The sequence below is a fragment of the Toxorhynchites rutilus genome, chromosome 1, assembly GCF_029784135.1.
Source record: "Toxorhynchites rutilus septentrionalis strain SRP chromosome 1, ASM2978413v1, whole genome shotgun sequence".
In the NCBI taxonomy this organism is placed as follows: domain Eukaryota; kingdom Metazoa; phylum Arthropoda; class Insecta; order Diptera; family Culicidae; genus Toxorhynchites; species Toxorhynchites rutilus.
In genome coordinates, this window is record NC_073744.1 from 58826183 (window position 1) to 58898271 (window position 72089).

At 38.8% G+C, this 72089-nt stretch overlaps 2 protein-coding genes across 2 annotated transcripts; both read right to left on the reverse strand.

Moving 5' to 3' along the window:
• Positions 1 to 6336: 6336 nt before the first annotated feature.
• Positions 6337 to 57333, reverse strand: LOC129781512 (uncharacterized). Its single transcript, XM_055789203.1, has 2 exons — positions 54291 to 57333; positions 6337 to 6437 (listed from the first exon to the last, which is right to left on the reverse strand). Exons 1-2 carry the CDS (start codon positions 57331 to 57333, stop codon positions 6337 to 6339), a joined length of 3144 nt encoding a protein of 1047 aa, XP_055645178.1.
• A 216-nt stretch (positions 57334 to 57549) lies between these two features.
• On the reverse strand, positions 57550 to 58419 carry LOC129781528 (uncharacterized). The gene has a single exon (XM_055789207.1). It carries the CDS (start codon positions 58417 to 58419, stop codon positions 57550 to 57552), a length of 870 nt encoding a protein of 289 aa, XP_055645182.1.
• Positions 58420 to 72089: the final 13670 nt, after the last annotated feature.

A 72089-nucleotide genomic window follows, 5' to 3' on the forward strand; every position in this document is an offset into this window, starting at 1 on the left:
CCCGATTTGTATGAATTCGCAATGCCGATTTCCCCACGCTCCATGGATTTGAAGTCTGTGTTAGGGAAACACATTCCAGTCGGAACAAAAATACCCCCGACTTGCATGAATTTGAAATACCGATTTCTCCAGGCACCTTGGTTTAGAAATCTCTATTAGGGAACACATTTCGGTGGGAACAAAAGCTCCCCCTAGTTTCGTGTGTTCTTTTTCTTCTTTTTGGCTTTAAGAGGGTTTAAACTTTTCAGTTCACTCGCCTCTAGGCTCTTTCGTGTGTTTGCAATGCCGATTTCGCTGCTTGGTTTTAAAGTCTGTGTTAGGGAACATTTTTCGATGAGAACAAAAGTCCCCCTACTTTCATGTATTTGCAATGCCGATTTCCCCAAGGCTGCTTGGTTTTGATGGCTGTGTTAGGGAAACCGTAAATCGGGCCAATCAAAACGATGCAGTTAGGGCGTTTAGATAACGCCTAATATTTTACAGTTATTCAATTGTTTATCTAATGAAAAACAACATTTTGTTAGTTGCGATAGATGCGTAGAAATGTTCCCTATTAAGTGATGCAAACATCTCTCCTATCCAGTACGAAATGTTCGAGCTATAAGCATTCGAAATCTTTCATTTTTTCCTGCATTTTCTGTGTTTAGGTTTTCATTTTACCCTCCATATATTCCGGTTAGACGTAGTCCCACGTCAAAAGTAAAGACGATTATTGTAGCGGAAATACAACAGAGAAAACCTCCAGTAAAGTGATATTTTTACTATTCTCTGAACTGATTATTGTTTTAAACCTTGTTTTAATGTCCTCCATTCTATGCATATCCGAATAAACCAGATCTTGAAAACAGCCGTCGAGTCACTCAAATGAGCCGGCTCTTTTCTAGAACGCACGGCTCTGAAATGAACCGTTTTGCCCATCTCTAATGCTATACAATACAATTTCCTAATCCCTGAACGGTGTAAATTAATGGAAACTGGAATCATTCCAATTTTCCCATACACTTACTCTGCCGATTTGTGTGTATTCCTATTCGAACCGTCAATAACGAGCAACTAATACGACGAGCGACTTGAACTAACAGCCTCGAGCGAGCATGCGATTACAACACAACTAACATATAACACTCATTCCCCATGCTGATGTAACACACATAGCTTGATACAAGAATGGAAAGAATGGAAGATATTGCAAAATACCATTCAGAATCATATTTCGGACCAGGGCTCGGCATAGTCATAGTCAACTGTGGATAGTCAGCTGACTATCTGACTGACTACATCCGTATTCAGTTGGGAATGACTTTTGGCTTCTTCACGCAGTTTTTCCGCCAAAACGACTAAACAGTCAGTCGGTCTCTACGACTCGACTATCCCATTTCATTCTTCCCAGTCAAATTGTCTTCATTGTATTTTGGAGTGACTTCCCCCAAAACGAATTCGATCCTCTCTCTATCCCATGTATCACGTATACATGCATCGATGTTTGAGTTCAACGTTGCTTGACATACGCTACAGGTGAGCTAGATTTGTTTTGCTTCGTACACGAAAATTACACACACTTATAAATTAGCGTGCAGTGTGTGTGCGCTATTTTGCACGCTATTTACTAATACTAACGCGAGGACCTTTATAGCATACCTGATAACTGACTAAGTTCGTTGGTTTGAGTTCACGATGGGTAGACAATAAACCGTCCATTGAAGGGGTAACTTCTTTTTTCCATCAGAAATCATGTTTTCGATCTTCTTTATATGGACGTAAAAATAAGATTGCGTACGCGGGTAACAATTTCGTTCATAGGAGGGTAGAAATGTGGATTGAAATTAGTTGAATGAAGAGGCGGATTTGTATTCATTAGTCGCGTCAGTTAAAATAAACACTGACTGGGCTAGTTCATCATTCATCCTCGCTAGTCAACACTAGTCAATTCACTTTTTGTTGACGGCGACTGCCGGAGCAGTTCTTGTCGCAGCGAAGCTACTGAGAGTAGAGTCGGTCTTCATTTTTCACCTTCGAAGATTTCGGGCCCTGTTTCGGACACTTAAGGCGTTTGATGCAGAAAACAGATCTAAACTTTATGCACAGGTATCATTTGGTTCAATATGCCTTCATGCTTTCTACTTTGGTACCGACTTGGTTTTTTTATCCCATTTATTTATTTAAGGCTCATTAGCATTTTTGATGTAACAGAGCCGAATTTTAATCGTGTACATGTCACATGGTTATCATATCTATAATTAGCACATTACACAGTTGTCATTCGCCAGTATTCCTTCTATACCATTACATATGGTGCATTCACACAGTAGCCAATTAGGCGTAAGAGTATTCTTTCTGTTCTTCCATTATCCAGTTAGACAACCGGACAGCGGAGACAGTTGATATGATCATTGTTGAGTTATTTATAGAACAGCAGCCCGATGTGTCTTGCAGAGCAGAGCAGTTGTATGGATGAATCGATCTTATTTCGACCGTGGATCGATCTCCATCGCTGATGATTGTTGCGTGGACGTAGCTATTCTTCTGTAACAACACAAAGATGGTCAATGAGGGTCCTGAGTTTTGAACTCACGATCGATCGCTTACTAAGCGAACGCGCAACCAATGTGGTTACGGAGACCCCCTACCGACTTGGTTGAAAACATAAAAAAAATCGAATCGAAATCGAATCGAATCGAAAAATATGTTTTTCAATTGAAGCGAATAAGGATCAAACTTCGGACACTATTTATGAAAAAAATAAAATTTCGGACAGAGTGAATTCGAATTTCGGACACTCTGTTTGCATAACGGTTCCTAGTGGTTTCAGACTCAATTTATAATTCTGATGCAATGCAATAAAATGATCAAACATGAGAAAAGTGAAGTATTCGGGTGTTTTGGTTATTGTTTAAGGTATATTTGAAGATGTATTTTCCTTGTACCTTGATGGTGGTATCGGTTTCGCAGAACGAATTCCAAGGAATATTTTGAAACTTTAGGACAATACCTAAAGCGTTACATAAGGGTTTTGAAAATTCGGCACAATGGCTAAATCGATCGGATTCTGATATCGATACCACCAGCTGGAAAAACATGGTTTAGAGAAAAACGTGTTAAAACATTCGTACAGCAATACTATATCCCTTAAGGGAGTATTCCTGTAGAGACACGAATTCCGGGCGTTTTTTCGAGCTCCGTAAAAATGAAACAAATAATATTTTTACTATCTATTATATCATTATTTGTTCATCTGTCTTCTAACAGTAAAACAAAAATTTAACGGAGAAAAAATATTCATAACTAGAATAGTTCAGAGCTGATGAAGTGAGGAGGTTAAAGAAAAAAGTTGTACCATGGCGTACACGATACCAGCTTTTCTGGTTATCGGAAACAAAAAAAAAATCGAACAGATTCTGAATCAGCAAAGGCGTCGCTATCGCATGAACCTCGGACAAGTCAGAAACACGATTTTTGACAAATTGGCGGGCGTTTTAAAAACAAAATGCGGTTTAAAACGTTTTCCTTATGTTTCTCGATTTTTTTAAAATAGTAAAACTTTAAAAATATGATGTATTAGATGTTCATGTGATAGAGAAATGCAAGCAGGTTGTATTCATACAAATTCGACAGTAGAACTTTAGATATCGTGGATTCCAGTTTGAGAGATCTAGTTTCGAGAAAAACGCGTTTGAAGTCTATTGTCATGGCCATACCAGTTTAGATACCGCATCACTAAAATGGCTCAAACTCGGTTAATAATAGGATTTTCGATAAGTCCTTTCTAGAGCATATTCTGGAGAACCTAAACTACAAAAATATGATGGAAATAATCTTTGATTTTTTTCAAATTTCAAGACTAGAGTACTGCCTTAAGGTGCTCTCATACTTTTGACTGTAACATTCCAACGAAATCGAATATCGAAAAATCGTTTTAAGACAAAATTTCATAATAAGCTTTCCAAAAAATGCAAAAAAAGACAATTCCTTATCCGCAGTAGAGCCTATTTTGTTTCTCATCTGTTTCGTTCGTCCCTTAAAAAAATGTATTCTATTACTCATGATTGACATGATGTTTATTGTTATTAGTAACATTTTTATATACCTCAAATGCGCTCTGGCCAAACTTCATGGAATCGGAAACGAGAAAAAGAATACCTGGTGTCACGACTTAACTCGGGTTCCGCGGACATTGTTTGATAACATTTGTAATACACTGCGTTTCACAACTATAGAACCACTCATTTTTTCGGAGTTTCCAGATACATGTAAGAAGCCGGCTGAATTGAAGTATATAGTGTAGCATATAACAACTATCTTAATTTAAAAGACTGGCCACTTGAACTTTATTGTTGTGTTCAGGCGCGAAACATTCAAAAAACTAAAATTTCAGTGTTTCATAACTATAGAATCAGATGGGAAAAAATCTCACTTCATTACAAAATTAACGTGAATTTCACATGAATTACAATAATTTTCTAATTCGAAGGTCATCTTTAGTTCTCAATCAGTTCAAATAACCTATTCGGGGTGGTTATGACCAAGCTGCGCCATGTTGTAGTGTGTATCTCGTTCTACGCAGAGGATAATGCTCGTTTAAGCCCTTCAAATCGCTCATACTGTTTGTAAGTTGCATCTACTATTCGTACTATCACTCCTCATTAGTTCTAGATAGGGTTTTGATCTGGTAAACAAGCTGACCAGTCCAGAATCTGAAGCCCTTATTTATCAAACCATGCCATGAATTTCCGAATTTTATGAATTGATGCCAAATTACCCAATTATCACATTGTTTTTGATGTTAAAACAGCAGTAAACTGTTCATTCGTGTTGATGGTAAGCTACCTAAAACAGGCCTTTGAAAAGAACTGGCCACTTTTGAAATGGAGATAGCTGTTATATCCTACACTATATGCTTCAATTCAACCGACTTCTTACATATCTCTGGAAACTCAGAAAAAATGAGTGGGTCTATAGATGTGAAAAAAATTCAAAGAATGAGATTCATACAAACCGTTGTGATTTTTTTTTTAAATCAATGAATTTTTCGTCAAATTTCTAGTGCTAGAAACCAAAATATATCCAGTAGCTGCTTCCAACGCGTAGTTCAATATTTGCTTTAAACGCAATCAGTTCTGTTCCGACCCTGGAGCATCTTGTTGATTGCACCATATTGCGCTGATGAGACAGTGCCAGCGGCTTGCATATCGCCTGTATATACACACAAGCCTCGCGGCCCTTCCGGCGGATCGGATGCGCGTGTTATGCATTTTCCATCAACCGGATGAAACGCATTAGTGTCCACTCGCGAAACTGTCGGACCAATATCATGACGCGATGCAGCGAGGCCAGTGTCTATGGTGTATAGTCACCGAATTTCGGCGTCCCGATTTAGTGTATTCTCCCCGTCAGTGCTCCAGGATGATGATGGTGGCAGCGTTTTTTTTTGCCTTACTTTCTTTTTTTGCTGCCCAAGCCCAAACCCGTTGCATCGGCGATAATGGCGCCTCGTGTACATGCAGATGCATTCGAGCACGTTTGCTCATACACTAGGGTGGGGGGAGGGGGGTAAATTTCCCATTGATGTGGGGCTTCAGGAAAACAACGCGAAACAACATGAAGCGCGGCCGATTGAAATGCATTTTCGTCCCGCGAATGCAGGCAGCCAGACGAACGAGTGCGCTTATCGGCCACCAGCGGTCCTTCGTTCGGTCGGCTTGAATCTCGCCCGTCATCAGCGCGGATGAAGACGGAATAGGACGGCACACATCGGCGGAAGTAATGACGGTCACCGGGTGGATGGCGGACGGGGGTTGGTTCATAAAACAAAACAGGCCATATATAACGGTTCCACCCGCGCGCATTCTGAGCTCATCCTAGTGGGGCTGAAAATTCATCCACACCGGGCTGGGATGTGTTCAGGGTTCTTGAATTAACGATTTTCAAATAAAGTTGATGACCAAGACTGGTTAAATCAAACTCGGAACATCTTCAGGGTTAGTTCAAATATTGTTCAGACCATAAAAAGTGCATCGGGACCCACTATCCATTTTTCCGTGCAGCACAGAGTGATTCTTTCCCGCCAGCAAACGCATTTGCACACCGCGAAACGGGGCGTGTGTTCAGGATACTTTTTTCCACACCGGATGTGAGGTTGCTATTTGTTGCACGAATGTTGCACCGGGGGCACGACCTGCATATGGGTACCAGGAAGAGACATGCATCGTCAGCCTAGGCTGACTGGATGCTTCATCGCAACTCGCAACTAAACAACAGCGAATAGGCCCCGGCGGATTCAGCCTGGTTTGATGGTTGGGTGGGTGGGCGTTAAAAAGTTTGAGAGAGAGAGGACGAGAATCAGAGGATTTTCCCGGACGAGCTGAAGATGACGATGCAAAACGCATTGGCGGACTGACTATTATCCAAAACAACTGCATCGTCATCAGAATCACGGTTCCCTGGAACAGGGAGATGCACCAAGTGCGCACCCATACACGGACGGCAGCTACATCGGGAGACAGGACATCGCGAGGGACGGGCTCTGATGCATCGTTCCAACAAACCGCCAGCCAGCCATCCAGGAGAGATGAATGAAGATGAGAAGCGCATGGAAATTATTTGCTCCACTATAAATATGCGTCTGAAGCATGGAAATTTACAGCTTTTTTCAATTTTTGTCAACAAAGCCCGATATGTACTGCGCTGAAAAGGCTAACCCATGGACTGAATGGTACTCCGCTGTGTGCAAGAGCAAGCGTGGAGAGTGGAAGCGAACGTGTCAAGCTCACAACACAATCCATAAATTGCCTGGCCGAATAATAATTAAATTGTCGAGCATAGGCCAAAAATAGAAAAATGGCACCTCTACACGGATGTGAATACATGCAGCTTTTCCGAACCTTCCGGGGCCTGCCTTAATCATTGTGCGTTACAAGGGTACAAAATTCTTGAATAGCAGACTATAGGCTTCGTTAAGGTTGATCCCTCTTTCCCAGACCTTTTCAAATAGAGGAGATGTGTCTAAAACGCGCCTGCCGGGCAATTTGACCCGCCTAATTTTCTCGTAAACCAGCAAGAATAGAAATGCAATAGATATAGGCAATCGTGCTAGTCAATAATAGAATCCTACCATGCAAGTTTTACATTTGTAACATGCTTTAAAAAAATAAGAAAACTAATTTTCTTTGGAAGTGATTTTCGGTGAAATTTTCTACACCATTTCTATAAGGTTTTTGTTGCTTGAAACCGATTCAGAGGCGATAACTGTGCGTCATATTTATTGAGTCGAGTTCCCAATGAATATCTCAGATGAAGAAAATGGTAAGAAAGGATTTTTTTCTTTTTCAATTTTATATTTTCCGTATCAGCTTACCATCGGGCATTATGGCATACCCTCGATCGGAGTAGTGTGGAGAAAATGATGACACACTTCCCACCAAGTAATCTTTATATATAAAGGAAGGATTTTCCCACGTACGTGTAAAATATTATCACGGGAGAACGGCTGATCAGATCTGCGTCATCCATATATTTTTTGACGTAGGACTACGTCTAACCGGAAGATATAGGGGGTGAAATGGAAATCTAGGCACTGAACAAGTAGGAAAAAATGCAAGATTTGGAACGCTTATAACTCGAGCATTTCTCAATAGATCGCAAAGGTTTTTGCATCAATTGATAGGAAATATATCCACGCATCCATCATAACGAATAACATTTCATTTTTCTTGAGATAAATAATTGAATAAATGTGAAATATCAAGCATTGTCAAAATGCACTATGTGCCCATTTTCGATTGGTCCATTTTGTGCTTCTCAAATCGTACCGACCAAACCGGGCAACCAGAGCAGCAGCGAAATACAATGAAGCACGATTGGAAAGGAAAAAGAAAAAAATGAACGAAACATTGGTCGCGGTCTCACACGTGCGTTATTCTCGAGCCAGCCAGTCAGCTTAAAAATCCCCGCTCCGCTGCCGTAACGATCATTCTCATTCAAACCGTACACCACATCGGTTCGCATCACAACAAATCAACAAACCAACCCAAGCAGCCATGTCTGGACATGGTAAAGGAGGAAAAGTGAAGGAAAAGGCAAAATCCCGCTCGAACCGTGTTGATCTGGAGTTCCCCGCAAGGGTAGCTAGGCCGAGCGCGTTAGTACCAGTGCACCAGTCCACCTAGCCGGCGTTATATAGTTTCGGCCGCCGAAGTGATCGAGTTAGCTGGCAAAGCTGCTCGCGACGATAAGAAAACCCGCATTCGGAACAGAACACATTCGGTTCGGTGGACATCAAGACAGCGACAGTTGCAGCGAGTGGCGAGTGGCAAACGCAATCGCAAAACGGCATCAGGTAGCAGAAGAAAAAAGTTTGTTCTTTATACAAACTGCTTTGGTGGCAAATCCAGAACAAGGCGGCATCGAGAGCGTTCGAAATGTTTTTTTTTCAAAACCACGAGTACTAAGTTTTCTAAATTGGAACCATTCCATAAAACAAGGCGCCTTTCAGGACCATTAAACCTTCCAAAAAAGAGTTTAGGAAATACAGTTCAATGCTTTCTAAAACATTATCCAAAATAATAATAAAACACAAATTGATTTTTTCATAATTTGTTTGTCAGGATATGATGAGTATGTGAATTTGGCAGTTGTTCTGAGCTTATTGATTTTCATCAATTCTTAAATTGCTTCTAGATTGAAAGTACAGTAATTTACACTTATCTCGACATTTAGCTAATTGGACGGACCTGTAATGTGACATATTTAGTTGGACATTTTTGTAAACATAGAGTTCGGGGTCCAAATTATGACCCCACATTGAAAGTCGACACTGTACCGCTGTCATCGCAAATGTTCAATTACAGGTTAAAATTACCTCCAATCCGATACTGAGTGGTGGTAATGCGACGTGCCATTGAATGTAATTTACTGTAAAATATGTCACAAGCTGGATGGGAAGAAATTTTCCAACTGTGAAAGCTGTGGCGAGTGGCAAATGCAATCGCTAAACAGAAAGGTTTAGCCGAACAAGATGGGGATATCGAGTGATAACAAAACAATAAACTCTTTAGATTGAAGATAATTTTGTGATCCTGAAAAGGACCCTTTTTAGCCTGCATGTGAATCCAACGAGCGAACAAATCGTAATGAATGTATTTTTTTGCCATCGCTCCCTTTTAACGCCCATTCGTTCGTCTCGTTGGACTCGCCCCTTTGGCTGAGTCTGCCGATTTGTCTCTATCCTGTGAGTGTGTACCGCTAGAGTATAAAACACGTGGACCCCAATAAAATATCTTATTTTCTTTCAAACCGTAAACCCGTGTGGTTGTACGGCATCGGCATCGTGGACGTAACAAAGGAGGACAAGTTAAGGGAAAGGCAAAGTCTCACACGAACCGTGCAGGTCTCCAGTTCCCTGTTGGTCGCATTCACTGATTGCTCCGCAAGGGTAACTAGGCCGAACGGATTGGTGCCGGAGCACCAGTATACCTAACAGCGATTATAGAGTTTCGGCCGTCGGAGTGCTCGAGTTGGCTTGCAAAGCTGCTCACGACAATCAGAAAACCCGCATCAAGAACAGAGCAGCTTCGGTTCGGCGCTCATCAAGGCAACAATTAGTTTCAGTGAGTGGCAAAGTGTTTCTCCGGCACGTCGCATTAAATGTAATTTACTGAACAACATGTCACAAGCTGGATGGGAAGAAATTTTCCAACTGTGAAAGCTGTGGCGAGTGGCAAACGTAATAGCTAAACAGAAAGGTTTAACCGAACAAGATGGGAATATCGAGTGATAACAAAAACACAACACCAAAGGTTCTTTTCAGAACCATCAACATATTCATAAAGAGTAAACAGTAAACTAATCCATTTTTCAGGTAGATAGGTAGGTATTCACGTAGGAGAAGAAAATAAAACAATATATTTAAAATATATATTTAACAAAAGCTGTCCCCTTTGTATAGTCCTACGTCACTCCGGTTATGTCCCCGACATTACCCACCCGTCTTTTTTTGTCATAATTATAATCGGGAACCGAATCGGACGATTATATTTATTCCTCTGAAAGACAACGGAATTTAATTATCTGGAAGGAATTCTGAAGCATTGAGTTTTCGCCACCGCCAAAAATAGCAACGGTAGTGTTTTCGTTCGAAAGAAAAAACTAACCGGTAATAAATTGAAATCAAGTACAGCAACAAAGTTTACATCTCACCATAGGTACACACAAAGTTAATTTTTAGCACAAGTTATAACATCCCGATTTATTACATTGAATGAGCTGAAAAATAACAGAATATGTTCTACTCCCCAATACATGTATATCATGTATATAATATATATATATATATATATATATATATATATATATATATATATATATATATATATATATATATATATATATATATATATATATATATATATATATATATATATATATATATATATATATATATATATATATATATATATATATATATATATATATATATATATATATATATATATATATATATATGCTAGAGCCAATATGAGCGAGCGAAACAGGAGACACATTTAAATGAAGGCATATGAAAGCTTTTCGTATAGTTTGCCAAATACACGGCCCAGACAGAGCACTGGCAGCTATATGGATAGCGTGGTCGTGTGAAAAAGCTTCGCATTCCAGCCGGCCTTGGTTCGATCCCCATTGATGTCGTATGGACTTTTTTTTGGCACAATCGCAAATGAAATGCAAAAAAAAAACAGACAGATATGTCTGCTCGCATACATACAAACCATTTTTAAGCTTTTAAAACAGTTCATTATTTGCGCCAGCACACGAAATGGCATCATTTCTGCCAAAGATGAAATGTTTTCTGCCAACGCTAGTTTGGGTGTAGGGGATTTCAGGTGTTTCCTTGAAGACTTTCATCATCCTGTCCTCTTACGGCATTCATCAAAGCGTTTTTATATTCCGTTGTAATACATTGCACAATAGTCCAGGAGATGCATTTAAGTGGAAATTATCATTTAGAGCTCGACAGTTATTCTCTAGACAAAAACTGTCTTCGATAAAGTTGTTACATATGATAGAGCGCTCATATTCATGTTGCCAAAAATAGGGTGACCAATAAAAAATAAACTTTCTTATCTCTATAGATAGAGGTAAATATTGTTCAACAATGTTGTAGTCCCAATTAGTTGAGACATCTTTGTAGAATAAAGTTTTTTTTCTATCTCTTGAAATAACCGATATAGCTTATTTCTATGTTACGTTAGGGTCACCATTAAAATAACTGTTTTTCTCTAACTTTTATATTTCAAATTCTACATACAAACTGTCTTCGAAAGACTTTTAGAACATACTAATACAGACATTTTTCGATGCAGAGCTTGTCAATATCTCAACTTCACTCAAGGTTATTGATATTTCTTCCCAAAAAATACGCTCTCTTCAATTGCTTGCCGTTCTTTCTGGGGCAAACATAAAAAATGTTTGTTGACGGAAATTGAAAGAACAAACTTCACTCTATATAATATGTGATTTTCAAAGATATGTTATTTTTTTTATTTGAGTAAATTCAAATTAAAATCATGAGTTTTTGGGTGAAAACAGAATGCAACTCGGTGCTGATGCGCAACAGGATTTTTGTATCCAGTTGAGCTCCCACTCCTTGTGCACACATGCGCTCTGGCGAATGAGCATGCTCCGAAACACAGATGAAATGTTTGGTTGTCAGTGCCGTTCTTACGCCCAGTTTTAAGCTGAGTTCTACGCTGGAATTTTGCGCCGTGCTTGAGTCGTATTTCTATACTGCGCGCTTGAATCTGGATTGCTCTCTCTGTTGAGATATTTCTCGCGCTGTTGTTTTTATGCTTTGCTTAGAACGAAAGAAGACAAAGCGGGCGCTAGAATTTGATATGTATGTGTATGTGTGTGTGTATAGAATGAGACGCGCATCACACAAGGGAGAAGAAATGTTTAGTATCTGAGTTCTGCGCCGGGTACATTTTATGAATTTTGTGCTCTTCGCACCAAGAGAGGACACGAGTTTTCTTTGAGCGCGCGCTGATGAAAATTAAACTCAAGCGCAGCGTTGTATTTGTTTTCTGAAGACTGCCCATCATCGATGAAAAAAAAAATCTAACTTTCTTATCTTTATAGATAGAGATAAACATAGCTATAATATGTGATTTTCCAAATTAATTTAATCAACTTTGTAGAACATAGCTTTTTTCTATCTTTTAATATAATCGATCCAGCGCTTTTTTTCTAAGTTGCATTAGGGTGACCATGAAAAAGCGGGGTTTTTGCTCTAACTTATATATCCTACTCAAAGTTATTGATGGGTTTTCACCCAAAAACTCATGATTTCAATTTTATTTTACTCAAACACGAAAAATAACATAGTTTTGAAAATCACACATTATACAGAGTGAACTCTGCTCTTTCAAATGCCGCAAATAAACTTTGTTTATGTTTGCCCCAGAAAGAATGGCGAGCAATTGAAGAGAGCGTATTTTTTGGGAAGAAATATCAATAACTTTTAGTGAAGTTGAGATATTTACAATTTCTAAAATTCTAAAAAAATATTCTAAAAGTCTTTCGAAGACAGTTTGCATGTAGAATTTGAAATATAAATGTTAGAGAAAAAGCAATTTTTTAATGTTGACCCTAACGCAACTTAGAAAAAAGGCGCTATATCGGTTATTTCAAGAGATAGATAAAAAAAACTTTATTCTACAAAGATGACTCAAATAAATGGGACTACAACATTGTTGAACTATGTTTACCTCTATCTATAGAGATAAGAAAGTTAGACTTTTTATTTCATCGAAAATGTTGGTCACCCTATTTTTGGCAACATGAAAATGAGCGCTCTATCATATGTAACAACTTTGTCGAAGACAGTTTTTGTCTAGAGAATAACTGTCGAGCTCTAAATGCTAATTTCCACTTAAATTCATCTCCCGGACCATTGTGCATTGATGAATGCCGTATGTTTTCATTTCCCTGAAATTGGAAGAATGGTTAAAAATATTTCATGAATATTTTGCAACAAGAATCCAAATTACACCAATTACAACTTGGCCATTAATGTGTTAATCTGATTTCCAGCACAAATGATTCATATGAATTCTAATTGAAGTACAGAATATAGATACTAATATAACGTGTGTTCTGTGGTCTTTATTTTCCATATCCCACAGCTTCACTCGTAGCGATTGTTCCAAAAATATTGTTTGCAATAGTTGAGACATAATAACGGTTACGACTACGTCCAGAGAGGAGCAACATCAGTAGCTTCCACGCGGAGACTAGTGGACAGCTAGTTCCGCCAAATTGTTTTTAAACGACTGGAAATCACTACTCGAGCACACTCTAATGGTCAGTTAAACAACGGCCATCGAAACTCCCCATAAACAACGTCCGATCCTAATGCCGTATCCCAAACCCCGGAATGTAATTTAAAAGTTTCTAACTTTTCCGAAGGCAAACCATTGTCTTCCCACCCGGGCATCACCCGCCTTGGGTTTCTTCTGGCCGGCACCGCACCGCTCGGACCATACACACCATTTCTCATTAATTCTTCTTTATTATAAACAGCTTTGACGGCGCTGCCTTTGGCCTTAGCTGTGGCCACCATACCGGGTGCAAAAGGAGGTGGTGGTGGTGGAAGCTCGATCCCGCAACGCTGTGACCACTTTTACGAACTATAAATTAGTAATTTCAGCACAAAATTTTATCTGTTCCTTTTTCCTCTAAAAGACCCTGGCAAAGTTCGCTTCTCCAGTTTCGGAAACCAGGAGGGAAAACTATAACCCAGAACCCGATCCTGCAGGCCGGCTTTGAGCTTCACCTACTCAATATTCCGTCCCTTCCATTTCCATGAGAAAACATTATGTAGAGAGTTGAAGCGGAATTGGCAATGCGGGGGAGAGTCGAAGGAACACCTTACACCGCTTCCCACACCCGGGTAAATGACGCGCTGGAGCAAATGGGGCCATCGGACCGTAAATTTTAGTTTCGAAAATGTTCTTTTATAGTTGGACGCATGACTAGTGAAAAAGTCGAACTTTTCTCTAAAATAACAACAAAACCTTTTTTGACAACGTTCCTCCCGGGTACCCGAGGACCGGTCAACCCGTCTTCATTTCGGTTGGATGGATGGACCTTCCCCTCGTACCGAATTGTACTCGCAAGGATCCATCGTGTCGGGGCGCACCAGGACAAAGGAGCCCTCCATGCCACTCTTGGAGAGGGGGCTTTCTAATAGTTTTCGTCAGTGAGCATCAGAGAGCGATGGGATGGGAGAGAGCTGGGGCGTGTTACCACATACAACATGAAATGGGGTATCGGTTTTTGCTGCCATGTTTTCTCCATTTAGTTACGAACCACATCATCGTCAGGCAGAGCCCGTTATCCTACGACGAGTGTTGAGACTTTGCAAGTCGACGGGTGCATTTGGGCGGGCAATCGGGACGGAATTGTATGTTTCGAATCCAGTCGAGATATGGCCCCAGCTCTAGCACTGCACGGATTGGTTTACGAATAAAAAGTTCCTTCAGCTAAATGTACGTTTATGTTTACTTCGACACGGCTGGATTTGCTGAATCGCATCACAGCAATTATTTTGTTAGATAATGATAAGGAACTTTTCTTCCGAAGATGTTTGGGAATGTTATACAGATTCTAATATTCATGTATCTGAATGACAAAAAAAACCAAACATTTATCATTCAAAATAGTTTGTACAACAGAGAAGTATTCATAGTATTCGAAACACTTACAAAGTCTTCTATCGACTGAAAACAGGTGGCGCGATTTGCTTATTCAAGTTTGAGCTACAATGAGTAATTATTTAGTCAGGTAAGGCCAATACGTTGATATGGTATGTCTTAGACGACTTGTTATTCAGAAACAGTGATGTACACAAAAAAAAGAAAAAAATGGAAAATAGATCATATTTAATTTTTCAATTCGATTATTTTATTTCCTTTTTCCCAAATCTTTTATTTCCAAATTTTACTGTTCAGCCTTCTCTGACCGTTAGATTTAGTATCACTTCATTCTTTTATTGTTTCTGATTCATTTGTTAAGAGCTTTGGTGTATATATTCTTCAATGCATTTTTTGCCACTAGGCGGCTCTGCTCAATTTTTTCTGTTGTTTTCCGATTAATGTTTCATTCTGTACATTTACTTGTGCTCGTCCTGTATTTCAATTATTTTTTTTATTTTCTACGAATCATTTTCACATCATACAATTTATTTTCTTTTTCGTTCTATTTGTCTTCTTTGTGTTTTTTTCTTCTACTTGTAGATTTTATTTCATCATTGCTTCTCGATCTCTAATTTTCAATTTGTTTTCTTTTTTCCTTTTATTATTTTTTCTTGTATTTTGATTTCTCGTAGCATTGCCTTTTGTTTCTATATGTAGGAGAGCATAAACATTTTGTATTAGGATATTAATTCTATTTTATCCTATTTTGTATTATTTTTTAAAAATTATTTTATTCATTACTGGAACATTCGGCTTGATATATAGAAAAAAATATCTCTATGAATAATGTTCCTATGCCGTTGTTTCTTTTCGTTCTTCAATGTAGAGTTTTTTTCTTTCTTGTTATTTTGGTGTTTCGCTCATCCTTTTTCTTTCTCGTCTGGTTTTATATTTCTCTTTCAATAGTGGTTTTTCTTCGTATTATATATATTTCTTCTTTCTTATCAGTCCACCTACTCATTAGTTATATTTCGTTTATACGTATGTAAGAGATGAGTGATGACAATAATTAACATGAACATTAAACCTTTACGAGACTAAAAGTGATAATCAAGAATTGAACACATTCTGATATGTAATAAATTACAATTCCTAACCCGTGAATTAAACTATTCACTATTGACGAAAATTGTAAGCTTTCCTATTTACTATATGTGCTTCTCTGTTCACCTACCCGTGCTTTCAACAAGGAGCAACTACCGAATCATAATTTAAATATATCACTGCGAATTCTGTTTACCGGCAATAGTGTGAGATAAAAAGAATTCATAAAAAAAAGAACGTTGTTTTATGGTTCATTTACTGATATATTTATTTATTGACCTCATAGATAATGTTCCAATTCAATATTTCATTATTTTTCGATCTCATTCGAAATTCCGTCACATGAATGTTGAAGTTATTGTGTATCCTATTCTCTATTTTTGAGATTCTAGATTATTCATTTCTAGTCTCAAATAAGTGTTTATTCCTTCGTTTATTTTACGTTTATCACAATTTTTCTTATCTTCTGCCTATCTAAAACGATGACAACGAAGTTATTTTCTTCAGATCATACTGACGTTCTATATTTCATGTTTTCTTACTTTACTTACTTACTTTCAAATTTTTTTCAAGCAATTTTGGAAGTCTCATTTTTTTATAATTTTTAGCCTTGTGCATACGGTCTGGCAGACCGAGAATCAATGAGGTGGCTAAATTAAATTAAATTAAATGACTATCAAAACTGAAAGAAGCTAAAAAAAATATTTTCTGGAGTTTTTTCATTCAATTATTTTTTTTTTTTAAAATAAATACCAATGACGCCTAAAATACACAATAGCAATATATAACAGAGACACGCACAGTCTGTGAGTGTACGAGTTATGATATTGCGAGCGAGTACAGAAGGGTTAATAATGCATTCTTTATTCGTTTTCTTTTTTAAACGGTTTTATTTAGCTTGCCGTGTGATTTGTATATTTGTAACATGTTTGTCTGTAGCGCTGTACCACATTAATAAAAATTTGAACCCCTTCCTGTTGACCGACTGATCACACCTGTAACATTATAAAACTGCGCATTCCATGATTTTTTAAATCCAAGATGGCGGCAGCTACAAAATGGCGGTTACATATTTTCTCAAAACCCCATCAATATGGGTTTTTCCCAAACCTCATCGATATGGGTCCAATGAAAGGGTTTGACTAGTAGAACACAGTTATTTATGAAAAATGAAAATCCAAAATGGTCGCCACCACAAAATGGCGGACTACGTATTTTCTCAAAACTCCGTCAATATAGGTATCAAATGAAAGGGCTTGACTAGTAGAACATAGTTATTTATGAAAAATGCAAATGCAAAATGGTCGCGACCACAAAATGGCGGATTACATATTTTATTTAAACTCTAAATAAAACTAAATGAGAATCACACACCAGTTTTCCATTATCCACAGTTAGTTGTTTCATCATATGCCCACGATTTTATTTTAGTTTCCTCATTGTCCTAGATTAATGAAGAAAGGGATGTGATAGCTACTAACTGCTACTTGCCTAATTATTTTCTAGCTTTTAGTACATTAAACCGTTTAAATTAAAAAGTTTTTTTTTTACTTTTTTTGTCGTAGGACTACGTCTAACCGGAAGAAATAGGGGGTGAAATGGAAATCTAGGCACTGAACAAGTAGGAAAAAATGCAAGATTTGGAACGATTATAACTCGAGCATTTCTCAATAGATCGCAAAGGTTTTTGCATCAATTGATAGGAAATATATCTACGCATCTATCATAACGAATAACATTTCATTTTTATTGAGATAAATAATTGAATAATTGTGAAATATCAAGCATTGTCAAAATGCACTATGTGCCCATTTTTGATTGGTCCATTTTGTGCTCCTCAAATCGTACCGACCAAAACGGACAACCAGAGCAGCAGCGAAATAGAATGAAGCACGATTGGAAAGGAAAAAGAAAAAAAAATGAACGAAACATTGGTCGCAGTCTCACACATGCGTAATTCTCACGCCAGCCAGTCAGCTTAAAAATCCCCGCTCCGCTGCCGTAACGATCATTCTTTGTGTGGACACCGACTGGACAACATCGTTGCTGGACGAGCTGGACGGCGAGGGATCGAGTGCCTTTCTCAAGGCAAGAGGGCGGAGGTGGTAGCGCTGGAGTAGAATAGAGTAGAGTTTTCAAAGGGCCTTTCTCAAGGCTAGAGACGAATGAACTGCAAAAGTTTAAAGTCTCTATAATACAATACCTTCCTTCCTTCCGTAACGATCATTCTCATTCAAACCGTACACCACATCGGTTCGCATCACAACACATCAACAAACTAACACAAGCAGCCATGTCTGGACATGGCAAAGGAGGAAAAGTGAAGGGAAAGGCAAAATTCCGCTCGAACCATTTTGGACTGCAGCTTCCCGTAGGTGTATTCGCCAATTGCTCCGCAAGGGTAGCTAGGCCGAGCGCGTTATTACCAGTGCACCAGTCCACCTAGCCGCCATTATAGAGTTTCGGCTGCCGAAGTGATCGAGTTGGCTGGCAAAACTGCTTGCGCTTTGGTTCGGTGGGCATCAAGACAACAACAGGCAGACGCAAACGCAATCGCAAAACGGCAGCAGGTAGCAGAAAAAAAAGTTTGTTCTTCATACAAACTGCTTTGGTGGCAAATCCAGAACAAGGCGGCATCTAAATTGGAACCATTCCATAAAACAAGGCGCTTTTCAGGGCCATTAAACCTTCCAAAAAAGAGTTTAGGAAATAAAGTTCAATGCTTTCTAAAACATTATCCAAAATAATAATAAAACACAAATTGATTTTTTCATAATTTGTGTGCAAGGATCTGATGAGTATGTGAATTTGGCAGTTGTTCTGAGCTTATTGATAGTTGGGGACTTTCCAGATTATTCAATTTTCACCTATTTTTAAATTGTTTCCAGATTGAAAGTACAGTAATTTACAATTAGTTCGACATTTAGCTAATTGGACGGACATGTAATGCGACTTATTTAGTTGGACATTTTTGTAAACATAGAGATCCAAATTATGACCCCACATTGAAAGTCGACACTGTACCACTGTCATCGCAAATATTCAATTACAGGTTAAAATCGCCTCCAATGCGACACTGAGTGGCGCTTCGGCACGTCGCATTGAATGTAATTTACTGTACAACATGTCACAAAGCTGGATGGGAAGAAATTTTCCAACTATGAAAGCTGTGGCGAGTGGCAAACGCAATCACTAAACAGGAAGGTTTAGCCGAACAAGATGGGAATATCGAGTGACAACAAAACAATAAACTCTTTAGATTGAAGATAATTTTGTGATCCTGAAAAGGACCCTTTTTAGCCTGCATGTGAATCCAACGAGCGAACAAATCGTAATGAATGTATTTTTTTGCCATCGCTCCCTTTTAACACTCATTCGTTCGTCTCGTTGGACTCGCCCCTTTGGCTGAGTCTGCCGATTTGTCTCTATCCTGTGAGTGTGTACCGCTAGAGTATAAAACACGCGGTCCCAAAAAAAATATCTCATTTTCTTTCAAACCGTAAACAAGTGCGGTTGTACGGCATCGGCATCGTGGACGTAACAAAGGAGGACAAGTTAAGGGAAAGGCAAAGTCTCACTCGAACCGTGCAGGTCTCCAGTTCCCTGTTGGTCGCATTCACTGATTGCTCCGCAAGGGTAACTAGGCCGAACGGATTGGTGCCAGAGCACCAGTATACCTAACAGCGATTATAGAGTCTCGGCCGTCGGAGTGCTCGAGTTGGCTTGCAAAGCTGCTCACGACAATCAGAAAACCCGCATCAAGAACAGAGCAGCTTCGGTTCGGCGCTCATCAATACAACAATTAGTTTCAGTGAGTGGCAAAGTGTTTCTCCGGCACGTCGCATTAAATGTAATTTACTGAACAAAATACTAAATACTGTTAGAAAATAAACTTTGTCACAAGCTGGATGGGAAGAAATTTTCCAACTGTGAAAGCTGTGGCGAGTGGCAAACGCAATAGCTAAACAGGAAAGTTTAACCGAACAAGATGGGAATATCGAGTGATAACAAAAACACAACACCAAAGGTTCTTTTCAGAACCATCAACATATTAATAAAAATTAGTTAAAACAGTAAACTAATCCATTTTTCAAGTAGATAGGTAGTAGAAGAAGAAAATAAAACAATATATTTAAAATATATATTTAACAAAAGCTGTCCCCTTTGTATAGTCCTACGTCACTCCGGTTATGTCCCCGACATTACCCACCCGTCTTTTTTATTACTCATTCAATCGAGAAGCTTCTGTAGTTAATTATCTGTTATATCGTTTAACTAAAATAGATACTTTTCGATCTGAGTACGTTTTATTCACTGTCAATTCATATTCAACATTTTGAATTGTTTATATTGTTTCCTTGTTTTTTTTATATTTTCTTATTTTTATTTTTATTTTTCAGAACATTGTCATTCGTATCTATATTTGAGAGATTTTTTCAGACTTTTCAAAACAATTAAAAATGCTTGAGAAATGCTTGATGGTTCTTTTTATTTTTACGTTCAACATTCATTGTTAATTTATTGTGTAACAATCCTCCAATAATTGGATTTGGATGCTTCTTGATTATCCTTTTTACTTTGATTTTGTGTGATAATCATAGTTTTTATTTTGCTTTTCGATACATTATTCATAGGATCAATTATATATTAAACTTGATTATCACATGACTGAATATTTTTGTTAATGTTCTGATGACCGACAAAAGTATGAAATATAATGAAGTCATAACAGAAAATAAAATTTTTTCGAAGTCTCGTTCACTCATATTTTTAGATTAATTGATCTCTTAAATAATTTTCTGAACGTTCCAATTCAATTTTTCATAATGGAATTACAAATTAGATCTAACACATTTGTAGTTCCGCCACACGAATGCTGAACTGCCTTTGTTTTTGTTCCTAGTAAATTAAATGAATGAATATAATCGAAGATCGGAAAATATTGTGTTTTCATTTCATTCATCTTTTATATTTCTTTTTCACATCGATGGGTAGTTATCTTTGTGTGTAAATTTTATTCACTGGTGATTCGTATTTATTTTGTAAATATTTTTTCCCGAGCGAAAAAGATTACAAAATGCATAGATTTTTTAAATTCTTTTGTTTGAAATTTTCTCGATACTTTTTCTTTCATTTTGATTTTCCAATTGCCGACAGTGAGTACGGAATACAAAAAAAATGAAGAAAAAACATTGTTCTCCGATTCATTTACTTGTTTATTTTTTTCGATATATGCCCGATATATGAAATTATTTTTCTTCATGTTACAATTCAATAATTCATAGCTATTAAGGCTTACAGAAAATTACACCACTCATATGCTGAACTTTATTTTTTTTAGCCTTCTTGTTGTTTCCTGGTTTCTAACTCATTTCGTAAGCTTCGGTCTGTTCAGAACATTTTCAATAGAAACAAAACAAGAGAACGGTGAAGTGTGAAGAAATGAGTAAAATACCAAAAACTCGAAATGTACTTAATTAGCGAATAAAAATAAGCAGAAGATTAGAACATTCCATATCGATGGGAAGCGCAATAAGAGATATAAATAATTAATAGATAACTTATTAAGTGATAAACGAATATTATCAGTAAATCGCAAGGATCATGAATATATCTAAAGCAATCGTCTTAGAATCTAAAGGTAACAATGAAATAGGAAGTGATTTATTCATATGACACATTTTAAATAAGTCAATAAACATGCTGCAGAAGGAAACAAAAAACCCGTGGAAAAAATAGGAGCCAGAATATAAATAAAAATAAAAGGTGGAGAAAAAATCATCCTAAAAACTTATATCAAAAACGCCTATTCCTCGGTTTCGTTTTAAGTTTTTTCTGATCAATTCTTCTTCTTTTTTGTAACCGTGAAAATTGGATACAGAGCAGAAAACAAAGCCCATTAAATCATATAGAAAGTATACAGATAAAATTTCTAAATCTAAAAAACCGAAGCACTTAGTACGAAATAATAATAACAAATTATTAATTTTCAATGTTTCTAGGTTCGTGTCGTATTCGCTTTTTTCTTTTTGTGTTCCACAAAAGTGTGTTTCGGTTTGTCTGTTTTTTTTTGTTCTGTGTAAATTTCCCATTTTTCCCCTTTTTTGTCTTTTTTTTTTTGTTATATTTTTTTGGCTTCCTTTACCTTGTAATTGCCGTTCCGTTCCATTATGTTTTTTTGCGAATCTAAATCTTTTAAAGATAAGAAACATAGATTGGACAATAAAAATGTTGTTCATTCGATCAGTTGTACTCTTTTTCACTTTTCATTCATACATTTGTTGCCTGTTGCACTATTTTCATCATTTTACTCTGATTCTTTTTTGTTATTCCAGTATGATTTGTTCGTAACCTTTTATTTTCTTGTGTGAATTTAATATTGGCGAATATTTTCTTCTGATTCTCTAATTCTTCGTTTGTTATTTGTTCTTCTTTTTCTGGCATTAACACGTTGAGTCCCGTGACGGTCTCCAGGGACTGGCGTTGAGCTTTTCGTTAGAGAAACGTTATACACTGGGACTGACAGCTACAACATAAAAAATAAAAAATAACATTATTAGTTTTTGGGTGTTTTACGATATGTGACAACTTTCTAGTCGAATTCCTGACTATTTTATTTTCATAGAGACTATTTTAATATTTTAGCGGGATATTTTGCAAATGCTCTGGAGGCGGACTAGATGGATGACACTGCAAGAACAAATCGGAGCTCAACGTGTTAAACGGACTTCAATATGATTTATTTTATTCCATGTTATTATTCTCTTAACTTTGAGCAGCTGTTTTTCAGCTTTTAGTCAAGAGAATTACGAGAAAGCATGATTTTTTTTTAATTTTCTAAAGCTTTATCGTAATTAATTCTTCTCTTCCTTCTCTGATTTTTGTTTGATTCTATTAAGACCTTCTTCTCTGCTCTCTCTCTTTTTCTTAGAATTATACTAATCTAAACATATCTTTAACTAATTGATCTATAGATTTTATCCTGTATTTATATTACTTTTTTCGCTTTTATATGTATTCCGATTTTTCTCTTACTCTCCATTCCTTTACTCGTTCATGGAAATTGAACAAAACGAAATGACGGATACAGATTTCATAAACAAAAAATATGAAAAACTAAATCGGAAAAGAAATACGAAACGGCCAATATGGAACACGCGGGTAAAATGACAACAATCACAACATACGGAGTACCTAAATAACAAGAACAAATAAAGGAAGAGAAAAACATGAAACTCCTGAAAATCACAGGGAGAAACAGCATAACTGGAACAAATGGAACAAATTAACCGATGGAAACAAGCAAACGGTAAGAACGGTAACGGTAAGAAAATCAGAGTTCCACGAACAAAAAAATAAAGGAAACAAATATGGACATCGCATTAACAAAGTAATTAGTAACAATAAATAGTCGGAGTACAATGATTTGTACAACTGATTTGAAGAATATTGTACTGAATAATCTTATCTTGTATTTATACAACTTTTTCACTTCCATATGTTCTCCGATTTTTTAAATTTATTTTTTACGTGAATGTCATGTGTCCGTTACTTGTTCATCTCTTTCAGTAAATTCATCCTTTTCTCAGTATTTCTCTTATTTTACTTTCTATTCCTTTGCTTGTTTATGGAAATAAAACAATACGAAACGACGGAGACAGATTTAAAAAAAATGAAAATAAATAGCGAAACAACTAAATGTGGAAACACGCGAGTAAAATGATTACAATCACAACATTCGGAGTACCTAAATAACAAGAAAAAGAAAACAAGATAAAGTCATGAAACTCATGAAAATCACAAGGATAAACCGAATAAATGACTACTTGGTAAATTGAGTACACAAATGGAACAAATTAATCGATACAAACAAGCAAACAATAAGAAAGGGTAAGAAAATCAGAGCTCCACGAAAAAAAGGAAAGAAATATCGACATTACTATAACAAAGAAAGTAGTAACAATAGAAGAAGGAGTACCATGATTTAAACAATTGATTTAAAGAATATTGTACTGAATAATCTTACGTTGTATTCATACCACTTTTTAACTTCCATATGTATTCCGATTTTAATTTTTTTTTACATGAATGTTATGTGTCCGTCACTTGTTAATCTCTTTCAGTAAATTCATCCTTTTATCAGTATTTCTCTTATTTTACTCTCTATTTCTTTGCTCGCTTATGGAAATAAAACAATACGAAACGACGGAGACAGATTAAAAAAAAAAGAAAAATCAAATCGGAAAAGAGATAGCGCAACAGCCAAATATGGAAACACGCGAGTAAAATGATAACAAACATTCGGAGTACCTAAATAACAAGAAAGAGAACATACGAGAAGGTCATGAAACTCATGAAAATCACAAGGATAAACCGAATAACTGACTACTTGGTAATTTAAGTAAATAAATGGAACAAACTAATCGACAAAAACAAGCAAACGGTAAGAAAAGGTAAGTAAATCAGAGCTCCACGAGAAAAAGGAAAGAAATAACGACATTACTATAACAAAGAAATAAGTAACAATAGAAGTCGGACACAATGATTTATACAATTGATATTTTATAATATTATAGAATATTGTATTGAATAATCTAATATAAGGAACGAAATATCGACATTACAATAACAAAGCAATAAGTAACAGAAAAGAAGTACAATAATTTAAAGAATGTTGTATTAAATATATGGAGAAACATTTCATAAAAACTTGGACGAAATAATCAATATTATAAAACTAAAACAAGCTAGGAATAAGAAATTATCATTATTCCTTGCACAATTTTAAATTAGAAGCTTTTGAAAAAAAAATTGTCATCATATGAAATGCCATTGAAAATAGAATTGGGGAAATAACAACGACTATTCCAAACAGAACATGAATATCAACTCAAGGAACAGAAAACAATATCAGCACAAGGTTCATTCATTCATTTTCACTTGTTTTTTCATCTTTTTTAAACCTATTCTCGAAAACATGCTTTTCGTATCGTTTCGTTAGCTCTATTTTTCATATTCTTATTTAAGCTGTTCAACTTAAGGTGTATTTGTTTAATTTCTATTCAGCCATTCCATGGCAAACCGAGTGGTTCTCAGATTTTTCATGTAAAGTGATAAAGTGGTTGTTTTTTTCGCAAAACATTAGTAAGGTTTTTTTTTATTTTTTTTCGTTCGGGTGACCATTTTGATGGTCAATGTATGTTCCACTTTTTTCCAAAAATGACTTTTTTCAAGAATTCATGGCTTTTGAACTACAAGACCATATCAGATGATCGATGTATCAAATTAAAGCCAATTAGATATTCTTTTTATAAAAAAAAAATATACTTGTTTGTTTTTTGTTGTTTACATGGCTCTGGACTAAAAGGCGCTATATTTTCCAGATTCAAAATTCAGAGATGTGATTTATGTCGTTTTCATGTTATGATTTTTCAAATTTACCCGATGATTGAAAAAAAAATTTTCCCCAATCATTTTCTCCTTTTTAAAAAATGACTTAAAAAATCTCAACGTTTGAACCACTGGACCGATTCAGATGATCGACATATCAAATTTAAGCAAATGAGCTAGTCTTCTTAAAAAAATATCACATTTACAAAAAAAAAAATTATTTTTATAATTATTGATTGAATTTGTTTTTTATAGTTAACTTGGTCAAAGATACAACTATATTCAAATAGAGATAGAGATGGAGTTATAGATAGCGCTACATTTCGATATATTTTTTTTTCTTGAAGGCTAAGTATTTTTTACATTAAATATTAAAAAATCAGAGATGTGTTTCTGTTCGTTTTTCAATTATGATTTTTCAACATTATCTTGTTTCCAGTCTTCGTTCCATATTCCTATGCGAATAGTCTAGGATCCTAATTCGTCGTTGTAATGTTTTTTTCAAATAGGATTATTGGCTTAAATTTTATATATCGATTATCCTAATCAGTCTAGTATTGAAAAAGTTATGAATTTTTGAAAAATCATTTTTTGTAAAAAAGGGGGAAAAATGATTTTTCGGGCCATCAGTTAACTTTGAAAAATCATAACTTAAAAATGGCAAAAATAACATCTCTGATTTTTGGATATGTTATGTACAAAAGACCTCAGATTTCAGGAAAAAAAAATATAACCCCATTAAAACAACAAAAAACAAGTACAATCAAAAATTAGGAAAACAAAATTAATTTTTTTTGTAAGTATTATATTAGCTAATTGGCTTTAATTTGATATGTCGATCGACTGAATCGGTTAAGTGGTTCAAAAGTTAATTTATTTTTTCAAGTCATTTCAAAAAAGGGGAAAAAATTGTTTTTTAACAATCGGTTAAATTTTAAAAATCATAACTTAAGAACAACAAAAATCACATCTATCTCTGAATTTAAAATATGTTAAGTAAAAAAAACGCGTTATAAAGCTCAGAGAAACAGCTTGTATGAATGAGAGATTCCATCAATCTATTCCCTTCATGCCCACCAGCGTAGAGAAGAAACCGTTCCTCCGGTGAGCGTGTTCTCCCAGTATTCGTGCATTAATTCTCCAGTCCGCGCTCATTTTTTTTTTTTTATCCAAAATATATATTTTTATTAAGGCTCATATGGCGTCAACCTGACGCGGCCGGGAGTTCAATATTTCGACAATGTTTGCCTTATAACTATGTTAGTAATATGTAACCGATTACTCGCGGTTGGCTCGAGGTTAGTATTACAAGTGTTTTCGTAATTGTGATGTTGCTGTCTTCAATGATCTGTACCTGTGCCCGACACGGGATACTGCCTATTGGGATGCAGCTGACCATTAATCAGCAACGCCCCCCTAGTCTGTACCCCATATCTAGCGTGGTGCGTCTTTCTCGCCTCGAGGAATCCAGGATAGAATGGTCACTAGCCGGCGCAATCATCAGCTCGTGTAGAGTTGTCATGAGCGGTACAACCTTTGGCTTTTGTTGAATCATCAGTGGACTGCACAACCTTTGGCCCGTGTATCTGTAAAGAGTGTGTGTATGTATTGCCGCGACTAAGTAAAAGTTTATCGATCGGATAGGAGGGATATGAAACGGGGACACAACGAAGGAAACATCATTAAACGTTGACATCGGCGTTTCTGAGGAACAGGTATAGATGAAGCAGAAGATCAGGATCCCGGCTACCTAAGATATCCCGGACGGGGATATCCGATTGTCTGCCTTTTGCTCTCAGTGCTCTAGAGAGCTGAGAGCGAGCAGCATGGAACCGGATACACGACCAGACAACATGCTCGATGTCGTGGTAGCCATCGCCACAATCACAAAGATTGTTTGCTGCGAGCCCAATGCGATAGAGATGCGCGTTTAGGTTGTAGTGATTGGACATAAGCCGAGATATCACGCGAATGAAATCACGACCTACATTCAATCCCTTAAACCATGCACTCGTCGAGACCTTAGGGATAATCGTGTGTAACCAACGACCGAACTCATCTTCACTCCACATGCGCTGCCAACTAACGAGTGTGTCCTGACGAGGAATGTGAAAAAATTCATTATAGGCAATTTGCCTTTCAAAAAGTGTGCCTTCTGAAGCGCCCACCTTAGCTAGCGAGTCCGCTTTCTCATTCCCCGGAATCGAGCAATGAGAGGGAACCCATGCTAAGGTAATCTTGAATAATTTTTCGACCAGAACACTCAATAGATGTCTTATTCTTGTTAGGAAATAAGATGAGCGTTTATCAACTTTCATTGAACGAATTGCCTCTATTGAGCTGAGACTGTCTGAAAAAATAAAATAATGGTCGATGGGCAGTGTTTCAATGATCCCTAGTGCGTAGTATATCGCACCCAGTTCAGCGACATACACGGAACAAGGATCTTTGAGTTTGAAAGAGGCACTGGAATTTTCATTGAAGATGCCTTTCAACTTAAAGTATATGTTGATGTTTACTCGTACTATCCTTCAGTTATTCGAATCAACATTTCGTTTTCTCTATTGTTTTCCACAACTCAAAAAAAAATCAAATTTTCCATTTTTTTCTATTTGATCCGCATTCCTCTAATTAATTTATTTCGGCATCCGTTTCATGATTTTCCTAGCTGTTCCTCTCATCTCATTTCGAATTCTGTTTATTTTACTTGCTTGTTTCACGTGATGTGTGATTGTCTTCTCTTATATTTATTTATCTGTCTAAATTATTTCCGAGACTTAAAACTGTTCTTTCGTCTATCTTTTCGTTCGTATCATATCACATTTAGTTTTCGCTTTCCTGTTTATTTGTCATTTTGAGAATAATGCTTGTTCATCGACTTATCATATTTTTTATGCTCTGATTCTCAGAACTCACGGTTTCATTGATTTCATCGATTCATAATTTGCTTTTTTTCTACCTTCGAAAGCTAGTGGAATATGTTCGTTAAATCTTTCAATCTTCTCCCCTTAAATGATTCGAAAGTATATTACCATTAAAATCTTATGATTATGGTATCACCATTTGCTTCATGGAACAGCTATTATAATCCGAGCTATTAAACTACAGCATCGTTGCGGAATAGCTTAGCGAAAGACATAAAATCCTTGGGGCGTTCGTTCCTGAAGTAAACGTCGGTTCCATCGTCGAGCAGGACTTGTTTGTGTGTGTATGTGTGTGTGTGTGTGTACCCCGTGTGGGCTGGGAAAGGCGGCCCATAGAGCGATTGATGCTGATGTGGCTCAGACGCAGAACACTCATCCGAAACATAAGAGAGCGTAATTTTCAATGAACGCATTCCTCGTCCATCGGTCTGAAACTCATGCAGAGGACCGATGGTACGGGAACTTTACCGGACGGTGGCTCCTTGCAATAAAAATAAGCAAAATTACTCTCGGTTCTTCACGAGCCATAAACTTTTAGCCCCAGGCGTTAGTACCTCTGCAAATAGTGTTGTAATTCCGGCCCGAGCAAATACATTCGAAAATATGAAAGGGACCTTGGTCTTGGCCGAAGATGAGATGGAATTTGATTTGAATTGAAAATTGAAATGTTTCTATCAATGGCGGTTGAACCGTTGCTGTCTTCTGTGCATATTTTTTGCTATTTCTAAATAGAAAAATGGAAATGCAACTGATTACATATACCGGAGGATGCTTCAATCCGGAATGATTGCACAAAGTCACATCATGACAGACAAAGGAAAGAATGTAAACTTTTCATTGCGATGAGCAAATTCAACTTTTTTCCTACACTCCGTTATCTCCTCTAGCAGCAGTATATTCATTTCCACTGCTCGTAGTCCTTTTTATAAGTCCCCACACCGCTCCGGCAGGGCTTACCATCTGAATGATAGTTGAACCCATCTTTCGGCTTGGCACTTCCCCGGGTCCACCCACTTTTGTGGTACGATGGGTGACGGTTTACATAAGGAAGAAAAAGTTAGTTCTCCAGGATATCTCCAGGCAAACAAAGATTGGCACAGAAAATGGGTACAGAGTCCGCTTTCCTACAAACATCATCATTGTATGCACAGAAAATGAGAAAAAGAAAAAAAATACATTTTATCTGTGCTCTCGCTTATGGAGAAAACCAACCAGTAAAAGTTGAGCGCAGTCCCGTCCCACTCGGATGGAAAGGACAAATCGAAAGATGAGATGCTGTACGGGTGGGAGGAAGCAAGGAACACAAGCAAGGGGATGCTTCCTTTATATTTATCTTCGGATGGAATAATTAAACATTTTGCAATCAACGAACGATTCCTTCCTCGTCCTCAATCCTCGGCCCACGCTTGTTGTTGGTACGGGAAGATTGCGAAAAAAGGGATCGCACACCATCTCACTCGACAACTCCCACAATTCCCTTGCATCCGATGGCTTTCTTTTCATTCTATAATTTTCAAGCAACTACTTTTAATGTCCCGAGAAGGGGAGGGGTCGACCGAGCTCCGGCAGAATATTTCACTTTGCGCAAATGATGCACGCCCACACTCCAACAGCTGTGCAAATAACGATGACTCTAACAACTTCGTTCGAAATTTATATTTATTAGTCAAGTCCCAGGAAATGACCTGTGACTTTCCACCGTTATTTATTATAAATATTTGCTGCTCCGAGGATGGGCGCAAAATGGGTGCTGCTTCAAGTTGATGGCTCCCAACTGGAAATTACTTCCAAGAAATAATGCATGTTCAAAATTTGAGTCCAGAGAGTGTACGGAACGGTTGAATTTCGTAGCGCACATTGGCCATTCGAATTAATTGTAATCACAATATTTGCTCATTGAAAATCGAGGTTAGTCTCTAATCCCATAGATAATCCCTATGGATTTACACTCGAATATAGCTGTTGGCATTCTCTCACCATCATCATTTCTCAACAGAAGTCGATTGAGGATTCAATATCATCGAAACGAGGCTAGCTTCCGATAATTATGCATCACAGCTTGTGTCCCAAAGTGGTCCATAAATTTACATCTTATGTCTCGTAAACGTCCAATAAAGAATAATCAATGGCTTTCAATTACTTCAGCTGACGGCGCCAGTGGTTGTATGGTTAGCGTAACAGCCTCACAATCCGATCGGCCTGGGTTCAATCCCAGCTGGCGTCGTTGGGATTTTCTGAGGCGAAAAATCTCTGGTTACGTCTTCCTTCGGAGCGGAAGTAAAAGAAGTTGGCCCGGCTCATGAGTTGTTGAGTCTGATAGGTAGGAACAGGTGGAGTCGCCTCCCTGATGTCGGTGATTGGCACTAAAGTGGCGGAAATAGGCCGACGAAAAATAAGCGAAGATAAAAAAAAAAAAAAAAAAAATTACTTCAGCTGGCGAAAATTGCACTAATTTCGAAGATGGAGTTCGAATGAAACCACTCACCATGTAACGCGAACTTTCTCCGGAGGATCATTCAGCCTCTCGCAAAGCACTAAGGTCCCATCTGGTGTACACTTAAATTGATTTAAAATTGTACATTAGCAGTGTCCTTCTGTGGGACATTACTTAGTTGATTGCTGCCCTCCACGAGGGGGGAAAGGGGGCTCACATTCGTGCGGTAGCCGTATTTGAATATTTTAATTATCCGAAGAGGCATCTAAAAGTTTTTGCTTCTGCTTCTTTCAGCGGAAACCACTTCCCGGTTCGATGGGAATTGATTGCCAATCCAATAAATTAATTACACCTTCTTCATCCAACCGGTGCCGATCTAGCGAAGGACATCTTGGCGAAGCATCATGTGTTCTGTGTCATTCGCTTTGCATGCGAATGTTTTATTCAACGGTTTACTCAAACCTCGAGCGAAAACAAGTTGGGAAGGCGGTATCAGCACTCACAGCGTATTATCGTGTATTACAACAATAGTAATTTATAAAATTAAAAAAAAGGAATGAGAGAAATAGTTGTGCAAATGCGCTTCGGAACGGAAACGAAATGAATGACAAAAAATAATTTACATCATCTCATAATACTATACAAAATTTAATTCATTTCCCATTTTCAGAGTAAAAAGAGAGGGAAACAGGAATGTGAAGAAGCTGAGCTCTTCCCAGCTTGTCTATTTGTTTTCTGAGAGGTATTTGTCCGGAATTTTGCCGAGAGATAAGGATCTTTGTGGGTAGTGCTTGGATGCGAGATATCGTAGGGCCAAGAGCAAGCACTACAAGATATGCATTTTCCAACGGGCTGCACTGAGTGAAAAGAATTGCACACGAGGATCAGGGTTGCTCTGCGAAACAGTGAAATAATATTTGTGATTTCCTGTGATTGTTTTGCACTAAATTTACGATTTCGTCAACGTCTTATCATCGTAGCCACATTGGTTACGGTCGGAGACCTGGCCTCTCTCCATCCATACAAGCACTGCTGCTTGCAACAACAAATACATCAGACTGCTGTATAATTAATAACACAAAAATGATTATATCAATTGTCTCCCCTGTCCGGTCCAATTGAGCAATGGAGTAGATGAAATTGCCTTAGGCCGAAACTGATACATCTCCATCTCCATCTCCATCTCCATCTCCATCTCCATCTCCATCTCCATCTCCATCTCCATCTCCATCTCCATCTCCATCTCCATCTCCATCTCCATCTCCATCTCCATCTCCATCTCCATCTCCATCTCCATCTCCATCTCCATCTCCATCTCCATCTCCATCTCCATCTCCATCTCCATCTCCATCTCCATCTCCATCTCCATCTCCATCTCCATCTCCATCTCCATCTCCATCTCCATCTCCATCTCCATCTCCATCTCCATCTCCATCTCCATCTCCATCTCCATCTCCATCTCCATCTCCATCTCCATCTCCATCTCCATCTCCATCTCCATCTCCATCTCCATCTCCATCTCCATCTCCATCTCCATCTCCATCTCCATCTCCATCTCCATCTCCATCTCCATCTCCATCTCCATCTCCATCTCCATCTCCATCTCCATCTCCATCTCCATCTCCATCTCCATCTCCATCTCCATCTCCATCTCCATCTCCATCTCCATCTCCATCTCCATCTCCATCTTCACCTTCATCAAGGCAGCGAAATTTTCAAAGTATATCTTAGCCTCAGCATTAACATGTACGGTGGATTGCTCGCTGTCTAGAGCGATATTGAACTTTTCGAATATCCAAATACAAATAGTAGTTAATAGTATATAAGAGATATCTTAGCAAAAGTGCATCTTCAACGCTCCAAGTCATACACAAATCATACTCTGCAACCCCTTTCGCTGAACGACAACAAAAAATCCGATATCGATTGCGCTGCGAGGGCGACAGTGATAGCAACCGCAGTGAAACGAATTTTTTACTTCAGTTTCAAACCCAAGAACTCAGCTCTCACCGCTGGAGAATATCTGCTTCGGATATGGCTTGAAATATGCTGCACTTTGACGCCATTTTGCACCTGGGAAAAGTGTACAAATTCGCGAAAATTGAATAATCTCTCTTAAGTTAAAGTTTTGGTGGGACTGAAAAAGGGGTATAGATTTATGGAAGCGCTGAAGGCGGTTGATTCAACAATAATTCTTGATCTCGCGAGAGCAAGCTGACCGAATGTCGAAACTTGCGTCCTTATTACTAATGCACGTAATGTATATCTTTTTCTAGACCAGCCATACTCAACTCTTTTACTTGGCCCGCGGTGGATGTTACTTTATTTTAAATTTTTTTGTAGTGTAACAATAACAAAACCCTAAGAAACCATTTCCTAATTTTTGACGTAGGACTTGGATCGATATTTAGAAGATCGATATTTTCCTCTCCGATTTCCGATTTGGATCGATTCTTTGTACTCCATAAAAAATCGAGAAAATTGATGTTTTCTTTCCGATCTTTGCGATCTTTTTGATAGTAGATTTTTGTGGTTTTGTTTTTCAGTGAACATCGATTTTAATCGCACCAAAAACCACTCGACAAATTTTATAAACATAAGAATCTTTTGAATGTTGTGGTCATTAATTTTGGAGAAGCAGTTTTGTAAGTTTAATCATTTTGTACCGATTTAATCAGTGAATCGTAAATTATAGAAGCTTTCCAGGATTTTCAAACATTCTCAGTTCATTTGCCTCTAGTCTTAAAAAAAGACCAATTTGGAAAACTAAATTAAACCCGGCCTTTAGAAAGGCCATTTGGAAAGCCTCGTTGTTTCTGCCATCTGGTCGTTAGCAGGATATCTGATAAATCGTGAATGACACATTGATTACTTTTTTCGATCGATCCATCTCCATCTCCATACTTCGCGTTCCAGGTAATAATTGTGTCAAAGTGCGACTCCATTCAATCCGGATGTGAAGAAGGCATTTTTCAGCAGTGTGAGCTGCGTTCTTCGCAGCATTCCACAACATACTACATGGGCTGTAAAATCCCGGGATTTTTCAACAGATGGCGCCTCTAAAAAATGAACAAGATTAATTTCAAGAGGTTCATCTCACTAGCTTAAATGTAAAGTTTCATGACATTCCGTTTATTTGTTCACAAACTACAGTTGTTTAAGTGTCACTACCTGATCATTCGTATAGAAAATGGAAGACAGGAATATCGTATTTTGATCAAACATTGTTTTGACATAGGATTACGTCTTTCGGGAACATATTGGGGTACAAAAAGTTGTTGTGAAAGTTGTTCGATTTCAAACGTTGATTGCTCAGTCATTTCATGATGGATTGATGAAATTTTTGCGTCAATCGATTTCGGCACTCCATAACAAATTTCTATATTGAAGAAAATAATATATGTCATGAAACTAACTATCGAACAATTGAAAAATCTCAACCACTATCCTAACGGAAATATCCACTTATGAGTGGTCGAAATTGACGAAACATGCGGCGGGTCCCTAACAGAGACACCAAAACCAAGCTGCCAGGGGGAAATCGGCATTGCAAATACATGAAAATGGGGGAGCTTTTGCTCCCACAGAAATATGTTCCATAACAGAGACAGCAAAACCAAGTTGCCTGGGGGAAAAGGGCATTGCAAATACATGAAAGTAGGGGGAGCTTTTGTTCCCACCGAAATGTGTTCCCTAACAGGGACATAAAAAATAAGCTGCCTGAGGGAAATCGGTGTTGCAAATACATAAAAGTAGGGGGGGGGCTTTTGTTCCTACCGAAATGTGTTCCCAGACATAGGCATCAAAACCAAGCTGCCTGGGACAAATCGGCATTGCAAATACATGGAAGTAGGTGGAGCTTTTGTTCCTACCGAAATGTAACACAGACATTAAAGACAAAGACCAAAATCAACAGATAGCCTAACGGAATCCTACGTCAACTAGGCGGTCGTGTCTCGGACACAACCTTCCTGTGACTTTTTTATAGTTATTCCACTTCTACTCCTTCAAGAACAACAGTTTATTGGTGGTTTAGTGAATTTGAACTTGATCGCAAGATCCGGAGTTTCCAGCATGGTTGAAGCACAGCCAGGTTGTGCGTACTGTTCCAGGTTGTGCGTACTGTATGCCCGTAAAATTGTTATCAAAGCTGATTCTGTGGTGTCTGGAAATCTGTGATGGCGGAAAAGAACCTGGTCATATTGGGAAGAAGGTTTCACGGCAACTAGATTGTTAAGCAGGTTAAATTAGGCAGTTCTAAAATAAGCTAAATGATGATGTTTGACATAGACAAATTTTTGAATAGCACTACAAAGAACCAGCAGATGAATCTGCATGTAAGCTTTCGGGATAAATTAAAGAAGAAGAACACTTTACATGACGTCAATGTTCTTGGAGCAATATCCAGCATTGAATCTTTTTGTAGCTTTTTTAGAAGGCCTTGGAGATAAGCCTTCGAGTAACTTTCTTCCGGTATCGTTAGACTTCCCAGTTAGAATTGACCGAGTAGAAACTGGTCTTTCAAAACGGATAAGAAAAGCTCGTGGATTTAGGTAGCTGAGGATAGCATTTTCATATTGTGCACTTATGTATGATATTCGCTGCACTTGTTCGGATGTTTCGAAGTATCTCTAAGGAGTTTACCATATCTTCAAAGATGTACCAGCAACAGACATTTCCTGCAATTTCGTCTAGAATATTCAAAGTTTTAAAGTCTATGAGCTGATCGCTGTCAACGTACCCTGTGACTAAAGTCACATTTTTTCTTGACGGTCCCATAATATATTCCGATAAAAATTGGCTTCCGAATTAGTTGCTCGCAACAAAAACAACAGTTTGCTCACTGTGATCGGAAAAATGAACAATTTTTAGAAAATGATTGCGTGTGGAGCCGATCTGGCGTAGTGGTGACATCCATACCTCTCACGCTGAAGATCACGAGTTCAATTCTCACTCCCAACATTCTTCCAAAATTGGAAGTAAAAAGTGACGAACCAGCCAAAAGTGTTGAAAGTCACTATAATACAGATATATAAAAAAAAAAAAAAAAAAAAGAAAATGATTGATTTTGAGTCGACACCCCGTTTTTGGTAGTGCTAGAAATGTAATTTTACTAGGAGATACTGAATAATTACTTGGATATCCAGTAAGTTCAATGTTTTAGTGTCGCTCTAGACAGCGAGCAATCAACAATACATATTAATTTTGAGAGTTATTTTGAAAAACTGCTAAAATTGAGGTTTTATTGCTGCATGAACCGTTCCCATCCCCTCACTCAGTGATAGCATTCATAAATCCCTTGCCAGTGTTTCCAAATGTTTGTGCTAAAGAGTTTCTCGACGGTTATAATTTCATATTCCTACGTTAACAACACGGTCGTGTCTTGGACGCCATTCTTCTTTCTTAATTTTTTTTTCGACCCTCGACACCATGACTAACATGAATTTGTGACCCGTTTGGAAAAACCTATGGATGGGTTATACCTAAAATATAACCGCAAGGTTGACGTAGGACTACCGTTGGCTTAGTAAGCATTCGAGTGGGCGAGTATCTTCTTGGATGGCACTAACGTTCTCAGTGGAACTTTTGCCTTCTCAACGTAGGTATTACTTGCGTCATTTTTATTAGTAGTACTTAGTTCAGATTTCTATGCCGGATAATACGCCTTGAATATATTCTGGAGTGGCAAGCTCTAGAACACGCATGGCCACAGAGCAAGTCGGAAGAAATTTTCTTGACGAAAAATCTCCCGGCCAGAACGGGAATCGAACCCGAACCCCGGCATGATAATGTGGGACGCTAACCACTCGACTACGGGAGTGGGCGAGTATACGAGTTATGATTTTGCGCGCGAGTACAGGAGAGTTAAATAATCATCCAGATTCTGTATTTCGAGTTGTTTTTAAGTTCGAATAGTTTTCGTTCGAGCTGTTTTTTTCGAACATTTCACGAGCAGAACGATTGAATTAGGGAATGAAAATTCGATTTCGATCGAAATATCACTATCGAATGAAATGTAATTTCATTGGTTAATGGGAGTGAATGCTTGATATTTTACAATTATTCAATTTTGTATTTCAAAAAATTATTTTCTTCATAGTGATAGATGCGTAGAAATATTTCAAATCAATTTATGCATTGACATTGACGAATTCGTTAAAAAATGGTCGAGTTATGAGCATTCGAAACATTTAATTATTTCCTACATAATCAATGTTTAGATTTTCATTTTACTCCCCATTTCTTCCTGTTAAACGAAGTTCTACGTTAAAAGTAAGCGCTTCAAGTGCTAGTAGTTTGGTAGCGTATGAGGACCAAAATAATCACCGATTGCTCAAAAAGTACTTTTCATTTTTTTCTCCATTTGTGTGTTGTTTATTAGTTTATTACCTTCAACACGGTTCGGAAACGAGTACGACTTCTTCTTAAACGGCACTAACGCCTTACACGCCTTGAATGCATTCTGAATGGCAAACTCTAGAATATGCGTGACCACAGTGCAAGTGAAAGGAAATTTCTTTGACGAATAATTCCCCCGACCAGAACGGGAATCGAACCCGAACCCCCGGCATATTAGGTTTTACGCTAACCACTCGGCCACAGGAGCACGAGTACGACTTCATGAATACATTTGCCAAACATTTTGGTCTTCTGCATCTCAATTTGGATCCCGTACAAAAATTTCCGGTGCTTATTATTAGTCCTCTGTATTGATTGAGTATGGAAATACGAGAGTCCGGTCGGTCATGAAAGTCGAACCTTGAGTTACGTAGGAGCTTCAGTACTTCAGAACCACCACAGAGCTGCAGCTGCAATTTTCACACAATCCAATCTAATCGTCGTAAGGGCAACAAGGGAAACGCTCGCTGTGAAGCATCCATGAAAATGGCAGTGCAACGCGCTGCCCTGCAGCAGTACGTAACAAATGGGCTCGGAGGTCATCCCATGTGTCAAAGTACACCCTCGCCCGACCAATGCACTTCACGTACCCGAGTATCTTCTTTGAGCACAGAGCAGCGTATACAAACACACACACACACACACATGCACTTGCTATTTGTAGTTCTTCAGAAGCAATGCGAGAAGGATGCTTGGAACGGTTGCATCAGGTTTTTGGGTTCGCACAGGCTTCCTCCGCTGCTTCCTGGTACCAACCGTGTGCCTTAGAGTTTCTTTGGTTTTGCCAGCTTTGGTTGCACCGTCGGACCCAACTGTTCCGAGTGGTCTCCGACATTTGTTAAAATTTTATAAATAATAAAATATTAGGAAAAAGATGTATGCGAACAAACGCGACTCGTTCTCAATGTGAAGGTGGATGGTTCGAGGCAACGATAGAAGAAGGATTCCGTGTTCCTTTGTTGTGGCGATGGTCGTTGAAGCTGGAGCTGCACTAAACCAACCACCGGGCTATGCAATTTCTAAATTTTTTAAACTCTTCCCTGTTGACCGGTTGGTCGGGGTCGGGGGAAAGTGATGTGCAAATTCGCCAGTGTGCCTTCGAAAGGAGCGAATGGTGCTGTTGATGAAGCTGTTCTTTTTTGTTTCCTCTCGTCTTAGGGACAGCACGAACAATGAGAATGATAGTGTGCTGTTGTAAAATATTTAAATTAAATTATTTCCCCCCTCTTAACTGATGTCGGAAAATGAAAGTAGTACGCATGGGGCAATCTGTGTAACATATCAATGGCTTATAGAATTGGATTTTTATTTATAATTTTTCAGTAATGTTAGAGTACAAAGAAAATCTTTGACTATCGCAGTACTATCCTATCTGTTGAAATAGGCATATTTGGAGGAATTCATTCTCACTTCGCAAAGGCCAATTATTGTCGAATTAAAGTACATTTATTAACGCATCCCAACCCTTCTGGATGTGTCAAGGACGCACTTTAGCTCGCGTAAATCATTCATCAGCTGAAATTCTCTGTCTTCTTTCCTCGTACACAATTAAATGGGTACAACTGAAATATATTAATTGCCGAAAATATCATTTTTGGTGAACGATTGAAACATGCCCCGGTTTATATGTGGGGTGCGCCTGCCGCGTTCCCGCGTGATTCCAACCGACCAATGTAGCGGAGATGTGCCTAAAACTCGCATGCCGGGCAATTTTATCCGCCGTTTATCGTAAACCAGTAAGAATAGAAATGCAATAGTTAAAGTCAATCGTACTAGTCAATGACAGAAAAGAATGCAAGTTTTACATTTGTAACATGCTTTAAAAAATAAGAAAAATAATTTTCTTCGGAAGCGATTTTCGATGTAATTTTCTACATCATTTCCATTGGGTTTTTGTTGCTTGCAACCGATTCAGAAGCGATAATTGTGAGTCATATTTATTGAGTCGAATTCCCAGTGGATATCTCAGATGAAGAAAATGGTAAGAAAGGATCCATTTGCTTCTCAATTTGATATTTTCCGCATCAGCTTACCATCGGGCAGTATGGCATACCCTCGATCGGGGCAATTTGCTCGCTTTCGGCCGGATAACTTTCTCGCGAGAGAAATAGCTTGTATGTGAGGGATGCCAGATGATATTTTCAAATATCTTTGCATGACACGAATAAATGTCTTCAAATGTAATCATAATGAACAAAAAGAGCAAACCACCACGATATTTCTAAATCATGTTCGATAAATCACACAAACAATTGTTTTCACATACTTTGAAATTACCTCAGCATGTTATCACAAAATTAAATGTCTTCAAAACGGAAACATGTCTCCACATCTGTCATCTTTATTGTGTGCTCAGAGAATGCAGGAAAACAAGAGCGTGGACTAGAGAATAATGGAAGAATACTGGGAGAACACGCTCACCGGAGAAACGGTTTCTTCTCTTCGCTGGTAGGCATGAAATGAATGTATTGATGGAATATCTCCTTCAAACAAGCTATTTCTCTGAGCTTCATAGCCTCTGAAATCAACAGCTTATGAGCATATTTTACTTCTGCTAGGCCATGTAACACCTATGATTGTAAAATATAGAATCACAAAATAAAATTCGTAGCACTTTTGTTATGCAATATCTAAAATACAGAACGATTACAGATGACGGAGGGTTAACTAATCTACGTACTAACGTAGTTGTTACCTTAATTTTTAAAAGCACGGTCAAGATAAATCCATTCTCGCTTAGGGGGTGCGTATTACACACTTCTCCAATAATAGCGCGGAGAGATCTAGCCACATTTTGCTATAGGTAGGAGCAGGGTTGCCAATAATATTTTTCAAAAAACTGGAAGATTGCGCTTGAAAAAACTGGAAGAAAACTGGATCCTGTAAAACCATTTCACTTTAAGAAGACCGGCTTTGATTTACCAAAAATGATTTTATAGTTTTATATTTATTTTATATTTATTTATAAATTTTTTATAGAATGCTTGAGAAATAGAATTTCCCTCGAAGCATTCAATACCAAAACAGCACTGCTCAAGCATTCCTTTGGTGTTTATATCATCAAAATTTGGTATTGAAAAGACATTTCTCTCCATTTTTTAGTCTTTTTTCTTTATTTGGTATTTTGCTTCTTACATCAGGGTTGTCTGAACCAAATTTTGGTATAAATATTAAAATGATGTATCCTTATATGTTTCCTCCTGCTCGAGAAAGTATTTTTGGAAAAATTGTACATAGTACGCGTACTAGCAAAATATACACTATAGTGCGAATACAGTTTTTGCAAAATATGCATTTTATCTTTTTATTTCGAACTATGCGTCAAATAAGAGAATTTAGATAATGTGTAATATTAAGCCTGCTTAGAACTGAAAATCCTCTGAGTGACCATAAGAAAGTAATACCTATCCCATTGATGTAAACGAAGACAAGTTTTCTTGGGTTTTATATTCATATCATTAAAGCCGATGAAGTACATTTACTGTATGATCTTTTGAACTTTAGCATGGTTTGGAGGACCTAGAACATCTAATGTTTTCATACATTTAAAGCCAAAGCCATTACACGCGGGCTTAATAAACCATTTTGTGTAAGATTCCTAGCTATGAACATTGCACCAATAGTGGTTGAAATGATAGATCAATTAATCTAAATGTTGGAATGTTTTGATGGTCCTAGAACATCTGATATTCATATAAATTGAAAGGGTAGGCTTTTGAATAAGATAAAAGTTAAGCGATAGGGGTTTCCTGCATGTCATATTAGTAAATAACCCCAATTATTTGATAAAATATTATTGTGACATATACAAACTTTACATGTTTTCGTTGGTTCTTTTGTTCTTCTTCGTTCTTTCTTGCACTTATTTTAACCTGTTCATTAAAAACGTTCTCTTAAAAAGTTATTTCCACAGTTTTAACAGGGTGATGGGGGGATAATTTATATATTGTGTATTTATTTTACATAAAAAGATAAAACTGAAGCTGCATTCAATTTTTGTTGGATTCTGATGAGTTTTTAGTTTATTCCTACAACACACTTTCGTAGCTCATTCTTTCGTCCTTTTGACTTCCTTTTCTTCCTCTTCTTCTTCTTGATTAATCTCTTGAACCTTTGTACTTCGTTCATTCGCCAGGGATGCGTTGGTGATGATGATTGCTTTGAACCATAGAGATTTCCAACTTTTTCAGGCCAATTGGGGAAAATGGATGTAAATTATCGAACTGGAGAAAGGTAATGTGCCCCCGCTGCCGCCGCCAACTTATTCAATCGGATAACTGTTGAATCATGAATGATGCGTTGGCTTTCTTTCTTTGTTTTATATAGGCTTTAAACATGAAGGTTAATTCGCCGCTAACGGTGTCCTATTTTTCTTCTTCTTTTCTTTAATACCTGAGAGTTTTAAAAATCTTTCGATTCATTTATTTCCGTATGTTTTGGTTGGTTGATTCATTTATTTCAATTATAGAGGCTTTGAACTGCAAAGTTTAACCTCTATATTAGGGTGCCAATGAAAATGACCATCTCGAATTTAAAAAAAGTTAACCTATAAAAAAATGTTCATTACCTCGAAAAAACACCCTATTCCGAATTTTATTTTTTTAACCTTGATTTTTGGTGATTTTTCGTTTTTCAAAAAAAAAACTTGAATTTTGACGTTTGTGACACGAGTAAATGAAGTCCGAATGAGCTAGATTTTGCATAGAGTATATTATAGTGCAAATCAACATTTCGTAGCAAGTTCCGAATGAAAAATCGAGAGAACTATTTTTATTGGCACTCAAAACCGTTCTTTTCATTTCGTATTCCAAAAAAAAACTATGTCCCAGAGTGTCGATTTTTGACAAAACGTTTCATGCATTTTCAAGACATTTGGAATCAAAATATTTTTTCGATAACCCGATTTCCTTTACTTTAAGTGATTTTTCGATTTTCAAAAAACTCAAACTTTGACCGCTTTGCGCTACTCTCCCTTAAGTCCGATTGAGCTGAAATTCGGCATAGGGTGATTTTTCGAGGTGGTAAATTTTTTTATATGGTAACTTTTTGGAATTTTAGGGTCCATTTTTTCCCATACATTCATTGGCATCCTACTCTATATGCTTTGATGTTGTCGTCACTTTCCGTTTCAATAAAATCAGTTCAATTGAACTTGGGACATACATCGGCAGAAAAGGAAATGAGATTTTTGAAACACTCATTTTTTTACGCTCTCTAATTTACTAATTTACTCTCTCTTTTTGTCTAGAAATATTCTCATTTTTCATTTATGGAGAGGCCAAAATTCAACATATATACTCAATCACATTGAGCCTATTGGGGTTTCCTATTTCGCCTATTTCGGTATTAAATTTTAATACTCTCGACTCGTTGTTGGACCGTATATCGTTGCATTATAAGATGGCAAACCTTACTGAAGAGAAATGTCAAGAGAGCGGGAAAGAATATGGCGTCGTTTGGTGTCCCTATCGGTCTACTTTTGTAGCGTCCCTATTGAAATACCCGTTATATATAGCCATTCCATGCCAAACCGATCTAGTGGTTGTCGGATTTCCCTGCAAAGTGGAAATTTTATTTCTTATCGCCAAATATTAGGCCCGTATTTTTATATATTGGGTTGGGGAAAAAGGAATGTCGTATATTGTCTATATATGGCAACACTTAAACGTATCTTGTGTTGTACTTATCGTATCTGGTCATACTATACTGCTATTTAAAGACGACAATCTGTGCTACAAGTGTCGTTTTGACAGTGTTGTGATTGTCCTTTTCAGTCTCAAGTTATAGCGCGTCAAAGATGGAGTCCACCAAGCAAGAAATTCGCCATATTTTACGTTTTTACTACGTGCAAGGTAAAACTGCAACGAAGGCGGCCGAAAAAAATCGTGTAGTTTATGGACTCGAAACTGTAACGATTCGCACAGCACAGCGTTGGTTTGAATGATTTCGTTCTGGTGTAGTGACTGACGAAGATACACCCCGTACTGGTAGGCCAATCGTCGTGGAAACCGATAAAATCGTTGAAATCATCCAAGTAGACCGGCATGTGAGCACTCGCTCGATTGGCCAGGAGCTGGGCATTGACCATAAAACCGATTGGAACCATTTGCAGAAGATTGGATTCCGAAAAAACTGGATGTATGGGTGCCACACGAGTTGACGCAAAAAATCTTTTAGATCGAATCAACGCCTGCGATGCACTGCTGAAACGGAACGAACTCGACCCATTTTTGAAGAAGATGGTGACTGGTGATGAAAAGTGGATCACATACGACAGCCTAAAGCGAAAAAAGTCGTGGTCGATGCGCGGTGAACCGGCCCTAACCATCACCAAGCCCGGATTGACGGTCAGGAAGGTTTTGCTGTGTATTTGATGGGATTGGAAGGGAATCATCGACTATGAGCTGCTCAACTATGGCCAGACCCTCAACTCGGTTCTCTACTGTGAGCAGCTTGACCGTTTGAAGCAGGCGATTGGCCAGAAGCTGCCAGAAATGATCAATAGGAATGGTGTTGTTTTCCACCAGGACAACGCTCGGCCTCACACAACTTTGATGACCCGCCAGAAGCTACAGGAGCTCGGATGGGATGTCCTATTGCACCCACCGTATAGTCCGGTTCTGGCTCCAAGTGATTATCATCTCTTCCGATCCATGCAAAACGCTCTCGGTGATACTAAGTTGGCCTAAAAAGAGGCTTGCGAAAACTGGCTGTCTGAGTTTTTTTTTTTCAAATAAGGAGGGGTGGTTTTAATAGGGGAAGGGGGGGGGATAATGAAGTTGCCTTCTAAATGACAACAAGTTTGCGAGCAAAACGGCGGATATTTGACTTAAATTGGATAATTTTAAGTATGTTATATAAAGCGTCAAATTTCGATCAGAAACACAACATTTCTTTTTCCCCAACCCTATATATATTTTTTTAAGGATGCCCATTTCTATTTTAGGGTGGTCAACTTTTCCCCCCTTTTTCTAAAAATGATTTTTTTCAAAAATTCATAACATTTGAACTACTGGACCGATTCTGATGATCGACATATGAAATCAAAGCCTGTTGAATTTAGAAAAAAAAACACTTGCAGAAAATTTCAATTTTGCTTCCGTTATTATAGATTGTATTTGTATTTTGTTGTTTTCAAGGTATCGGAACCAAGGGTGCTATATATTTTTTTATATTTTTTCTTGAAAGCTGAAGTTTTTTTACAAAACATATTCCAAAATCGGAGATGTGTTTTTTTTCGTTTTTATGTTATGATTTTTCAAATTCAACCGATGGTTAAAAAAATCATTCTTTCGCTTAGTAAAAAAATGACTTTTTGACATCTGAATCGGCCAGTAGCTTAAAAGTTTTTGAGTTTTTGAGAATAGGAAAAAAAGGGGAAAAATGATATTCTGAAGTATAGGTTAACTTTTAAAAACCATAACTTAAAAAAGAAAAAGAACACACCTCTGATTATGTAGAAAATCCTCAGCTTTCAAGAAAAAATACAAAAAAACCGCGCCCTTTGCCCCGAAACCATCTAAACTATAAAAAAAAACAGATGCAATCAATAATTATTGAAAACATAATTCAATTTTTTCGCAAGTATAATATTTTTCCGAAAAAGTCAAGCTCATTGGCTTTAATTTTATATGTTAATCATCTAAATCGTTCCAGTAGTTCAATATTAAAAAAATTTTGAGAATAGGAAAAAAGGGAAAAATCGATTATGATTAATGTTGGAATCAATCTTCGACTCGTGGAGATTTAGCTGTCGTAAGCGAAATGCGGGTAAAAAATGAAAAACGCGTGTTTTATCTTCAAGATATAAATTCAGACTATTAACTTTATTGAATTGTTCCATACATTTTGGTTGTGAGTATGTCTATATGACCATTAGATTCGCGGGAGAAAGTACCCCATCACGCTTTGTGTGTGCGTTTAGTACTGCTGCGAGTAATCGGTGGAAGTTCACGATTTCCACTCCGACAATTAAGTTAACACTTTGAAAAACAATAAATTTAAAAAGAAAAATAACGCATCTCTAATTTTCAGAGATTTTATGTAAAAAATCCTCAGCTTTCAAGAAAAAATATAGCGCCCTTGGTCTCGAGACCATGTTAACTAAAAAAAAATGTAATCAATAATTACAAAAACGAAATCCATGTTTTTGCAATTGTAATTTTTTTTAATAGCTAATTGGCTTCAGTTTAATATGTCGATCATCTGAATCGGTCCAGCAGATCAAATATTATGAATTAAAAAAAAAAGTCATTTTTGGAAAAAAAAATAAGTGAAAAAAAGAGATTTTTCGAACCACCCTCAAATGGAAATGGACTCCCTAACGAAAAAATAAAAAATACGGGTCTAATTGTTTGCGATGAAGAACAAATCTGCCACTTTTCACGAAAAACTGGTAAAACTGGTTTGGGATGGACCGTATATTAGAGTGGCAGCAAAAATGGTCACGTCAAATTCCAAAAATAGTTTGCTTATTGGCCCAAAAAAATGACCTTGCAAAGTTTCAGCTCAATCGGACATGATTTGAGGGTGCCTCAAAGTGCTCAAAGTTTGATTTTCCGATCCTCGAAAATCTTCCAAAGGGAGACTTAAGGAAATTTGGAAATACGAATCTTGTTTTCGATGCCAAATGGCTTGAACATGCATGAAACGTTGATATATGTTGACCGAAAATCGACCTTTTGGGAATTAGCCTGAGTGGCCAAAAAGTCAAAACATTGAGTGCTTTGAGGCAACCCTAAACCATATAAATGTTTTTAATACAAAATTAAATTTTTGAGAAAGATTTTTTAACAGTACGTTTAGAATGATACTTTCCTAAATTGTTCATTCATTTTCCAACAACTTTGTTAAACATCATGTTTTGATCAGACATCTGGATTTTGAGTCACGATGTTTCGAAAGAATGATCGATACTTTTAAACACGCCCTTTTCAAAAATCAGTCGTAATTTAATTTGGTCATATGATAATGAAAATTGTGATTTTGGGTAGCTTCGATCATGTGTACCAAGTCTCAACAAAATCGAAGAGAGCCGCGTCAAAATATGAAGTCTTCGGTTGATTTGGTATGGATTTACTCCATAGCATGATTATCAACTCATTCCCTATCACAGTTTTTGTTTCGAACACATTACATTACCTTATAATGAATCTAGTTCAACAAAATGAATAAACGGCGCGAAAAATTGTGAAATACGAAGCATCAGCTATGCTTCACAATTATTCTATATTTTATTTCAAGAATCATATAATTTTCTTTATTTTCTTAATTATCTTTATTACCTATTACAGAGCGTTGCTTCAATCGATTGATGCACACGTCTCTATAATCTTTTGAGAAATCGAGGCGGATGTTACGGGTTATAAGCATTCGAAATCTCTAATTATTTCTCACATTTTCAGTTTTTAGACTTTCTTTTAATATCCGATACCTTTCAGTTCGAAGTAATCCTACGTCTAACATTGGAGGATTAAAACTGGAACCCAAGAAATATTAATTTAGATAAAAAAACAGAGTGAATAGATTGATTTTTTGTGTCATGTTACCGCTGAAAAAATTAACATCCCTCGAAACTCTCAACGCTCTCCAACATCACCCGTGAAACCGTTTGTAGAGCCGGTAGAGAGTAATGTCGTGCTCCCCGCGAATTATGATAATACACAACCGACGGGGCTAGCGATTCAATGTTGTTTTATCGATTTCCACTCGTCTTAAATTGTTGCTGCCATATTGAAAAAAAAAATAAACATGAACTGGGCCAAACATATGATCGCTGCAGTCTGATGCGCGCAGCGAGCAGCATCGATAATACACATGGTCCGCTGAAATCGGAAAACTAATTAGCGACAACCGCGTGGCTACGGGCTGGTCACGGGGGGAGGGTCAGAACATGACGACGAACTGGCCCGGGGCAAGCAGCAGAGAAAGCGGAACCGCGCTGCGAATGCAATTGTGGAAGAATTCCGAGAATTTGCAGAATTTTTCATTTCATTATTTCGCAGTAGCAGGGCAGCGCGGCGGAGGTGTTCGACTCTAAAACTAACTTGGAGCTCCCAATGACTAGTGGCTGGGAAATGTTGGTGTGGGTATGTATGTGTGCTACGTACCCCCCCACTCGGTCCCAACGTGTGCGGCCAATCTCTCTCCCTTTGCAGTAGGGGGGAGTGATAACGGTTGGATCAGAACTTTCGTGTACGTTGTTTAATAGATTTTTCATATTTCTGTTCGGACGTTTGGGGGATAGTTTTTCAAGTTGGTGTTTTCGTGAAGTGCATATATGAGATGGACGCCATCTTAAGGTCACATAGGGATCATTTTCTATAATATTAAATGTAATATGAACCTAAATAATGTCTTCAGAAATATTATATCGCCAACGCTTAGACTTGACCGTACAAATCAGTAGAATCATAATCATTCATAATCATTATTGAATTTGGATTCATCGGAACTATTCAACGCAGTTCAATACAATGTGTTGCTGATAACTATGAAATGGTATAAATGGGTGAAATAAATTGGAATGTTTCGCAAGAAATTGAAAGCTCTTATTCCAAGGCTAGCTTAACCTATTAACGACCAAGCGCCTTTATCATTCATATCATTCAAAATAAGTGTTCCCGAGACAATCGGTAGACAGGTTTTATGCGGCGATTTTTTGCCTAAAGGAGTGTCTACATTTCCTTTTTTGAATCGGGAACCATCAGCTGATGCAGTGAAGCTGTTGTTACCTGACGATCCACAGGCTTCGGTTTCGCATGCACGACATAATCAGTGAACAGGTAAACTTCGATATAACGTACATTTCACTTTCAAAATTGTACGTTGTATCGAATTGTACGTTATATCGAAGCATAATAAAGTACTCACAAACGTAGTCTATAATACATTCTTGTGTTGCTGTTTTAGTAAAGTTAATGAATAACTTCAATCAAAAGACAAAATCAGCCTTTCTTATGATGTTTTCCTTCGTACTGTTGATTAAAGGTTGATTTATTTAAAATCCGGAATCACAAAACCACCTGTATTTCGGGTTTGATTTAAGGTACAAAACTTGTTTTAGCATCACAATAAAGATAATTCATTGTTCTATCAGAAAAAAAAATTCCTTTACACTTTGGAAATGTGTACGTTATATCGAGTGACGTTATATCGAGAGTACGTTATAACGAGGGTACGTTATATCGAAGTTTCCCTGTATTACGATGATAGGAAAGGTAATTACTCATCAATGTATAGCTTTTGACGTAGGATTACGTCTTTCGGGAACATATTGGGGTACAAATTGAAAATCGAAAATCGAGCACATCGTGAAAATTGTCCAATTTCAAACGCTTATTACTCAGTCATTTCATGATGGATTGATGGAATTTTTGCGTCAATCGATTTCGACACTCCATAACAATTTTTTATATTGAATAAATTAATATATGTCATGAAACTGACTATCGAACAATTGAAAAATCTCAACCCCTATTCTAACGGAAATATCCACTTCTAATTGGTCGAAATTGACGACACATGCGGTTCCCTAACAGAGACATCAAAACCAAGCCGCCTGGGGGGAATCGGCATTGTAAATACATGAAAGTAGGAGGAGCTTTTGTTCCTACCGAAATGTGTTCCCTAACAGAGACATCAAAACCAAGATTCCCGAGTGAAATCGGCATTGATAATATATGCAAGTCGGGGGCCTTTCTGTGTAGCGCAAGTAGGGTGAGTGATTCGATTTTTTCTAGAAAATAAAATTTGAATTTGGAACTTCAATGTTCGTCAAATTTCATATCAAAAACCGATCGTGTATTGTGAAAAATTTAGCACAAGTGTAATTGTGAAATTGTATATGGTAGCAGTTGTGTTAAAAATTAATTGATATATGAAACGATTTATTCCAATTTTCATAAATAAAATCAAAGGTGTGATCCCACTCGAGAACGGGTCGTTCGGTTTAAGCTGTCTGTTTTGTTGTGTTCATTTTCACCCAAGGAAAGTTCATGCGGCGAGGAAAAATTGGGAAAGTGAAGAAATATTCGACAAAGTGATTTCCCATATGTTCTACATATAGCATCAGGTGTTAGGTTAGTCCAATTAAAATTCGCATTGGGTTGAATAAACGCTCAGAAAGTAAAATATAAAACAAAATTACCTTTTCCATTTCAAATATGTTTTCTCTATATTAAGGTAACATGTTTTTACTGATGATATTAATAATTGTGTTCGCTACTGGCAATTATCTATATTACATTGGTGAGTTTTTTTTTCTTTATTTCATCCATACATAACACAGGAGGCATCTCGTCTAGGGTCACAGAGGCCGGTTTTCATCATATCTCATTCCACGACTGTTTACCATACTTCTGTCATCATCACTCGGTGAACTCTGGTGGAGTGAATAAACAATACCAAACTACCAAACAAAATTGCCCTTCTCAGGGCCACCAAATCATTATCAAAGAGTTTAACGATGTAATTCTTCAAACATATAAAAAATCAACAGATAGTCTAACGGAATCCTACGTCAACTATGCGGTCGTGTCTCGAACACAACCCTCCTGTGATTTTTCTTTTGAGCATGAATTGGAACGAAATTTTAGACTTCTCAGATTTAGAGGCAGCTACTGTGACCTTATCTCATGTGTTGTTCTATGCCAACTTGCTTGTAACGCCACCTATGATCAGTCCCAATATCGTGTACGCAGTATGTAGTAAGCTGAAACAGTCTACAATTCCTGGACCTGATGGAATTCCCGCCAATATTTCGAAGATTTATTTATTTTTTCACGACTAATGTAGATAAGTAAAATGTAAGTTTAGTTTAATAAATAGTCGTCATTAGCGTCAATATTGGCCAAAATCTGCATTTTTTTCTATGGGAGCTTCAATCACATGATTTTTTCATACAGGTTCCCGGAAAAAGTCGCAGAATAGAACCAGAAAACAACTGCAACAGAAACAACCGCTCCGAAAAAGTGTAATGTCACAAGTAGGCTAGAAATATTGAAATGCAATTAATGATATACAGTGATGCTTCTGAATCCGGACGCTTTTTAATCCGGACACTTTTTCATTACATTCAATATCATGCCATCATTCGCTATCCAACTCTTGACGAGTAAAGTTCAGTGTCGGTATTGTGCGTTGCCACTTTTGCTATTGTGCTATTGGTACGAGTGAAGGTCATTGCTGTCCGCTTTCGACCTGACCTTTTGTGAAGTGGAACGAAGGAACAAAGGAAGCAGCGCTCTTGCAGCGAGCCGGATTGCGGCTGTTGAACTGATTCGGCATAACGGGATCGCCATCGCGTGACTGTCGCAAACGGGATTCATCATCACGTGGCTGCGTAAGCTATTCTTGCGCTATTGTGTTGTCTCCGTAGCGCGTAGCCTCTGTTTCTCCCTGATTAGGGCAGTAGAGCGCATTATTAGAACAACTTATATATTAAGGTACACATATTTATTATTAATATTATTATTCAATTCATTTGTTCATTGTTTGATATTATTATCAAACCATTATTATAAAACCACTCCCAATTATCATAATTTTTTTTTTTTTTGCTATTTTTTTTAAAGATTATTGTTAAAATCAATAATAATTTAGAAATAAGACAGAAATTTTTGTAAAATGGAGAATAGTGGAGGATCTCCAGAGATGGAGATCTCCGATAATGAATCTCATATAAGATCTGGGAAAAAACATAAACGAGTCCCTCATAAGGAAGATAATTCTTCTGGGGACGAATCCGCTCATCCTACCAAGCCCCCCTCTAAGAAAATTGCAAGCCACCCTTCTCAACCCACTGTTACTTCCACTCCCCCTCTCCCATCATCGATTTCGCTTCCCCCTTCTGATGCTTCCGATCCAACCCAATCCTCGTCCTCGTCCTCATCCTCATCCTCGTCCTCGTCCTCGTCCTCGTCCTCGTCCTCGTCCTCGTCCTCGTCTTCCCCCTCTGTTGTCTCCGCTCCACGTGTCAGAGTTTATCCAGAAGATGCACCTGGAACTGGCCCTTGGGTTGTTTTCCTCCGGCCAAAACCGAAAAGAAAAAACCTTAACGTGATTCAGATCATGAAAGATCTGGCCAGATACACTTCTGTATCTGAAATTCGCAGGGTTAGACCGAACAAATTGCGAGTTGTCGTGAATGAACGGAAACACGCAAACGAGATTGTTGCTGATCAACATTTCACTCTCGAATATCGAACATTTATACCCTCCCATAACGTAGAAATTGAGGGGGTGATAACTGAAACGGGTCTGACGAGCGAACAAATAAAAGCAGAAGGAAAAGGCAAGTTCAAGAAGCTCCCCTCAATGGAAGTGAAAATCTTGGACTGTCGCCAACTCGGGAAACTTTCCCATGATGGGGACCAAACTAAATTTACGCCGTCCGACTCGTTTCGAGTCACCTTTGCTGGTGCCGCCCTCCCTGACTACGTTATGGTGGACAAATTGAGACTACCTGTGCGACTCTTCGTGCCAAAGCCCATGACTTGCAACAAATGCAAGTCAGTTGGTCACACTTCGGATTATTGTGCCAACAAGGAGCGCTGTGCCACTTGCGGAGAGCAACATGAGGGGAAATCCTGCAGTGCGACTGAGCATAAATGTCCATATTGCGGGGGATCCCCACACGAGCTCTCAGTTTGTGAAAATTACAAGAGTCGCTGGGAGAAACAGAAGCGCTCTTTGAAGGAACGCTCGAAACGCACTTTTGCGGATATTTTAAAGGGCGCTTCTCTACTGGCCCAACAACAACAACCAATCAACACACAAAATGTCTTCGCCACGTTGCCCGTTGACGAAATAGAAGCGGACACAGCTAACGGGGGCACACCGTTCATTTTCCAAGGGAATCCCCGGCGCAAAAATGTGACCACTCCCAAAGTTCAAGGACAAGCCCTTCCGGTGATACCCCCTGTTAGCATGCCTAAAAAATCGAGTGCAGCGGACAAGCAAAATCAGGTTCCTCCTGGTTTCCGTGGGAATAATTCACCTTCGAATGGCCCAGCACTCGAGGGGACATCAAAAACCCCAACTGTCCCTGTTATTCCGTCCAGTTCAACTTCCCAATCGGGATTTATAAAGTTGTCTGACCTTTTGGACCAAATCTTCAAGTGTTTTAATGTTTCTGACTCCATCAGAACCCTTGTCATCTCAATGCTTCCAGTATTAAAGACAATTTTGCAACAATTGATGCAAACATGGCCCCTCCTTGCAATGATTATCTCTCTTGATGTCTAATTCAAATAGAGAGGTCGGAGATATCACTGTTTTACAGTGGAATTGTCGTAGTCTTATCCCTAAATTGGATACTGTTGGGTGTCCGGCCCACTTCGAAAGCTCAGTTATTCCTGACACCCAACACTGCTTGGGAAAGTCCTTTCCCCACCAAAATAGTGTTCCTCTAACGTCGGTGAACACACATAAAAACCACTATATTCACGCAGTGCCCAGGCAAACATTAATCCACGAACAATCAGCACAATCAACAGCGGAGGGTTCTTCCTCTTAATCGAAAACAGACAGTGCTGGTACAACTATACATTTAATCCATTTAAACACTTCTACAATATATTTACAATTCACATTTCACAATATTATAATTTACATTAATATTCGAAACGAACGACACTGACATACAATTAATACACTCTGTGTTTCCCTTGGTGGATTACTTGAGACTTATTCGACCGACAATCATTCGACGCGTATACAGTACATTAAAATCATTCCTCCATGGTCAAATCCCGACTACGATCGCTCCGCCGGAGTACGATTTCACAGCGCACTGATGTTGTTTCTCCCATGTGCGATGTTTTACTCTCCGCTGATCTTCGGGTGTGGTGAGATTTCTATTTGTTGTTGCTGTTCTCCGATGTTGTTTTCGTCTCCTTTTCGCACATGGTTGGGTTGGTTCCGTTGTTTCTGTTTGCTACGTTTTGTTTGCCATGTTTTGTATGTCGTTTTTGTTTGTCTGGTATTTGCTGGTCGTTCACACCAGACAACACAGCTGATTTGTCCAGGGTGATATGCACCGGGTGTAATAATAGTCTCAAACATCCTCACCCACCCAGAAATACCATTTCTGAAAATAGAACAAAAACTCCTCTTCGTCTGGATGGGTGATAGGATGGGATTAGGAAACGGGTTGATCTGAGCTTGCGATATCGTTTGTGCTGTCTAATCGAGGTAGTAGGCATATTTTTTCAACCGGTCGTTTAAAGGTACCGGTAGCCGTTTTCAGTGTAACGACCCGTACAACGTTATCTTTTCCAGGATGAATTTCTTCAATACGACCTAGCTTCCATTGAAAAGGAGGACAATTTTCGTCGCAAATAACCACCAGACGGCCCACTTCGATTGGAATCGGTGGCCGCCAACGTTTATTTCTGCCTTGTAATTGGCACAGATATTCTCTGTGCCATCTCTTCCAAAATATTTGAAGTTTTTGCTGCGTCAGTTGCCATTGTTTAAGCCTGTTAGCATGAGTAGCTTGAAGATCTGGTTCTGGAACTGTCTGTAGTGAAGAGCCTATCAGAAAATGTGCAGGAGTTAATGGCTCTAAATCAGTTGGATCGTCTGATAAAGGGGTAATGGGCCGAGAATTCAAGCATCCTTCAATCTGGATAAGTAATGTGTTCATATCCTCGAATGAAACCGTTGTTTCCCCCAAGACTCGCAATAAATGATGTTTAGCGGATCTTACCGCCGCCTCCCACAATCCTCCAAAATGTAGAGCTCTCGGAGGACTGAAATGCCATTGAATTCCCTCATCTGCACAAAATTTGGAAACCTTAGTGTGATGTTGACGATCCTTCAGTAATCGTAGAAATTCTCTGAGTTTGTTTCGAGCGCCTACGAAATTAGTCCCGTTGTCAGAGTATATATCGCTGGACCTTCCTCTGCGGGATATAAACCTACGCAGCGCTTGCAAGAACCGTTCAGTGGATAAATCCGAAACCAGCTCCATGTGAATCGCTTTGGTACAAAAACAGACGAATATTGAGACATATGCCTTCACTGCTGTTCGACGCGGTCCGGGCCTTACATATACTGGTCCAAAATAATCGACTCCTGTTATTGAGAAGGGTCGATACATTGTGATTCTGGACGCTGGTAACTCTCCCATGAATTGTTTTACGGCGGTCGGTTTGGCTCTGAAGCATTTGTGACATTGGTGAACGACTTGTCTAGCCACATTTCTTCCTCCTAACGGCCAGTAACGGAGTCTAACTACCCCTAACAGCAATTGCGGGCCAGCATGTAGAAGCTTCTCGTGATAATGTTGGAAAATCATCCTTGTGAAACGATGATTGGCTGGTAATACTACGGGATGTTTTATGTTCTCACTCTGAACGGAATACTCTAATCTTCCACCTATCCTCAGCAATTCATCCTCTGAAATAAATGGGTTGTACCATCGCAAAGGAGAACTTCTCTTAACCGATTCCTTCTTCTCCAATAGCCTCAATTCGACAGGAAACGACTCTTGCTGTACTCGATGAATCAACACCCGTTCTGCCTCATTTAGTTCTGCTGTGGTAATGAAACCCTTGAAACAACTCTTGGAAGGTGAACGAAGAAGTCCTATCAGTCGTAGGTAAATAGCAGTTCGGCGAATCAGGACGGTGTAATTTGAACACGTTGACAAATACCAATTGTTGAAATCATTAACTTCCACTTCGGTTGCGATTACAATGGCAGTACGACGCCTTTCTTCTTCCGCCAGCTCTTCTACTTCATCCCGAATTTTGTTCGGCCATTTGTTTGGTTCTTCTGCCAGCCATTTCGGCCCATGCCACCAGAATTCGTTATTAAAAATATCCTCTGGTGTGATTCCCCTGGAAATTAGATCCGCCGGGTTACAAATACCGGGCACGTGATTCCATTGACTTCCTTCCGTAAGCGATTGTATTTTCGAGACCCTGTTTGCGACGAAGGTTGACCAGGTAGTGGGAGAAGCCTGAATCCAGCGCAGAACACAGGTAGAATCTGTCCAAAAATGGCCCGTTGCTGTTGTTTTTGTCGATTGTTGGACCTTTTCGTAGAGCTGAGCTACCAACAGAGCTCCACAGAGTTCTAATCTCGGTATTGTTTGGCACTTCAAAGGCGCAACCTTTGATTTTGAAGTAAGCAGATGAACCTTTACTGTACCTTCAGTGTCCTGGCTTCGAATGTAAATACAACCGCCGTATGCCTTCTCAGAAGCATCAGAAAAACAATGAAATTGTATGTGAACCGCCTTTGGAATCATGACGCATCGCTCGATTTCAATTTTATTGAGGCCAGGAAGTTGCTTGTGATACCTTTTCCAAGCCTCACCCACCGTTGAAGGTAAAGGCTGGTTCCAACTCCAAACGTGTTTGTTGTTGTCACGCAGAGTCCAAAGCAGTTGCATAAATATCTTTGCCGTGACAATGGTGGCTCCTATAAGCCCCAGGGGATCGAAAAGTGATGCAATTATTGAAAGAACCTGACGTTTCGTTATTGAGCTGTCCTCGTCAATAGGTGGAACGCTGAATTGGAATCGAAAGACATCCATTTTGGGAATCCAAGTAAGTCCTAGAGTACGTACATAGCTATCTGGATCTAGATTGATTCCCTCTGTATCTCGTATGGCCAAATTTTCTTTGGGAATAGTGTTCAACACCGCTTCACAATTGGAAGCCCATTTCCTCAGCCGAAATCCACCGTCCTCCATCATGTGATTTAATTGAAAACTTAAGTTAATGGCTGCTTCAACATTATCTGAGCCAGTAATCACGTCGTCCATGTAGGTGTCCTCGATAATTGACTTATATGCGAGTGGATATTTTTCCCTTTCATCCGTTGCCAACTGCTTGAGTGTTCTGGTTGCCAAAAATGGTGCTGGCCTTGTACCATAAGTTACTGTATTTAATTCGTACGTGCAAACCTCCTCCTTAGGTGATGCACGCCACAGAATGGATTGAAGTGGCCTTTCCTCTGGATGAATATATATTTGGCGGAACATTTTCTCCACATCAGCGACCAACATTATCTGTTTGATTCGGCATCGTAAAATAATCGACCTCAAATCCTCCTGTACTACCGGCCCTGTCAATAATACATCGTTCAGGGAAACCCCAGAAGAAGTTTTGCAGGATGCGTCGAATACGACTCGAACCTTAGTTGTCGTACTACTCTCCTTCACCACCGGATGATGCGGAAGAAAACACCGTTTGCCTGATTCCCTAGAAGTTCCATCAACCTTCCGCATATGCCCTAGCTGCAGATATTCCTCCATAAATGAGATGTACTCTTCCCGTAAGCTAGCATCCCTTGTTAATCTGCGTTCAGTTGATTGTAAGCGTCGAAGAGCAATGTTCTTGGATTCACCTAGTCGCGACAAAGCATCCCTTTCCATTGGCAATGAAACCGTGTATCGCCCATCATCATCTCGAACAACTGACTGTACGAACCATTCCTCGCAGCGGGCTTCCTCCAGTGAATAGTCGTTTGTTGAATTAATTTCCTCACAGGACCAAAATTTGCTTATTAACGACTCCAAATTCTTCGTAGTTGACACATTACAATTAACTCTTGAAACCTGAGTAGAATCTGCCAATCCTCCACAGACGACCCATCCGAAGACTGTCTCCTTTAGTATTGGTAAATTATCACCCAATCCAACCTTTCTTCCGGATTCAAAGAAGTCAAAGAATGACTCGATACCGAGTACCATATCCACAGCAGTGGGTACCCCGAACGTGGGGTCAGCAAGTTGAATTCCTTCGGGTATTGCCCATCCTCTTGTGTTGATCGATGTAGTCGGGAGATTCACCGTGACCTTGGGCAAAATTAAGAATTCCATTTCTCGGGAGAATCCGGATACGCGAGATAATATTGTAGCTCGAATCCGTTGCTTCACCTTAGAAGCTACTTCACCAATACCAAGGACCGGAATGTTAACCCGTTCACGAGTCACCCTTAATTTTTGACTCAACCTTTCAGTCATGAAGTTGCTCTCTGAGCCCGAATCCAAGAGAGCACGGGCTGGATACTGATTACCGTTGGTGTCCCTCACCATCACCACGGCAGTTGCCAAAAGTACCTTTGTTGAATGTTTCGATATCGTTTCACCTGCGATGACCTTCTTAGCTGAGAGATTTATAACTTGCGAAGACTGAGAAGACGCCGAACACGATGGTCCCTGGTTTTCCTTAGTTTGATTTCTGTTGGGGCTCCTTGAGACTGTCACGAATCTTGAATGAGTATCCTCCTCTGTTCTGAAGCACACAAGAGTATGGTGTCGATCCTTACATCTTCGACACGAAATTTTTGATTGGCAATTCTTCGCACGGTGGCCCTTGCGGAAACAGTTGCGGCAGAGAGAATGCGTACGCAATACCTTTTCCCTATCATCCACTGACATTTTTTGAAACGTAACACATTGGTAGAGATAATGGTTGCCTGCGCAAACGAAACAGCGGAACTCAGAACCTTGCACCGTATTTAAGCTAGTTTTCGAAACAACTGATTTTTGTCTCGTTTGTGGTTGTGTTTGCTGCTGGTATCTTCCCTCTATCACCCTGGCCGGCAAAGAATCCAACACCTGAACTCGTCGCTGAAGGAAATCGATCAAGTCATTTTACGTTTCCTGCTCCTTGGTCGCCGAGAACTCCTCCCAGCCCCTCCGAGTCACCGGGTCCAGGCGCGTAGTAACGATGTTGATTAATAGGAGGTCCTTGTAATCACCAGGCTGCACTATCTGGTCCAATGTCTTTATTGTTCTCTCCAACCCTTCAACCAACGTATGTAGTTCTCCAGGTGATTCCTTCGTGAGCGTTGGTAGCTTCATCAACGCTTGAATTTGACGCTTCTTGAGCTGCTTGCTGTTGTTGTATTTCTTCAGCAAGCAGTCCCACGCAATTGGGTAATTGCCTGCGGTTATCTGGAGCGGATCGATCAGACTCTTAGGCTCGCCCTGCAAACAACCCTTTAGATAGTGGAGCTTCTCCACATCAGGTAAGTCAGTTTTGTTATGGATGAGCGACTTAAACAAGTCTCTGAAGCTTAGCCACTCATCAATATCCCCAGTAAATGTCTGAAGCTTTATTTGGGGAAGTCTCACGTGCTCAAAGGTTCCCTGCATCGACGCATCAGGATTCCGAAAAGATTGTTCAGACGTGGTTCTAATCTCTCTTTCTTTCAGCTTGTCCACGAGGAAAGACTTAGCTTCATAGTACTTGTCGCTGAAGTCTTCCCTATCCCTTTCCAGGTCCTCTGACTCCTCATAGTCCTCGTGAATACTAATCTCTACCACAATGTTTCCAAACCGTTCCCAAAGTTCATCCAGCTTTTCCAATCGAATTTCAACATTAGAATTGCTGGTGTCACTGCGAAAGTTCGCAATAAAACGTCGTATATCATTAAACGATGACTGGATGTCCTTCAGCTTGGCAATCAGCAACCTCAACGACGGTGGCCTAGTAGCCGTAGACCCAGCTGGTGCAGGCATGGCAACTCGAAAAACAGCAACGGAAAAAAAACTACTGTGTAATATTCTGCGATTGGGCCTAGCTTCGCCAGGCATATACTGCTAGCTTTACCTGGAGAAAACTTATATGTCGCCCCAAATAGATTCAAGTCAGAGTAATAGCACACGTCTCGTCAAACAGCTCTAGATAATTCGAGGTTGCAGAGTAGAGGAGAAAAGAACCAGTGTAATATCGATTGGGCATAGCTTCGCCAGACATATACTGTTAGTTTTACCTGTACAAACTAATAGTTGAAACCCAAAGAATTCCTTCCAATGTTGTAGTTCAAGTGCCCCAGTGGAAGATGGGCAAGTATGGCGATCGTTTCTTATTAACTGGACAAACAATAGCGCCAAATTTCCGTTGCACAATCAACAGCAACATTAAAATTCCAGAATCGTGATCCACGCGATTATTTGCTTCATCAATGAATGGATTTAAATCAAGTTGCAAGCACTTCAATTATTATCTTCTCGTTAATGAACACAATGACGTCATCCAAATGGCGTGGCAGGTCAACGAAGAGGATTATACAATTTATTACAATGTGTATTATCTATGAACTTCGGCTGGCATATACCAGTTCACTCACCGAACAGAATAAATTGCTGCGCCTCCTCTTCTTGCCGCCAAAAGTGGTCAGGATTGATGCTCCTCCAAAGTAAGTGACGTCTCAGTCGACAGAAAATCCAATGATATGGTCCACCAATTGTCCAAAAGTATCGATATGATCCACCAATTGTCCAAAGTATGTCCAGCAAACCCAAAATTCCTTGGTTGGTCGTATGTTCCACCGGGATAAAATTCCAGACCGCTCCAGTTAGAAAGCAAATGTGTCGAAATACGCCGTTAGTATTTGATCGATCAAGCTTCGGCTGAACATACACTGTATATGTAGCATTTACCTCAAGAAAATTGTTCCGTGCTGAAAGTGTATCAGCCAGCTTGTCGGATCCGGATATGTCCACGTCCACTCAGGTCGGATGTCCAATTTGAAGTGATCGATTGTATCCAATGTTCAAATTCACTCTCCAAATTATGGCGAATGCGTAATAGAATTCCAGTTCCACAATTGTTTTAATGCAATATGTCGGTGATTGTCCGTAGAAAATACCCTTTTATGATGTTGTTACTCATAAAGGCATATTGTGCACTCTCAATCATGGCGATTCACCCTTTCACGCGAATCAAAAGTGATTTGTGAAAGCGATTGCCTCTATAGCACTCCTCAATTGTATTTCCGCCAATTGTTCAAATTCAAATTCGCTGATATTTGCCAATCCGGATCCGGTTCGAAGGACCAAAATGTTGGGTGTCCGGCCCACTTCGAAAGCTCAGTTATTCCTGACACCCAACACTGCTTGGGAAAGTCCTTTCCCCACCAAAATAGTGTTCCTCTAACGTCGGTGAACACACATAAAAACCACTATATTCACGCAGTGCCCAGGCAAACATTAATCCACGAACAATCAGCACAATCAACAGCGGAGGGGTTCTTCCTCTTAATCGAAAACAGACAGTGCTGGTACAACTATACATTTAATCCATTTAAACACTTCTACAATATATTTACAATTCACATTTCACAATATTATAATTTACATTAATATTCGAAACGAACGACACTGACATACAATTAATACACTCTGTGTTTCCCTTGGTGGATTACTTGAGACTTATTCGACCGACAATCATTCGACGCGTATACAGTACATTAAAATCATTCCTCCATGGTCAAATCCCGACTACGATCGCTCCGCCGGAGTACGATTTCACAGCGCACTGATGTTGTTTCTCCCATGTGCGATGTTTTACTCTCCGCTGATCTTCGGGTGTGGTGAGATTTCTATTTGTTGTTGCTGTTCTCCGATGTTGTTTTCGTCTCCTTTTCGCACATGGTTGGGTTGGTTCCGTTGTTTCTGTTTGCTACGTTTTGTTTGCCATGTTTTGTATGTCGTTTTTGTTTGTCTGGTATTTGCTGGTCGTTCACACCAGACAACACAGCTGATTTGTCCAGGGTGATATGCACCGGGTGTAATAATAGTCTCAAACAGATACATTCAACATTTTAATTCATAACTACAATTGTGATGTTTTTGCTCTGTCCGAAACTTGGCTTTCTTCGCGAGATGATATCTCTTTCCACGATTTTAATATTATACGCTTGGACCGTGATGATAGATACGGAGGGGTGCTTTTGGGGATCAATAAGTGCCACTCATTTTTTAGAATTGACCTTCCACCTATTGGAGGGATCGAAGCTGTTGCTTGTCATGCAAACATCAGAGGCAAAGACCTCTGTATTGTCAGCTTGTATTGGCCTCCGAGAGCTGCGGTTAGCCGCAAACAACTTGATGACATATGCTCTCTCCTTCCTGAGCCACGATTGATCTTGGGAGACTTCAACTCTCACGGAACTGCCTGGGGGGAACAGTACGACGACAATCGTTCATTGTTGATATATGACCTTTGTAACAGCTTCAATATGACCGTTTTGAACACTGGGGAAACAACACGTGTACCTAAACCTCCTGCTAACCCAAGTGCTCTTGACCTCTCGCTTTGCTCGAATTCACTATCGTTAGATTGCAAGTGGAATGTAATCCAGAACCCCAACGGTAGTGATCACTTGCCAATCAAAATTTCCATCACCATTGGGTTGAATTCTTCTGAATCTATAAACATGGTATATGACCTCACAAGACACATTGACTGGAAAAAATAGGCGGACGCGATTGCTCTAGCCATCAATTCCAGAGATGGTTTACCTCCATTGGAGGAGTATAACTTCCTTTCTCGTTTGATCTATGACAGCGCGGTTCGCGCTCAAACGAAACCCATCCCAGGTTCCACCATTTTCCGAAGGCCTCCCAATCTATGGTGGGATAGCCAATGTGCCAAGCTTTATGTAGAAAAATCGAATGCATTTAAAGCTTTTCGGAAACGTGGAACCCCTGAAAATTTTCAAACGTATTTAGCCCTTGAAGATCAATTTAAAAACTTAATCAAAGGGAAAAAACGTGCTTATTGGCGAAATTTCGTGGGAGGTTTGTCACGAGAAACGTCAATGAAAAAATTATGGAAAGTGGCTCGAAACATGAGAAATCGCTCTTCAACGAATGAAAGCGAAGAATATTCACATCGATGGATTTTCAATTTTGCACGGAAGGTTTGTTCTGATTCCGCTCCTGTGCAAAAAATTGTTCGAGATATACCACAAGGTAGGTGCGATCTTGATTCCGAGTTTTCGATGGTAGAATTCTCTCTTGCTCTGCTCTCATGTAACAATTCTGCTCCGGGATCGGATAGAATTAAGTTCAACTTGCTGAAAAACCTCCCTGATGTGGCGAAACATCGCTTGTTGAATTTATTCAATCGGTTTCTGGAGAATAATATTGTTCCAGATGATTGGAGACAAGTACGAGTTATAGCTATTCAAAAACCCGGAAAACCCGCGTCCGACTTCAATTCGTACCGCCCAATAGCAATGCTGTCTTGTATACGGAAATTGTTGGAGAAAATGATCTTGTTTCGCCTTGATCGATGGGTTGAAACGAATGGCCTACTCTCAGATACACAATATGGGTTCCGCAGGGGCAAGGGGACGAATGATTGTCTTGCGTTGCTTTCTTCAGAAATTCAAATGGCTTACGCCGAAAAAAAAATGGCTTCAGTATTCTTGGACATAAAGGGGGCCTTCGATTCTGTTTCAATAGAGGTTTTGTCGGACAAATTACACTCTCGGGGTCTGCCGCCTCTATTGAATAATATGTTATATAACTTGCTTTGTGAGAAACATTTGAACTTTTCTCACGGAGATTCGGCAGTAAGTCGGGTCTCTTACATGGGCCTCCCCCAGGGCTCATGTTTAAGCCCCCTTTTGTACAACTTCTATGTAAGCGACATCGACAATTGCCTTACACAAAATTGCAGCCTAAGACAACTTGCAGATGATGGAGTGGTGTCTGTCGTAGGACCAAACGAATCCGACCTGCAAGGACCCTTACAAGATACTTTGAACAATTTTTCAACCTGGGCCATTGGGCTAGGGATCGAATTCTCCACGGAGAAAACAGAGATGGTGGTTTTTTCTAGGAAGCATAGACCAGCAAAACCAAAGCTTCAACTTTTGGGTAAACCGATCACTCATGCTATGTCATTCAAGTATCTTGGGGTATGGTTCGACTCCAAATGTACTTGGGGGGCCCATATTAGGTATCTGAGTAAAAAATGCCAACAAAGAATAAACTTTCTCCGTACAATTACCGGCACCTGGTGGGGAGCCCACCCAGAAGATCTTATAATGTTGTATCGAACAACTATTCTCTCAGTGATGGAGTATGGCAGTTTCTGTTTTCAATCAGCTGCCAAAACACACCTCATTAAACTCGAGCGAATTCAGTATCTTTGTCTCCGTATCGCGTTGGGATGTATGCCCTCAACGCATACCATGAGTCTCGAGGTTTTGGCAGGCCTACTCCCACTAAAAGATCGCTTCAATTTATTATCTCTTCGGTTGTTCATTCGGTGTAAGGTTATGAATCCATTGGTGATCGGAAATTTTGAGCAATTGATCGAGCTAAATTTTCATTCTAGATTCATGAGTTCATATCATGAATTCATCTCCATGCAGGTTGATCCTTCTTCGTATATTCCCAACCGTGTTTGTTTCCCTGACTACATCAATTCCTCTGTGCATTTTGATCTGTCCATGAAGCAAGATATCCATGGATATTCAGATCACCAACGATCGAGGATCGCTCCAACGATCTTCGATGAAAAGTATGGGGGTATCAATTGCGATAATATGTACTTTACTGATGGGTCCACTATAAACGAGTCCACAGGATTTGGAGTGTTCAACGAATTTTTTAGCACCTCACACAGTCTTCAGAATCCTTGCTCAGTGTATATTGCTGAATTGGCAGCAATTCATTGGGCGCTGGACAGCGTCGCCTCACGACCTGTTGAACACTATTACATTGTAACGGATAGTCTTAGCTCTGTCGAAGCTATCCGTTCAGTGAGGCCGGAAAAGCATTCGCCGTACTTCCTTGAGAGAATACGAGAAATTTTGAGTGCTTTATCCAGACGCTGTTATGTCATTACCTTTATCTGGGTCCCTTCACATTGCTCCATTCCGGGTAATGAGAGGGCTGACTCATTAGCAAAGGTAGGTGCAATTGAAGGCGATATTTATCAGCGTCAAATCGCCTTCAATGAATTTTATTCTTTAGTCCGCAAAAATACCATAGTTAACTGGCAACGCAAGTGGAATGAAGATGAATTGGGCCGGTGGTTTCACTCGATTATCCCTAAGATTAGCCTCAAACCGTGGTTCAAAAGTCTGGACTTGAGTCGGGACTTTATTCGCACCTTCTCCCGACTCATGTCCAATCACTGTTCGTTAGATGCACTACTCTTCCGTTTCAATCTTGCCAGCGGCAATCTCTGCGTTTGTGGCCAAGGTTATCACGACATCGAGCACATTGTTTGGTCGTGCGAGGTGTATCTGGTCGCCAGATCGAATTTAAAAAACTCCCTTCGGGCCCGAGGAAGACAGCCCAATGTGCCGGTGAGAGATGTGTTGGCTCGGTTAGACCTTGATTACATGTCCCATATATATGTTTACCTTAAAGCTATAGATCTTCGTGTGTGATTGCCCCTACATCCTTATACCCTCCTTTCCTTCCTTTGCGGGTAATTCGTCCCCTTGCTATAAATAGTAGAATAAGTTGAAATGTAAATACACTATAGATATACGAATAGATTTATAAATTGAGTGTTCATCAACATTGTTACAATTTCCTTATATCCCATCCTTCTCCTAAAAATATGTCACCCTCCTAAACTCGAGTACACCGCGAGTAATCGGTTTTCCACCTTACTAACCATAGATGTAAGAAAATTGTTTATATATATAGTTTTAAAATTATATTTAAGAATTCGGCTCCTTTAAACTTAAGTAACTGAGCCTGTAAAAATAAACGAATTAAAAAAAAAAAAAAATATCATGCCAAAACGGTGACATTTGTTGCATGTTAAATTATTGTGACTGATAGTTACTATTGTGTCAATTTAGTTTAGTTTCAAACATAGTACCTAGCTGTTAACAAAAAATGTAAAAAATCTAAAATCAAAAAAATTAAATCAAATTTCACATGGGTTTTCCGGAATAAAAAGCACATTCAGAAAATGCTCTCAAATCCGGACGGTCATAAGTTGACGATTAATTTTCTCATTGTAGAAGTCGCATAAGGGTATGTTAGAAGCCTTAGTATGGAGTATGGAGTGTGGAGCAAAGATTTTCGATCCGGGAAACCGCAAAACTCTTCGGTATACAGGACGGGGTCGATTATATGACCCGTCTGTATGTACGTGAGTAACTTTGTAACTTTGTCTGTAGCGCTGTCCCACATTAATAAAAATTCAACCCCCTTCCTGTTGACCGATTGACCTGAAGTTTGAAACACGCAATCTCTGCAGACATTATAAAACTGCATATTTCATGATCTTGAAAATCCAAAATGGCGGTCGCTATAAAATACCGGATTTCATATTTTTTCTAAACCCCATAAATATGGGTATCAAACGAAAGGGATTGACTAGCAGAACACAGTTATTTATGAAAAATTCAAAACCAAAATGGCCGCCAGCACATAATGGTGCCATATATATTTTTTTCCAAACCTTATCAATATTGGTATTAAATGAAAGGGCTTGACTAGTAAAACACAGTTATCGATGAAAAATGTAAATCCAAGAAGTTTTGAAAAAAATATATCTATCACCATTTTGTTGTGGTGGCCATTTTGGATACGCATTTTTCATAAATAACTGTGTTCTACTAGTCAAGCCCTTTCATTTGATACCCATATTGAAGGGGTGTTTGGCGCCATTTTGTGGTGGCGACCATTTTGAATTTACATTTTTCATAAATAACTGTGTTCTACTAGTCAATCTCTTTCGTTTGATACCCATATTGATGGGGTTCTGAGAGAATATGTAATCCGCAATTTTGTAGCGGCCGCCATCTGGGATTAACATTTTTCATAAATGACTGTTTTCTACTAATCAATCTGTTTCATTTGATACCCATATTGATAGGATTTTTAAAAAAGGTAAAATAAAAAAAATATATATGTATATATGGCGCCATCTTGTGAAAATACAATAAATAATTGAATTAATAAAAAAAACTATTGTACCAAACGTGTTCCCATTTAGTCCCGCTGCTTATGACGCACCCGCTAATAAGTTCTACAATAATTAATAAATAGTTTCTCTAAAACAGGGGTTTTCAAATGGTGCTCCGCGAAGTTATAGCTAATGCTCCCACTTGAAAACCCTCCTTGAGACAAACATTCTTCAATTTAATTTCACTGGGCACATAGTGATTTATCTTGTTGACTCCGAGTCAGATGTCGCGCAACTGAGATGCGTAAACGAAATAGAGTTGTTTCCTGTTGGGTAAGGGCAATGCAAATAAGATTTGTTTTATTGATTAAAAAATGCAGGTGCTCCGTCAAAATTTTTTGCTATAAAAAGTGCTCTGCCATAAAAAAAATCTGAAAACCCATGCTACGATATGTCAATATTTTATAGTAGTTGAAGTTATATTCGTAAGCGCTTAAACATCCGGATTTCGATGCATTACTGTACAGTAACGTCTCGATTATATCACTGTGCGTTTATATCACGTTTCGTTTTTATGACTCTCGTATTTATCACTGAAAATGTTTCGCTTTTATCACGTTTTTCGAAAAATGGGAAATTATATGAAAAGTTCAATCTGTCGTTAAATTTTTGAACAAAATAAGAAATTTTGGCAGATAAAAATATTTCTGAGCATTGAGCGTGGCCATCTAAAGTGATCAGTCATATTCATGGAAAAATTTCTTACTGTGGGATAAAAAAAATACAGCAAGCTAGAAACGGCTGTATACGGCTATGATTTCTCAAGCAACGAGAACTTAACAACAGCATTTCTTCCAAAATGATTTACCCTTTTTGTCTAAAATTCCGAACACATGAACTTTGTTGGTCATTAAACAGTGTCTCATTACTCAAAATGGTACTTTTTCGGCGAAATAAATTTGACTTTTGGATACAATAGAGCCTTTCCTGTCATTTGTCCACCAGAAAATTTATTTACAAATATAGGGTTAGGGAAAAAGAAATGTCGTATTTCTGATCGAAATTTGACGCTTTATTTAACATACTTAAAATTATCCAATTTAAGTCAAATATGCACCGTTTTGTTCGCAAACTTGTTGCCATTTAGCAGGCAACTTCATTATCCCCCTCTTATAAAACCATCCCTCCTTATTTGCAAAAAATTCAGACCGCCAGTTTTCGCAAGCCTCTTTTGAGGCCAACTTAGTATCACCAAGAGCGTTTTGCATGGTCCGGAAGAGATAATAATCACCTGGAGCCAGGTCCGGACTATACGGTGGGTGCAGTAGGACATCCCATCCGAGCTTTCGTAGCGTCTGGCGGGTCATCAAAGATGTGTGAGGCCAAGCGTTGTCCTGGTGGAAAACAACACCATTCCTATTGATCATTTCTGGCCGCTTCTGGTCAATCGCCTGCTTCAAACGGTCAAGCTGCTTACAGTAGAGAACCGAGTTGAGGGTCTGGCCATAGTTGAGCAGCTCATAGTGATTCCCTTCCAATCCCACCAAACACACAGCAAAACCTTCCTGACCGTCAATCCGGGCTTGGCAATGGTTTGGGCCGGCTCACCGCGCTTCGACCACGACTTTTTTCGCTATAGGTTGTCGTACGTTATCCACTTTTCATCACCAGTCACCATCTTTATCAAAAATGGGTCGAGATCGTTCCGTTTCAGTAGTGCATCGTAGGCGTTGATTCGATCTAAAAGATTTTTTTGCGTCAACTCGTGTGGAACCCATACATCCAGCTTTTTTGGAATCCAATCTTCTGCAAATGGTTCCAAACGGTTTCATGGTCTATACACAGTTCCTGGTCAATCGAGCGAGTGCTCACATGCCGGTCTACTTGGATGATTTCAACGATTTTATCGGTTTCCACGACGATTGGCCTACCTTCTGTATCTTCGACAGCCACTACACCAGAACGAAATCGATCAAACCAACGCTGTGTTGTGCGAATCGTTACAGTATCGGGTCCATAAACTACACGAATTTTGTCGGCCGCCTTAAAATATGGCGAATTTCTTGCTTGGTGGACTCCATCTTTGACGCTCTATAACTCCAGACTGAAAAGGACAATCACAACACTGTCAAAACGACACTTGTAGCACAGATTGTCGTCTTTAAATAGCCGTATAGTATGACCCGATGCGATAAGTACAACACAAGATATGTTTAAGTGTTACCATATATTGAAAATATACGACATTCCTTTTTCCCCAACCCAATTTTTATGTTTTTATATTTGGCCCCCTCATTTCTGTGATTTGACGCTATTGGATGTCTTTTTTAGAGTTATGTCAAGTCACTGATCTATACCAAGCAGACAGTAATTCTGAAGAAACGCAGAGAGAATATCCATCACGAATTTCGCAACATTCCGGTCGAAATGTGTGGCCGAGTAGTCGAATTTCGAATTTCATTCTTAAATTGTTAAACCAGGATAAATTTGAACTCAATATATCAAAAACCTGTGTTTTGTTAAAAAAAAATTATAGGAGGTTGTGTCCAACATACGACCGCATTGTTGACGTAGAACTACGCTGTTATATTGTAAAAGTCGCTTGTTTAAACCTTCGGATATTATTATATAATGCTATGAAATTTTAGAAACAACTGCTTAGTAGAACAATCTCTGAATTGTTCTTTTCATTGTAGAATCAGTTCACGATAATTGACTGATGATTCATTCTTGCCTTCGCTGAACAATACACTAGCTGATCGTATGTCGCAATTTATTTCATGTCAATGCATTGAAAATTTATCTCGAACGCCATTCCGGTGGCCTTTTTCGCAATTGACATAGACTCGGTTACAGTCGATTATATCAATATATCTTTCGCACCGCGAGGAAACAACAACAATAACAACACTTGCAAGTATCAAATATCATGCTACATGTTATTTAGTATTGCCTCAGTGGAATTGCACCTCCAGGCATCGTTCGTACAACGTAAACCAAGCGCCAAACAAGCGTTCGCCATAGCATGCATACAGAACCATACATTGGTGGCATGAAGCTACTAGGAACACAAATACTTCTCATCATTTTGCGCTATTCTCAAAAGAAACAATTCTGTTTATATTACTGGCCTCGAAAAAAGTTGCATTACTTTCTCATACTTAGTGGAGGAAGTTTTGCTACTGGCAAGCGAAACCTAATCACATACAAAATTCCTGAACGACATTTACTTTCTTGTTTTAGAGACGAATGAACTCTCAGAGTTTAAAGTCTCTCTAATTCAATACCTTCACTTCCCTTACTTTCTTGGTGATTAAACAAGCGAAATAAACTCTTTTTTTAATATCAACAATCTCGAAAACAGTAGCATTGCTTCATTATGATCAAGACTAGTGCAAATGCAATCCTAGTTGAAGGCAGTTTTGCGACTGGCACGCTAACCCAAATAACTTATAACATTCCAGTACGACATTAGAGAGATTGGTATTTCCCAAATGATTTTTTGGCGCACAAACTTAACGCCTGCTTCGCCATAACGTCAATTTAATACATTCATGCAATGTCAAAAGCACCATCGAAGCCCTTATGACGGAAAACAAACAATGTTCACTGCTTGGAAAAAGACTGAATTATGCCATACAGCTTGTACTCTGCTGTAACACCCATCGATGCGAATTCGCTGATGAGTTTGTCAAGAGCAATCGCCTTCACCACCAGCGGGGGGAGCTGGTTGCTGCCTGGGTAACGGCGTTTACATTTTCGACCGACGCGTCGAAGTCGCCTACTTCGCTTATTCGATGCGAAGGCTCTTTTCAGTGTGAGCGCTTTTCACTGCACCAACATCGCGTGCATCATTAGATGACGCTTGCCTCGAAATTTTATTGCCCCCGGCAATGCGTTCGTTTTTTGCAGGGCTCGAGCTAGCCTTCCTCTTCATCTTGCTCATCACACACTATGCGAAGCGTCCAATTTATGACGCGGAAAGAAAAACACACGATACGAATAACGCGAAAAACGAACTGAAAAAACCACACGACGATGTCCAAGTTGAATTACCACTGGTGGGGTCCAATCTTAGATCGAAACACAGCGAAATAAAAGTGAACTGGATTGCCCAACAGTCCGATGCCGAATGAAAATTTGCCTCAGCGAGATCCAATGTTTATACTCTAGGCAAGTATTCCCCTTCATACTTCTTCTTTTCCTTTGTTCACGGTGACTATTTCCTACGATTTCCCCTTCGTTGCTCGTCGATAAGTTGCTCGTTATTGACAGCTCTGTTCGGGAAAGCACACAAATGGACTGAACAAATGTATGGGAAAATAGTAACGCTTAATGTTTTCATGTATTTTAACCACTTACAAACCAAGGGATTCTAATGTATAGCATATCAAACAAATCTTGGGCAATTTCCGATTCGTTTAGTATGTAAATCGCCAAAATCCGTTCGCGTCAAAAATAGTTATTAACGTTAACTTTATTTCATAAAAACAGGAAGTGGGTTATATCTATGGTATAACCGCAAGGGTGACGTAGGACTATCGTTGATTTAGAGATCATTTGTTTGAAGTTGAATCTAAATCCATTCTGAATGAATGAATAAATGAATATTTGGGGGACTTCGAAAACGAGAGCGTTACGTTGGAGGCACAAGGTTTTATGCATCCAATATAGGATACGAAAAACCTTGTTCTGAAAAATAATCTTCAGAAGCTAACCTGCTAACTGTACTTGATTGACAAATCATAAACCCCAATGTATTATATGGATATTTTATGGATAGAAAATATTAAAATAAACTCTTTCACATGAATGTACTTTTAAATTCCCAGAGGAACTGGCAGATTATTTTCCAGCAATGATTAGATCTTTCTGGAACTTTCTCGATGCTGAATGGCATCCAAACGGAAAGAATTCTGCGCGTGTATGTGTCGATCCTTCGCCGTCCACCTCCTCCAGCACGTTAGGCAACAATGTTGTCTTGTCGATGTCCTCACGAAAAATGAATGTGTCTCACCACCAGAATATCGCTTAAGTATGCTTTTTGTGTGTGATTGAATCGAGAGAAGGTGTGGTTTACGATGGCAATTTGGAAGGCAAACTAGAGGGGAATGAACTCTCTGAGCTAGGAACTTTCAGCGACTGAGCAATAATCGATTGCGGGCACATACAATATTGGATACGGAAATATCCCACTGATGGGGAAGAATAATCTTCAGAAGCTATACTGTTAATTGCGATTGATTGAAAAATCACAAAACCAAATGTATTTGGTCACAGTGTTACATGGATAGAAAACATTAAAATAAACTCTTTCACATGAATGTATTTTTAAATTCCCACAGGAACTGGCAGATTATTTTCAGTAACGATTAGATATTTCCACATTTTCCTCGATACTGGAAGCCCACCAGTGGTTAATACTAACTCGATAACCACCTGTTAATAGTACTTGATTGAAAAATATTTGGTCACAGTGTTACATGGATAGAAAACATTCAAATAAACTCTTTCACATGAATGTATTTTTAAATTCCCAGAGGAACTGGCAGATTATTTTCCAGAAATGATTAGATCTGTCTGGAACTTTCTCGATGCTGAATGGCATCCAAACGGAAAGAATTCCGCGCGTGTATGTGTGTGTAGCGATGTCTACCCGGGGAGCCGTTTGTGGCATCACTTTCCTCCTGATGGATTCCCTTCTGGCCTAGGGTGCACAAACAGGCTCTTGGTGACACCGTTCATCCGCGCTTTCATGATAAACGAAGAGCTTCATCACAACCGCGACAACATGCTCCAATCGCTGTTCAATTAGAACTGAGTGGATTTCCGAGCGGCGCTCGCTTATATACCGATTGGTGATTTCAATAGCCTGTTTTGAAAGCAATTTTAAGACTATTGAAACAAGTTTTTGGATCAAAAAGTAACAAGTATAGAACGCGTAGACATTTTATCTTTCGAATGAAGTGTTTATCATACCATTTCGTTCAGTTGTTTAGGAGCTATTAACGCTCAAAATCTCGGTCTCCGGCGTAACGCTTTCGTTTTCGAAACTTTGATTTTACACCCCTGTATAGAAATGAAAGACGTAGTCCTACGTCAAAACGTGACCTGTTTTCTGATTTGGCACCCTTAATGAAAGACGTAGTTCTACGTCAAAAGATTACAAGCTCTTAATGAAAGACCCGTTATATGTGTCTTCGTTCCAGATTAATGCGTCATCAAGGCCTTTATCGTAAAACGTTTTCCTCTCCACGCCATGAGTTCAGTCCTTCGATTTCACGTGAGGCAATTTCAATCGACCGAATCCGGATTTACAATTCCAAGGAAATCCTCACAATTGATAGCTCCGGCTTGCGTAACATTGCTTTGGATAATCTTCAAACGAATCGAGCGGGGTGCGTATGAAAAATAATATTCATTTGTCATTACTTTCCACTTTCCCCACTGTAGCGCCGATGAAACGATAATGTCAATTCATCAGCACCCAAAAACTTTGTCCGCGGTCGTTAGT

Excerpts from the sequence above, each read along its gene's own strand:
- LOC129781512 (XM_055789203.1), bottom strand. The coding sequence starts at position 57,333 with ATGTCAGTGGATGATAGGGAAAAGGTATTGCGTACGCATTCTCTCTGC. Across the intron at positions 6,438-54,290 it reads ATTAGAGTATTCCGTTCAGA|GGAACCGTGATTCTGATGAC; the intron begins GTGAGAACATAA and ends TCCCTGTTCCAG.
- LOC129781528 (XM_055789207.1), bottom strand. The coding sequence starts at position 58,419 with ATGCCTGCACCAGCTGGGTCTACGGCTACTAGGCCACCGTCGTTGAGG.